This window comes from Solanum lycopersicum, chromosome 6 (assembly GCF_036512215.1).
Source record: "Solanum lycopersicum chromosome 6, SLM_r2.1".
Classification (NCBI taxonomy): domain Eukaryota; kingdom Viridiplantae; phylum Streptophyta; class Magnoliopsida; order Solanales; family Solanaceae; genus Solanum; species Solanum lycopersicum.
Genome location: NC_090805.1, coordinates 21805730 through 21877818, shown reverse-complemented (window position 1 = coordinate 21877818; position 72089 = coordinate 21805730).

Genomic DNA, 72089 nt, shown 5'->3' with positions numbered 1-72089 from the left:
CTATTGAGGAAAATGTGAGAAAGGGTAATGACAATGTGGTAAAGGGTAGTGGTGAAGTAGAGGAAGGTAATGGAAAAGATGCAGAAGTACCTATGAAGGTAATTCCCATGCCTAGGCCACCACCACCTTTTCCTCAGAGATTAGTGAAAAAGACCGAAGATGGTAAATACCGGCGTCTCATAACAATGTTGAAGCAGCTTTCTATTAATGTCCCTTTGGTAGAATCTCTAGAACAAATGCTCGGCTATGCCAAATTTATGAAAGATCTGGTCACCAAGAAAAGATCGGTCACTTTCGATGATGATGATAGACTGCATCATTATAGTGCTATTGGTACAAGATCCCTCGTACAAAAGAAAGAAGATCCTAGTGTGTTCACTATTCCTTGTAGAGTTGGGTCATTATATTTTGCGAAAGCATTATGTGATCTGGGGGCAAGCATAAATCTCATGCCCCTATCGATTTACAAGAAATTGGATTTGGGGGGTCCAAAACCCACTGCAATGCAGCTACTGATGGCTGATCGGACAGTTAAACAGTTGAGTAATGAAGAAGCGACCTTTAACATTTGTAGGACCATGAGGCAGAGGGGTGAACTCCAATCAGTATCAGCCATATCCCACAAAGAAAAGATGAAGAAAGAGAATGAACAAAAAAGTGAAAAACAAGAGTTTAGGGTTGGGGATTTGGTGCTTGTAGACAGTTCTGGGTCGCCTTGTCTTCCGGGCAAGCTCAAGTCCAAATGGACATGCCCTTACTTGATTACCCAAGTATTCCCTCATGGAGCAAGTTGAGTTAAAAGCCAAGGACAGAGTGTAGTTTAAGATGAATAGAGAACGAATAAAACTCTATTTTGGGGATAAAGCATCGGGGAATAAAGCAATACGGAAAAACCATCTTGATGAAGGCTGAATAATCAAGTGTCCAAGTCGTGCCGCGACATTAAATATGGCGCTTGTTGGGAGGCAACCCAATACTTATAGTCTTTTTAGTTATGGTAGCATTTTTCTACTAATGGGTTTTTAAATTTGCAGGCACAACACCAGGAAATTCTGCAGAAAATTACTCCGCAACAGTCACTGACGGATACAGCAACAGACCGTTGCACCTGCGACGGACCGTTGTATGCATCCATCGTACCAGGTACGTCTTTCTATTATTTTCAAACTATGGCACACACTAGGGAACCAACGATGGGTCATCACAGTTGCGACTGACCGTCGTCGGGGAACCGTCGCGTGATTAATTAGGCATAGCCAACCCGACCTTGTTGGAGTTTATTATAAACTTTCACCATTTAAACTCCCTAATCCCTCATTTCATCTCATTCCTTCATTATTCCTCCCACTACTCTCTCTTTTTCAACTTCCACAATCTATTCCTCTTTCAACCACCGATCATTGCCCCCCACAATTCCCCAAAGCCCTAAAAGTGTTAATCTACTAGTTGGAGTTTCTGTTGTGCGTGTCTTCCTAGCCACCGGGTACTTGTCCATTTGCTTTCTCCAATTCTAAGGTATGTGTCTCTAATTTGTACTCATTTATCTTGCATTTTTGTTTATTAGTTAGTATTAGCTTAGTTCTTAGTCATATGTTGTTTCTTTTATATGATTCTGTCTAACCTAGGTTAAACATGGTCGAAATTGCAATGTTTACAACCCTAGACATAGGTGCTTTTGCATTACTAGTTTCCTAGGTAGTTGGGTTAGACAAATGTAGGTCCAACACACTAAAAGTTCAATTTTGGGTTCATCGGGGATGAATGGGGTACACCATTTCTGTCACTGATATATAGAACGAGACCCCGATGACGGACCGTCATGCCCACGACGGACCGTCGTAGGGTCCTTTTGGAAAGCCCTAACTCCCCATTGACCATTTTTTCTAAGTGTCCTTCAACGGACACATGTGACGGACCGTCATACCCTCGACGGTCCGTCCTGCACAACCGTTCTGGTTGTCAAAGACCCTGTTTCTCAGGGTCTCTCATTTTTTTTAAGTGTCCCCCAGCGGATACATGTGACGGACCGTCATACCTACGACGGTCCGTATTGCATGACCGTCATGACGGTCAGAGACTCCTTTCCTATGGCTCTCCATATTTTTTTCCAACTTTCCTACGACGGACCGTCGTACCTGTTACGGTCCGTCCTGCACATACCGTCATACTATTCAGAGACTCTCCTTTAGGGTTCTCCATACATACATAGTCTAAGTAACACACGACGGACCCTATGAGGGTCCGTCATAGTCACGACGAGTCGTCACCAAGCCCGTCGTGTGCCACTTTTTCTATAGCAATGACATACTATTTTCAATATTTTGTTTGGTATGGTTTTGCTTGTCTTATTTGCCACTCCTCATACTAATATGGATCCTTTACAGGTACTATCTACGATGGCAACCAAGCAAGACAAAATCTACGCACGCAAGCGATCTAAGTCTGTCACCCCATCTGCCCGTATGGTCATTGGCTCTGATGATGAGCGTGACCCTGAGTATGTGCCCCAGGCACTTCCACCCCTTCCCGTGCTGCACGTGCTCCCAGAGCCACACCCAAAAAGGTGGCGTCCAGCATAGTCACTGCCTCCCAGTCTGATGAGGAGCGCACACTAACCGGCACACCCTATGGGTCAGCCACAAATGAAGAAAGAGCGTCTGGCTTCTTAGGAGTATCATGGTCCGAGGAAGCCTCCGGCTCTGCTGAGGTTCCCGCACCCGCCACCACTACCGCATTGGCCTTGTCTGATGAGGGTGACAGTTCATAATCTACATCAGGCTCACCAGCTCAGGTACCTACCCCACCCACTGACTAGCCGAACCGGTGGTGTGTCAACGGGCAATTTCAAGTCTACTCCGACGCTAAGTTCCTGACTAATAAAGGAGTGATGACTCGAACACTCACCTTAGAGCGGCGGGTCCTTACAGGGAGCCTCCCAATGATGCCTGAGATCCATAATCTCTTCACCAGGCATCGCTTGGAGTGGACAGCACGTCCATTGGGACGTTAATGTGAAGAAATTGTCCGAGAGTTCTATGCATCCTACGTAGCAACTCTTCGATCGCAGATAGATAGGCGGGATGCCCCCGCTAAACAGGCCCAACTGCAGCAGGTCCGAGTACGGGGCATACAGGTTGACATTTCCCTGCCCGCCATGCGCTGCTTACTATACGGCAAGGGTGTTGATGCTACTCGGACCCCCCTTCACTGCCAAGTTCGACTACCGCTGGCAGATAGTTAAAGATGGCCAGTTCCTGCAAGAGCCATCATTGAGAGAGACCACCAAGAGGTGGATGGCCCTGCACCTGTCAGTCGATGGAGAGGGTGCCGACTGGGTAACTGAGCCAAAGGGGGCCAACAAGAAGGCAAACCTCACTTTCACGGCGAAGTTCTTGTGGCTGCTTGTCTGTCACTGTCTTTCCCCCATAGCTGCTGATAATATCGTTACATGGGATCGAGGAGTGTTGATGGCGGAGATGATAGCCGGGTTCTAGGTGGACTTCGCGTGGCCTCTACAGGCAGTCATGCACGAGAGGGCATTCAAGGTCACTACTACTTACCCTTTCCCGTGCATGATCTTCGCTCTCTGCAGGTCCGCAGGTGTGCCTATATGGCACGTAGATCAACTCAAGACCCCGCAAGGTACTGTTGACGTCGGCCTCATCAGAGACGAGGCCAATGAGTTGGCTCCACGCAGAGGGCCCCATCCAGAGCTGCCCCCACTTGCTGATGATCTTGCTGATACGGTAGCCCAGGCCCGCACGGCTACACAGGTGGCGTCCACTAACACTACCCTGGTCGAGTCTATCCCGGGTAGTAGCACTGCCCCGAGCTCCTCTCGCGCAGCCCCTCTACCGGCACTGGTCCCGCTTGCGAGGGTCCAAAAAATGGAGGAACAAATGGCTACACTTTTGCATCATATCCAGCCGTGGATGCAGAAGTCGATTACTGAGTAAGAAGAGCATCTAGAGCGGAAAATGGTACAGTATACAGAGCGAAAGATTACCGAGGTTAACCACCACTTGGACTCCTTCGAGTTGAGGGTGCTAGCCCGACCATCCCCTCCAGTTGATGTGTCGACTCTTCAGGCTGCAGTTGATAGTCTTCGTGCAGATATCGACAAAATCTTAGAGGCTAGGGTGCCGGAGTATGAGGCCTCTTCTGTTGAGCCTGCTGAGGACACAGTGCTAGTGGCCCTATTCGCCACCTCAAAGATTCCACCACGTCCCCCTCGAGAGAATGCCAAGAGGCGTAGAGGTCGAGTAGAGGACAAGGCGCGATCACGGAAAAAGGAGCGCCGAGAGATGGAGGATGCGAGGAGAGCCTCACTTGCTGAGGAGGAGGAGCACCATATGAGAGAATCAGAGTTAGAGGCTTGGGCATCTAGCTCCCGCACTGTGGAGATAGCACGAGGCATTAATGATACTGCAGTTGTTGTTGAGGACACTACTGAGGGTGTCCAGATTGTAGAGGACGTGGGTTCTGAGGAACCGGACCCACCAGCTTGCTGATTGACGGTGCATTGCGCCACAGGTTTGCTTCACCTACCACTCAAGTATTTAAATTTTTATGCATTGCGGACAATTTCATGCTTTTTTGTTGGGGGTGGGGTAAATGGAAAGTGAGTGTTAGGGTGAAGTCTGAGTAGCCCAATTCACTATCCTCTTTTGGGGTTTTCTTGCCTGTGTTCTTTTCCCCCCAAAAGACTGATTACTTTTTCTGTTGAACCGGCACGTTTATATCTTTTGTACATAGTTTAATTCTAGAGCATGATTGCTAAAATGATATCCTGATAAACTGGAAAATGATGCATGACTAGGCATAGTAACTGATAATTGTGTGGCTCTAAACATTACATAGAGTTACACCGATGCATTACCCTAAGTCTTAAATTCGAACTAGGTGTCTGATAATCTGGTATAGTGATGATATGTCAAGTGAGTGTGAAGAAAATTCGAATAAGTCCACTATTTGTATTGAGCTAGAACTTGCCTGGTTAGTCCTGCTAAAAGGTAAGCTGTAATAGACAATTAGGAAAGGATCATAGGCCCTTATTCAATATACCCATCTTTAGTCTAAATTGAAGAAAACCAAATGAAATTTATCCTTCTTTGATCCAAATGATCTGAGCATAAAAATAGACCTTTCTTTTTCACCCCAACTAATCTTTTCTGGGAACAATGTGTTGGCCCTGGTCCCTCCTTGGACATTTGCACCTCAGCTTGAGTGTGGCTAATGCAGTAAACAACCTTCTTAATGCAACTTTGGATATTGTGTACCTTGACTCATGGAAAAGTCATGAGTTGAGGGTGGCTATTATGAGGAATGCTTTGGAAAGTGGGGTTGAAAGAACAAAGAGAGAGAAAGAACAAAAGTAAAGTGACTCAAGAATTAGTAGAAATAAAAGTAAAGAAAAAGAAAAATATACTAGAAATACAAGCAAGAAAAGAAGAGAGTCACTTACACAAATGAAGAAAGAAGAGAAAATAGCAAGGTCAAAGAATATGTGTAACTAGGCAAGATAAAATGATAGAGTGTGGAAGGAGGGCAAAAAGTCACTAAAGTATACCTAAATATACCCTACCTGACCCTGAGCCTATGTTACAAGCCAAGAAAGTCCTATCGTGATCCTAAGGGTTGTATAGCAAACTTAAGGCACTGAAAATAAGGGCAAGCTTATGGCAATAGGTATGAATGAGTGTGACTTTGGTCTGAGAGCGAGTGTTGAAAAGTAATCCTTATACTCAAATTGAAATCATTGTTTGAAAAATGAGGATTTTGTTTTTAAGTGAGGACAATAGTAGCAATACCGGAATTTTTAGCACCTCAGTGAGAAATTGAACATGATAGGTGTTAGTGCATGGTGAGTCTGTGTCATGTTCAGATCCCACATAGTTCAAGCCTAATACTGATAGCATGCATAGATTTGATGAGATTAATAGGGATTGATAGCCAAATGATTGCAAAGGATTAAAATGGATACTATTGTACAAAGATGTTATATTGAGTCATAGTGCCTCGCTTGAGGACAAACAACGAATTTAAGATGAGGGTGTTGATGTACCGTGGTTTCACGGTATTATTAATACTTTTTCATTAAGTTTAGTGTGTCCAAGAGCGTTTTTGTGCTAATTTTTATATAAGTTTCTTTTTATTTTGCAGGAAATCTGTCCAAAGCTGAATACAGAGATTTTGAGCAAAAAAATGCAAAAGAGACCACCTACGGAGCTTATGACGGTCTTTCGTGCTTGTGATGGTCCGTAGGTGGCAGCGTAGTGCAGCATCTAAAGGAAGATGGGGAAGTCTGACCAAGTGTGGGGTTACGTAGCTTGTGACGGTCCATCGTGTCTATGACGGTCCGTCCTGCAAGTTCATCATGAAGTTTAGAGAAGTGATCCCAGTACCTATATTTCAAGAGTTTAAGTGTTTTGAAATTGAAGTCCCTCGACGGACTGTTGTGCCTATGACGGTCCGTCATACTTGCCGTCGAGGGTAATGAAGAAGACCAGTCGAAGAAATTGCATAAGTATGGGACGACGGAGTCCATGACGGTCCGTCGTGACCATGACGATTCTTCGCGAGGTCCGTCGACCTAGCCGGTGTTTGCAGATTTCCAGCAAATAGAGTCCTTGTTTAATTAGGTTATTATTTTTTAGAAATAGCTCGAAAAACCTCATTTTTGAGGTTAGACTCTAAGACTGTTAGACTCTATTAGGTTAGACTCCTGATAGTTAGACTCCGGATAGTTAGACTCTTAGATTGTTAAACTAAGTATTGGTAAACATTGTATAGTGAGATTTTTGATAATCATTAGACTTTTTGGGAGACTATTGAAATCTATGAGATTTTTGCAAGTGACTTTTGGTGAGTAATCAAGAAAACTTTTGGATTTTACTCTTTCTCATTGAAGTAAGTACATGAATTCTTCTTTAATATATTTGAATATTGTGATTATTACTATTAGGAACTGAACTCCATAACTAGGGTTGTGTTAACCATTGGCAAATAATGAGATAAAACCTAACTAAAATAACAATTCTAGAATAAAGTCTTGCATGTTTTAATAATTCTTTCGCTTAGAAGTCTTTTTAACGGATGGCCAACGTTAGAACTTGCCTTAATGCTACTTGTCGGTCCAAGGAGTTAGATAATAGGAAAAGAATTATTATTATTGATTTAGTGTATACTATCTAATAGGCTACTATTGATTGGTACGAGGTAATAACTTAGTCAAATATCAAACACGATGCTTAATATAAGGTAAAGATAAGGGTTAGGATAGCAACACACGTAGCCGAACCAATGTGCGGAGTGAGATTTTCTAGATACCGGACCAAGGATTTAGAAATACATAACTTATCACTTTGCATGCAAGATACTAGGAAAGAATTGTTATAGTTAGAATTATCAAGTTATGAACCTGTGGGGAACACGTAAACCCTAGTTACTTTGATTCATTGATTAAACTCCAACTTTCGAAGCTGTTAAGTGTCTCTTTCAATTGTGTTAGTTATTTTCATTCATTTAGAATTAGAAACCCCCCTTTTATTGTTTTTTACTTTCGAAGGAAGTCATTGACCAAAGAAATGATGAAATGCACAAAGAAATGATGAAATGAACAATGTAAAGATGAAACCCTAGAAGGGTTAAGTAAGAGTGTGAAACACGCTACATGGCCAAGTGCATTGACATATGATGAAATGAACATTCACGTAAAATGGGGTGAGTAATTATATAGAGAAAATATGCTAATGTTAATGCATTTGATGAAAAAATGATATGAGTCTAATGTAATGGATGAGAGGAATCTCAAATGAGCCTAAGTAAATGTTACAAAAATGTACTCACCTATGAGAGTGTAAAGTTAATGAAGTGACCAGTCTCTATGAACACTCTAATGAAAGTATTAAGACTAAGAAACTTAATACTAATGATGAGTTGAGAAATCATCTATTGAGATATGATGTCCTCTTACTAGAGGCCAACTGCCATGACGTATGAGTTGAATAAAATGGAACTTTATACTGAGCAACGATAGGCTAGCTATGATCGGTGATGCCTTCTTTCGGGAAGGGATGAGGTTCACGTAACTCTCATGAGATGAGAATGTACAGCATGCCGGGTATTGGCCTCCTTATATATCCTAGTCTTCGAACCTATACTGCCATTATAGGGATCGGGGGGGTTCAATTCCCATGTACGCTAGCATGTTTTGGGTCACTTTGGTCAGTGATTCCACCTCTTTTCAGTGTGGGGTGTATAATGGGTTTCATGATGCTCACATGATCTATGTAATTTAAGGCTTGATTTCCTCAAAAGTATGAAAGATAATTAAATGAACGATACCAAAGGTTTTTATGCAAGACAATCAGAAGCTGAAATCAGATTCAAGTAATGACATTAGATCATTCGTGGTCATTGCACTTCATGATCATCATGAGAGTATTAAACTTCATCTATGTATAGTTGGTTTTTACATCAGCCTACGAATTAATTAAATGAATAATGTGAATTATGAATGAACGAGTGAAGCAGACTCTGTGTTTTCTAAAGAAGGTCCTCGGGTTGAGGTCCCATATGTTGGGCCCTCACTTAAGATGTATTATGCTACATCAACGATTCCAAAGAGTCCTGTATATGAAATGTATAATATATAAATATGAAAGTAATGAAATCAAAGGCATGATCAATAGAGAATTGCATATGAAAGGTAATGAAAATATAGTGTAAAGAATGACTCAGAATAAGGTATGGAAATCATTCCTTAGTCCTTTGATTACTTACATCGATTCATTGTGAATATGGAATACAATTAATAATTGAAATTGTAAGTAAAACATAGGACCAAATGAAATATTTAACTAAAGAACAAGAATAATAAAAATACTTAAAAATAATCAAAGGTACAAAGTGGAGCTCTCGTCCTAAGAGGATCAAAAATCTCAAATCTTCCCCCGAGTTATCCTAAAATTATGTTGATGATACTAATATATTGTAATAATAAAGAAAATAAGTTGTGTTCTTTTAATGCATTAAAATACATCATATTCATACCATAATTCACAACTAACGATTTTGAAAAGTCTAGTCACTAGGCTTTCCAGAAATAGCATGTTTTTTAGGAAGAACTTTCTTTGATCATGCATAGCCTTATGTGTATGTGTGCATTCACCTATACTTAGTATAAGTGGTGTAATAACCCTAGTATTTTTGATTTTATTGATGAAGGTTAAGGGACAGATTGATGACTCTTGCAACGGTTTGGACGTCAACGTTTCTCTAGACCATTTGGTAGGTCCTTTTGATCTCGATGATGCTACATTTAGTCTAGCGTTAGTTTTAGAAAAAGCTAGTGGATGTTGTCCCTAGTGTTTATTTTGTACTTTCATTTCAATGATTTTGTAGTAAGTCCATGTTTGGCAAACGTGTTTATGATATATTCTTATTCTATTTCAAATTATTCAAGGTAACCCTGCTGGCATGATCATGAACATACTAAAGATAACAAACTGATGCGGAAGCTAAATCATAAATTATAATGAAAAGATGGGAAATACCCGTATGCTTAAAATAATATAATATGAAGAATGATGAATTTATACAATAAAGTTACTAACTCAACACAAAGCTAAAACTAACTATGTCTAAAATAAGCCTCTCACTGAGTAGAAGTACTGGGACAAGCCCCATCTAAGTCTAGCAAAAACTGAAACTCAAAGATTAAATACTGAAAGAAACTCATGACCATTTTCCTCACCACTGAATCTGCTGAACTAAAGACCGGAAAATCGATCTATGTGTGATCTAAATGCTTAGAACTTGAACCTACATAAGAAAAAAGATGTAGCGCATGTATGCATCAGTACATGAAAGGTACTAAGCATGTAGGATAGAGTAGAACTGAAATAAAACATAATTGAACAAGCACAAAAGCCAGTATAATAACCTGAACATGATATAGTGATATCATAGCTAACTGGATACATTGACTAATTTATAACATGCTAAAACTGAATACTAAATATATTGATAAATGGTAAATGCAAGATATTCTGACTGAACTGTGGGAGATACTAGTAACCGATAATAAAACCACAAGATCTAAATGTGGAGTCCGATGTATACGCCCCATCGAGAGGACCCAATATACTCTACCTGAGGTATAAAGACATGCTGGTGTGATCACTAAATTGATTGCCCACAAAGGGGACTTACAACCTACTTGACTAGTAGTTATAGGACTAATTGGGTAGGCTGAACCCTAGTCCAACTCGATATTATGCTACTCCCATTGATTTATGTAGTTAAATGAATATGAAGAAACTTTTTGTAAATACTGGATAGCTCAAAACTAAACATGGAAACTGAGAATGCAATATTTAATCTAATAATGATGTATTAAAAACTGAATTATGTATAACTGCATAACTGATATATCTGACCTAGCATGTGTAATTCAAGAACTAAAGAAATACAAAGTTAGGATTTTGAAATTCATGAAATAATCTGAGTATAACATGATAATATTATTTGGAACATACATTTTAACTAGATCAAGAAGTACTGTTGTAATTCTAGGAACCCTATCTTTGATCATGATAAGAGAATCAAGAACTGACTGAAAACTAGGGACCCAATAGCTGAAAGGAATCCGCCAGTGAAATCCCACAAACCTGATGATGAAATTCGTGGCAACAAAATTAAGGTTTTAGGGATGGAACTGATAGAAACTTGTTTCTTTATTGAACTAGGCTTCTTGAGCTTTTTCTCTCTCTTGCTTCTAATTTTCTAACTTTTTATTTATGATTTTTACTTAGGTAAGTTATTGTTATGTTTCTAGGCTTAAACTGACTAAAATCTGATGATTTATTGTCATAAAGTTGTATCTTAGGGTTTAAACAAAGTGGAAAAAGACCAAAAGATCCATGCATTAGTTGCTGTCAGACCAAACGACGACCAGGATTGACGGTCCGTCATTCCATCGACGGCCCGTTGTTTGGTCTGTAGGTTGGATCTGTTCGACATGAGTTTACTAAACCAAGTGTAAGTTTTTACTTGGAGCTCTAATTTTAGCAATCTCGATGGATATAGAAAGCTAATTCAATTATCTATATGTGGGTAGTTGATGGAACACCTAATTCATTTTGTGCTAAGAGTTAGGACTATTTTAAGTTGACCCAACTGTATTTCCCCGTTAACTGTCTGCTGATTCCCACCTACGCTCAGACCTACAGACGGTAGGTCCACCTACAGACTGTGCTAATCATCCTTGGATCTTGTCATAGAGTGTGTGAATGGGGTTTTAATCAACGCACGCAAATTCCAGACCATCGTCTGACCCATGGACCGTCGGTTCATCCGTCGTTCGACACTTAGTCAAATTTTTCCTTGTGGCTGAGGTTTTGTGGGTTTCTGACTCCATCGATGAATGTGCATGATGGACGGTAGGTCACGCTACAGTCCGTGGATGGCCACCATCTGTTGCACCTACGTATTTTCTGAAGAACATGTTGTTGGTCTGTTTTTGATATGGGGTGTTACATTTCTCTTCCAAAGTTCTCCCAAAACCACCATCGAAGAAGAAGAGAAATTGTAGCAGATTTTAGGAGGAATGGGTCAAGATTTAAATCTGCATTTAATGACCTAACCTAAGGTTTTTGAAGCATATTCATTCACGTATTCTTCCATCTATGAGGTCCCTTAGTTTGCCCTTTAATTGTGAATCAGAACAACCCTAATATGGAGAGGATTGTGATTGCATTGTGGGTAAGGCTTGATTGTGATCCCAATCTAGTGGGTAGCATTCAACGATGTATATATTATTATTATATGATATTTTTATGGATTTCCCATGGTTAATTATGGTAATTAAATTTGAAGGTGATCATGGTGATCTTAGGACATTAGAGACTATATGACGGTTTCGTATTGATTCTTCTTAAATTGATTTTATTATATATAATTGATCATGATTGAATCACCTAAGTATGAATTGAAATATATTTGATGATTTATTATTGGTATTGATTAAATTAAACCATAAATAAGGAGTTATGACTATATTCACCTAGTATTGAAGAATGTCAGAACAAAGCTAAGGCTAGAAAATCCTATAATATACTTATGAACGAGGATAAAATGAATTTAGGAATATTGAAACTTTGGATGGTTGTGTTGACTTTAGATTTAGGATGATTTATTGAAAGTTATGAAATTCACTTGAGCATGGAGAGATTTTGCACTACATCCCTTCATAAGAGAAGGTTGAGCAAGACTTAACAAGTAAACCTTGGAGTATATTCTTGACTCTAAGTGGATATGCAAAGTGAGACGGATGGTCTAGCAAGGGTACGGACATCAAGTAGAAAGCAGAGCCACACCTAGTAGTTGTGATGACTATGCAAGTAGGTCTCATGAGGCGGGAGTCCTTCACATAATATTGATACTACAAGGGGTATCTTCTTAGAAGACCACATACAAGTGAGAAAACATTTTACTCCACACTTAATCATAGTCATGAGAAGCTACTTTCAAGCATATAATTATCATATCTTACATACTTGCATACTTCATAGTCAATTAAATAGTCTAAGGTCACTGATGTGGAATACATATTATCAACATCACAACCACACATTGGACGTAGAAACAATACAATCCAAGTAAATCATCCTTCATAATTGACTTGAAGAAAAAACCAACCTTAATACCTTATTTTCCTTTCTTCTAACTTCAATCACCAAAGAATACATAGACAATCGATAAACAAAGTGAATAAAAGAATTAATACATAGCCCTTACTATTCTACATATTCATATAATCATATTCTCCCACAATAATAATAGAATTTCAAGGCATAATGAGTGCAGGGAAGATCAAGGGTTCAAAGGGGCAAATCTTCATTGGTTATCAAACATTGACCATTGATACTTAGTTAAACAATGATAAAAGACTATAATTCATCACAATTGATTAAATATTTTGTTTTTAAAAGACAACCCATGTCTAGATTGAAACCCAAATTTCGGGGAAGTGGAAAATCATCTTTGGAAGGGCCTCTTGGGGAAAGAAATCCCAAGAGTGAAATACACCATACATTAGTGATGATCTTTCCATAAATTCATGATGAAATCCTTGGTGAATTTGTAAACACCCAAAATGATTTAGGGTGTCTAGAGCCCTCACATGTGACTATAGGATTTTTAACACGTTAATTAAGTGTTTTAAAGCATGCATGATAGATTTGAATTGATTTTGAAGTCAAACGTCAATGGAAGACAAAGACGTTCGACGACTAGTCACCAAGAGGCCTTAGGTGTTTTTATGTGCTTATATGTGTGTCAATCCCGTATAAAGTATTTATATGAGTAATAATGATGTTCATAGATAGTGTTTTAAGTTTCATTAATCTTAGAGATTGAACATCTAAGACTTTTGAAATTAGCCTTTCAGATGTGCATGTGTGACTTGAGTGTGCCTAACATGTTTGGATGTGTTGAGAATGATTGTTTGCGGGGAAACGATGTGGAAGGTCCTTGACATGATAAGGTTTATAATTACAATGGAAATTTTTAGGTTGGACTCCCCAAGGGCCCTGCAAAAGGCCGTTAAAGAGAACCCAAAGTCTTTCTAGACACTACCTTGGCAATGTCTACCAACGACCCTTAATTGATGGCCAGTAGTTTCACCGACGCCCCGTCGACGGTGAGGCGTCGATTGGTACTTAGCCTTGTGAAGCGTTAAGGAAGTTTCATATCCATAGACCCAAACGACGGCCTTCAGTACAATCCGTCGATGGACGTATTGGGCATCGATGGGTCCGTCGAGGCATGATGCAAAAACTGCCATGCACGCTTCAAAAATTGCTATGCACGTTGCTTTAATTTAATGGGTGAATGGGAAATTCACCCCACGTGCTATAATGACCCTAGTTTGTTTATTTGGTTATATTTGGGTTTAGTAAGTGGGTTAAAAATGCGACAACCACATTCCCAATCCATGAATTTAAATTAGACTTCCGTCTCTCAAAATTTCCTCTCTATGAACCTCCATTGGAGATGAAGCTCAATAACAACTTGGATCTTGGATTTCCATGGATCTTCATCATGTTTCAGTGGTTTTCTTCTACTATGAGGTATAGTAATCCTTCATATATAGTCAAAGTTTTCAAAGAGAAAATATGATCAAACAGCTTATCTTAAAATCTAGCCATGGGTTCTTTCTCAAAACGTTCGTAAAGGCTTCCTCATTATATATTGATGTTAATATGTTAATTGCAATGTGAATTTTAATCCAATTACATGATGAACCCATGCTCCCTTCAAACTCTTGATTTAGCCTACGTGTGGCTTTGTGATCTTGACTTTATGTTTATTAAATTAGGATTCTAGCATGTAGAATTGCTTATATCTATTGTCTATCATGTAATATGATTTTGAATTATGTGTTATTTTTCCAATGTGGGTTGATATATGAAGACATGATCTCTACTTCCTATTGATTGTTAATGTATGACACTCACTTTAATCTTGATTCTATAGAGCATGAATGTAGGATTTGTTTATGTAAAGATAATTGTATTTACTGCCTTATGTTGATATTATGGATGAATTTTGGGTATGAATCCTTGATAATCAAATCAAATGCGTTTTGTTAAGGATTGGTTTACATTGTTTTAGCTCTATAGATTGAAATTGTAATGTACATGATGTGATCTCAATTCTAAGGTAGATGAAGCATGATTTGGACTTGGTTATTATGTCTTTAGTTACTTACCTAGATTGTTATTATTGATGAATTATGAATTGTGATCATGATGAACAAAGTAATGGATATTAGTAAGTGATTTATGTCTTTCTACTCTTTATTGATTTCGTGATGTAATGTACTAGTTTGTAGCATGATCTTGTAGTGAGTGATATATGATTTCATTTATGTTAAAGTACATGTAGCTATTGTGATATACATAAATTGTTGATGAAAAAGGTGTATAGGACAATGATGATCAAAGGTTGAGGAATTGGTACGAATGGTTGTTCCACTCTACTTTCCAATAGAATTGGTAGTTGATGAACCCTTATATGGCACTGAGTGGTATGGTCCACTTATGGTGGCGGTGTTTAATTTATTGTCAATTTATATGTTATGTGATCATATACTTGAAGTAAATTATATTAGTAATATGTGTTAGTGATGATCAACCAAAGTGAAGCCTCATGCCTAGTCTCATATTCTAGTTGTAATCTAGGTTGTGTAACTATTGTATAAGCATGTGCATAACTATGTTAGGGATATGTTTAGGTGCTGCCATTTATGCGTTTTGATGGTTGATTTTCCCTACTAATGTACCCCTATATGAATGTGTGTATAGCATGTGTGAATAGCTAAGGTTAGTAGTCTTAAGTGTAATATCAATTAAGCTTGTCTCCTATGCTAAATTGTGTTGTGTGGTCTATGATCTAAGGTGAATTGTGGTCCTAAGAGGGTTGCTGCGTCAATGTATTTTTGATATCCATTATGTGATCATGTTGGCCAATGTACACACACTTAGACTTCATGCATGCTTACAAGTAGTATAGGTTTATGGTGTCTAATGAAAGGTATTCTCATATGCACTTACGTTACTACTAAGCATGTAAGGTATATGTGAATGAAGCATGTTATGTATTCCCTTAACTAGGAATGACTTGATAGGTGTATTATTATGGGAAAGGGTATGGGACCTTGTCTATGTATTGCACATCTCTGTCTTCCTAGGATAGTTCCTACGTTTATTTTTCTATGTACATGAATATGAATTCATGATTATGTTAATGAATGAACATGTGGGGTCTTAATATGTTATGTGAAATGGATTCTCTCATATATGTTTATACACACATACAGAAATGATGACCTAGTCAATAGCAAGGAACTTGAAAGGTGTTTCCAAGAGTACCCTAAACTAGAGCAGGTGCTTGAATATGATATGTCCATCTGAAAGGATTTTTCACATGATTTATGTTGATGAACTATCATATTTGATCTATGATATAAGCATATGAGTAGTCAATCTCTTAAAGCCTATTTTTTTTTATAATGTAATGTTAATAAAGGCTTTTTAATAGAAGGGAACTTAGCTTAGCATCAATGAATTTTTGAAGATTTTCTCACATACTAAGGGATCGTGGCTTGATGGAAGTTTTCCTAACTTAGACTCTATTCAAGAATTAATTCTATAATCTATAATGTTTTAACTTGTATTAGTAATTCACTTATAACTTTCCCCCCATGATAATAACTTTTTTAAAATAACTACTTTGTCGCACCGACAAACCTTGCGATGGAGGCTTAAATAGGGCCGTGTCTACAAGCTACCTCTAGTTCAAAACTATGTGCCCGCGTAGATATGCCTTTAAATTGCCTGAATAGTGGATCCACATATCGAAAATGTTATGATACAAGGTTCTATCTTTACAAGTAGAATCTACCTTTTTGATGTGGGAGTTTTCATAACTAGTGTGCTCTACTGTTGGTTGGAGCTAATATCTCACTAAATGAAGTAAGCTACTACATTTTTTTTTACTAATCTCTCTTTATAATTTTAAGATTCATTGCAAGAGCAAGAATTAGAAAGAGCCTTTTATTAAAAAGACTAAAAAAACTGGATTTTTTTAAAGTTATGTTAAGTTTGATTTTTGGGTTAACTTCAAATGATCATAACTCCTAGCTCATTATAAGTTAGGTGTTCTACAAGATACCGTAGGAAAGACATTTGAATTATATTTCAAACCCCACTAAGTTTTCTCAATTTCGAGTTCATATGAAGAATATATTCCCATTTGAATTTGTTTAGCCAAGGTAAATCTAAAAGATTTAGGAAGGGTATTATGGTATTTTCATTACCCATTAATTTATTTCATTTTTAGTAAGTTCATTAGGTTCAAAACTGAATTGGTTCAATTTTCACAATTAAATATTCATCTTAAATGTTTAGAGAGAAGAAAAGATGGAAGTCAACATAAGTCGTCTTCCTAAAGAATTGATCGCAAATTTCATCAAGGATTTGATCCTACGAAATATGTGAGACTTTCATAACGCTGGGTTCGTTAGCCACATTAAAAATATTTTAATTTCTTCATGAGTTTATCTTAAAAGAGTGGAGGTTTTACTGTTCTTGGTACTTGTTCTTGAATTCCTTTCGTTCTTGAATTTGGGTTGCGATTGAGGAGTTCTTGAGAGTTTAATATTGATTATCAGAGTTATATTAAGTTAGATCCTTGTGAATATATTTTGGGTACAAGAATCAGAAAATTTATTGAGAAAAAAGAATTGAAATTAATCGAATTAAGGTTAGAAAATGAGAAGAAAAGTTCTTGCGTTTCACCAAGGGCAATAATAGCACAACACGCCCCAGATTAACCAGGAGGGCTGGGGCAATGTGCCAGCACTGTGACAAAAAGTGGTTAGTGAACATTGGAGGTTGGCACGGCGCACCAGCACTGCGCCACGTCCATCCGCCCAAATTCAGATTTTCATTGTTTAGATCGTTTAAGTCCTTCAACAGTATATAAACGCATCCTATTGATTTGAACTACCCTACATTACATCAAAACATCTAGAAATCATCCACAAACTTTACTCATAATCTTAAATCCATAAATTCAAATTCAAGAAATGTTAAGACATTAGTCTAGAAAGTTCATAAAGTCTTTTCAAGAAGTCTTTTGCAAATATATTAAACTTATTTTAAGACTTGAGATTTGAGTTATGTAAGAGTCATAAATGAAGTTCATTTCATCAAAAGGAGTATATGGAACTAAGTATTCTCAAAGATATATTGTTTTCACATTTAAAAAAGAGGGGAAACAATGATTTTCAAGAGAGTTTTCGAGTAATTATCTCAAACCATAGAAAGAGTTTTAGTTTTTCAAACATACTAGTTTCACGTTACTTGTGTTGCACATGTATATCATATCAGATACCATATGATGTTGGAAAATAGAATTAATATTACAAAATTAACTTTTTTTTAAATAAGCATAACAGAAAGAATATTGGACAAGTGCTTTTAAATTATTAATATAGAATTTTATAGAGTTAATTGTTTTTTCAGACAAAAATGATCAAATATAACTTAAACATTTCAAAATGCATTGAGAAAGTAGTATTTCTTAATTTGTATTGTTCGTTACTTTACTCCATTTGGTAAATAAACTTAACAAATAAAACAGAAAAATAATATCAATATCAAGATTAAAAATTGTCAGCAATAACTTTTCCTTTAGGAGGTTATGACTGTAAATTATGGACACCATTTACCTACAATAATTTCATTTAGATTAATATTTGTAATTGAATATGTGCACGACACTAAGTACACTTGCAATAAATATTTTAATATTTTATCTTTAAACATGATATATATTTTACAAAATATCATAATTCAATAAATATTTAAGTAAGGATATGATACATATGTAATTTTTCAAAAACAAAAATTGTACTTGTTGTCACATCTGGGTTTACCCCCTAGATGTAACCGGCGTCGTCGCCCTCTTTGAGGACTAAGATAAGCCTCTTAGTTTATATCATCACATTCATAGGTCAAATTTTTCAAAAAATTTAAAAATTTTATTACTTATACTATGAGGTTCACATAGACCTCTACATACAAATAATATATATATCAAGTATACATAGATCCTTCGTATAGGAAGGTTACATAGCCTTCTACTTTTATTTCACATACATATATAAGTAATATAGAACATATTCTTAAAGATTTTTTCCCCTCATACCATCTAAATGATGATAACAATTTGGGAATAGTCGTACATCAATGTAAAGAAGCCACATATAGGCTTATACAAATCGTACTCAGATGAAAGTAGAATGAACATAAAAGACTTGGAGAAACAAGGCAATTTCATAAGCAAGATATTAGCATCGCCCTCGGAAACTGAGGACCTACCCACTTGGATGATAGAGAATATCCAAATCTTCTTCAAGTCATCTCAAATAAGCCTTCAACGATGGAACCTAAAATTTTTGATAAATAGGAAGAAAATGGGGTTAGTACGCCACTTGTACTAAGTATGAGACCATATGCACATATACTATCAAAATATGCCAAAAAGGGACATTTAGTTTAAACATGCTATTTTACCCTTTAAAAGTGTTATGCATAATCATGTAAGTCATATTAAGTAACAAAACATGCTTACAAACTCAAACAAGTAATATGCATACCATAATATTTGAATTCATAATCTACGACAACCTATCATCAAGGAATGACATCACAAGCATGAATAATAGTTAACCATATCATAATAAGCAAGACAATTACTCATGAATACTCATCAAGTAAACAAGCGTAATGACCAACTAGGGACCCATAACCTTACTCAATCAAGTAGCCCCAACAAGAAAACATAACTAATGTCAAACTTTAATAACATAATCTAAATACATGTTCATAAGGATAATCATCATCATCATATAAGGCCATATATAGTGTAACATCAACTTATTCTCATTATATACATTATTATCATATATATACATAATATAAACTTCCTAAATATTCCATCAAGGCCAACTAGTGAAAGTCTAGGTAGAGTCCATACCCCTACCTAAGCTATGTAAAACATTACAAGTTACCTTCGTTGGTTTATACTTCATTAATTCATTTTACTTTGCGGAACACTTGCCTTAACCGACATAGACCACAAGAGCTAAGTGTGGAATCCGGTGTTGTAAAACCTTACAACGATGGATGGTGGTTTACCGGCCAAAGTAAAGCAAAACATAAACGTAGCTTTGTAGGTGGATCCACTGGCTAGTGTTCCTATGCGGGCAACATAGTTCAAGAACTAAGAGATAGTATATTCCCTCTTCGTACCACTTGGTAATTTGGGCCTCCCTTCATGGAAATCTATTGGATGAGTATTTCTCTTTTGGAAGTGAACATCTCATGCATAACTATAGGGTGAACCTTCCTCTTTGGGAAGTCATCACCTCCCATTGTAAAGGTCACTCGGTGCTAAACTAAGTACCTTTACTGAAATGTGGTTAAGTCTTTAGTATCAATCATAACTTAGTATAGGTCATAGGGTCTATACCTTGTATAATCATCATCATCATCAGAGTTCAATAAGAATTGCATGAGTATAAACCTTTCATCACAATTCATATAAGTGAGGTTAACACATTTTCATTTCATATCATAATAATGCACATTGATAGTCATTACCATCCTTATAAAACATACACCTTAATCAACCTCACAACATACTCAAGACATTTCAATTCAAAATCACAACACCTATCAATCCTAACACAAGGCATACTCCAATATAACATCATGAATTAACCACAATTAATAATAACTGGATGTAAAGATAGAGATCATAAGACTTACCTAGTCTTCTTCATATTTCATCATTTAGTCCTTACCATAAACCCTCAATTAAAAACAATTTATATGTACCACATCATAATTCAATAACCATCATGATAATAAAACTAAGAGAGTTACTACACCATAATTCAACACTAAATCAAAACTTAAGACAACATACTTAGGTGAATTCTAATTACCTTGATCACTTCCCAAGAACTGGTATCAAAGACAAAAATTCATCTTAATTTGTTCATGATTAGTATAAAAAAAATCATTGAATAGTGATTTAACCAATAATCAAGTCAATTGATTCAATGACAACCCAATTCACATCAAGATAAAACCTAGGGTTAAGTGTTAAGGATCATGCTCTTCAATTTAGATCAAACCTACGAATTACCATTATAAAGTTAAAATACATGTTAATATTTTCATCATATCCTAAAGAAACCATAAAAATATCAGTTCATAATATCAAATTCGTAATTGAATGTAACCCAATAGAAAACCAAACTTTTAGAAATACTTTGAATGAGCCATTTGAGAAAAGAAGTCTCGAAGGTGCATTAGATCCATACCTCAACGTTCGATGAAGATTTGATTGTGAAATATTCCCTTTACAGCCCCCAAAACCTCCCCCTATCTTGTGTTCAATGGTGTCTTACAAATACAGAGAGAAAGAAGAGAGAAGGAAATGAGTTTATTTTGTGAGGTGTGTTTAGACTAATGAGGGTTGGGTGTCTTTATATTGGGGATTAATTAACTTAATTAGATTCCCTTAAACCCACAATTAATCACCTTACCACCTAAATAATTAAATGAAACCAACTTAAAAACTGTGCAGGAAAGTTGCAGGCCCATCGATGAGACCTCGACCTACAGGCCGTTTGTGCATCGACGGCCAGGCCTGCCTTCCATGATTCACAACCTTCTTTCTCGTCAGAGACTATGCAATCGGTGTTCTTCATAAAAAATTCTATGTGTTAGCCAATGGTTGGCAACGACCCCCTATCGAGCCAGACACAGATCGTTGGCTGCCTCGTGGTTACACACTGTTCTGGCAGTGTTGACACCAACGTGCAAGGGTCCTCCTCAAGGGCCCTTGGTTGGTCCTTGGGGATCCGTAACTGGACGTTTTGACCACGAATCATCTAAATCACTTATTAAATACCCTCACACCATTTTTCATGGATTTCCGACTCTTAAAAGCTAGTCAAATACGTTAATGCACGCTAGTACCACTTAGAATTAATTTTCAAATGTCATGGACCGTGTTTGACTTTTTTATTCCTAAACATCCTAAATGACCTATATTAATTACAATATGTCTTAAAACAATGTTTAGACCCCATGTCACCTATGTTTGGCTTTAATAATCATCTTGGATTTTTGAAATGTTACACTTATATAGTGAATGTCAATACTTTTATAAGCAAAAAAATATAGAGAAAAATATATTACGTCAATTAATATTTCTAAAGAAAATTTTCTTTTATTTTTCCGCATATATATGATATATATGTTGTCTTAGGAAAGTATCTAGTATCTTATAAATGTTCTATCGTGATATAAACATTAAACTATTTCAATTAGAAAAACAAAAGATGAATAAAATTTAAACTATTATGTATAGAATCTTTAATTATATTTAAGGTCATTTTATTATCAATCTCTATTTTTATATCATTTTTATATAGCTAGCGAAGACTATTTCCTATGACATAACATTTTCTTAGATAAATATGGACACAAAATAATAGAAAAATCATATATAAAAAATTCATATCCAACATAAATATAAAAAGTAAAAATATGCGGATCAATTCGTATCCGATGAAGAAGGAAGACAAAAATATATGTTCATGATATATCCACCCTATTGATTCATTTGATTAAAATCTATTGACACAAACACTTTACTTTATCCGTTTACTTACATATCTATTAAGAATACACATATCATGGTTATAATATCATAATATAACTAAAAGTGAAAATTCATTTTTGAAAAAGTAGAATAAACATAAAAACAACTAATTCAATGAACTATGCTGATTCTCGATGTTTTAGAAACATTAGAAAAAAACTCCTTCATTCGATGTTAAAAGAACAAGCAATGGAAATACAAAAAAGAAATATATTACCCCAATCATGTGCCTTTTTTGTATTAGTTTTTTATTACAAAAATTAATCAACAATGGACATGTTTAAATGCTTCCTAAAAAATTAAAACACAAAAGAAATTATTTAAAAAATAAAATAGGAAAATAAATGAAATGTCATGACCCACAACTACACCTTAGAATTAGAGCCTTATTAAATCGTCACACGACATATGCGACTCTGAAAAGTCAGACTAAAGCCACCATATCAATCATCGCATAATAAAAACTCTAAAATAAGTAAGAATTTAAAACATTCTTCACACACGAAGAACTTTTTTCAAAAACATATGCATGCGGAAGACTTTCATTAAAACAATAAACCTTTACAATGTCTCATTGAACCGTCTACACTTTGGAGTATATAACATTTGGGACTAAGCCCATACACAACATAAAAATAAAGACTATGACATAAAGGAACATGTGGGTATTGTCCTCGAACCGATGAGGACTCACAAATACTTCATCTTGAACCCTTATAAACCTATCCATCCTCCATATCATATCAAGACTTCATATTCCCTACACTTTAGTCTAAAAGGAAAAAGAAGGGCTTAGTACATTGAATGCACTAAGTATGGAAGTCATGCAAAAATAATTAAAAAGGGATATTTCATATAGAAACATGCGTTCATGATATTTTGATATAAAACCTTCATAAAATAGTTTAAGAGACATCAAAAAAGTGAAAACAACAACATAATGCACCTTCTAAATTAAACTCAATGTGTGACAAACTTACAGTAACCTTACACAGACCTTACGGTGACTTAACTGTAATTTCACATATCATTTACATATAACAAGATAGCATCAAGTCCTCATCAAAACACATAAACATACTCACATGGATCCCTTACTAAAGTTTATCTTAAGACTCATCTAAGTAAGTTATGAACTGGCCGCCTATACAAACCCTTCACACACACCAAGGTGATCCCTCGAACTACCTAAAGTAAGTTATTCCTGTACATCACATATCACACCAATTCACATAAATATGATAACCTCCTACCAAAGGTCATTCCAAGGTTCACTTAAGTGAGTTATGAAGCAATCACCCATACAATCCCTTCATACACCCCATGAAGGTCCTTTAGACTACCTAAGATAAGATCATTCTGATTTCACCAATTAAACTCCCTACTGAGAATTACTCTAACAATAACCTAAGTAATAATTGAAGAGAACACTCATACACCCTCTCCAATCCTACCTAAGCAATCCTCGAAGCCACTCTAGATAGAAACCATTTAAATTAACAAGTCTATACCTAAATCATTAAATTTACTAAGTCATCTAGGAGACATTCAAAATTTAATGACATTCAATTAATGGTCTTGGTGAAGACCTAAGGGTCTACTCACTAACATCTTCAACGCCTAATCGTGCAATGTCTAGATAGCGTCCCATACTACCACCTAAGCTTTATAGAACTTCTCAAATACTAGTAGGTATCCCATATCATGAAAATAGGCAATAACTGACATAGACCAGGGTAGCTATGCACGAAATCCAAAGTTATAACCTACTCCAATGGAGGGTGTTCTACTTGTCAATGGTAAAACTAGGACACAACCTAAGTAGGAACATAGTTAAGGAATTTGAAGGGTTTCTTTGTACTATAGCCTCATCCCTTACTAGAGCTACTCCCCACAGCAAGTTCACAATCCAATCACATTACACCTTTCCAAAGAGGGTCCATTAAGATTATCTACAATATTTAAGAGAATAGCTCAATGATTTTCCTAAGAACATTGACCTTACAAAAACAGTTGTTGGGAGTAACTAATTTAAAAAGAAGAAAAGTTAGAAATAGAGATTATGCGTATTATAAATGAACCTTTTGTTCCTCTCATCTTCTTTCTAAAGTCTTCACTTCTCATCCCATTCTTATATCTATCTCTAGTTATTCGATGTTTAACTATTTCTCTTTGTAATTTAAGTGTTTTTATTGTAATTTTTCTATCTTATTATGTAATGTTTGAATATTTATGTTGAATTTGAGTTTGTTTCATTAGTGTTATCATGCAGAGGTTTCACTAATGGAGGACCAAAAAGTATTCAATGTTTTTTATGATGATTCAATATGTGTCTTGTAAAGACTTAGTGAATTTTGTTTAATGATTGTGGAGGCTTGGGGGGGGGAGATGGTACAACCTCTTTTCAACCCCCCAAACACAGTTATGGGTGCTAAATTATGGAAGTTTTGAGAAGAGAATATGCAGGCTTGGATAGTTCAAGTAGAGCATTATTTTATTTCCACAGTATTGTGAAAGATCAAAAGCTTACCTTGGCATCATTATACCTTGATGGGGAAGCATTAGACTGTTACGGATAGTTATTTAGGAACAATCAGTAGGTTGATTGGACGTATTTTGTTTGTATAGTTGGAATTCGATTTAAACATAACTAACTTGAGTCCATGAGAGGGAGATTCACCAATCTTTGGAAAGTAATCTACGTGAATGAATACCAATATTGTCGTGAGGATATGTTGGCATGCTTCCATGAGAAACGTGTAGTTTTTGAGGCCACACATATGTTGAAAATCTATAATGGATCAACATAACAAACTAACTTTAACCATAATATTTTGGTGAGCAATCACAATTCTAAAGTAATGCATGTGAGGTGTTTGATGAATTTTCTAATAGGTCTAAAGTTTCAATACTAGAACCACACAAGGTGCCCACGATGACTAAAGATACTATTGAAAAACATTTCCCTACTAATCCTAAACATTATGTTGCCCCGTGTTACGTAGCTAATGACTATGACGTTGTTTAAAAAAAGAAAAAATGAGGGAAAGACCTCACTTATAATTCCTAAAGAAAATATGTGATTTTCAAGTTTTACCAATTCATTTTCTCCGTTCCATTTTTGCCCTTCATGTCTTATGATTTTGTGAATATAACATTAATTGATGAAATTGAATAAATTACATTGTGTGTGAGCACAAAAAAAGGCTCAACCCTTTTCTACAGGTTTGACACTAATCAACATAATTCTCAGCCTAAACACAGCTTGAGAATTTGTTGGTGTCAATTTTCTACTCAAAATGCTAGTGAACCACATCTAAAAGATCTTTCTTTCAAGGTAATAGCTTATTGTTTTCAGTGCCTCATCAACTTGATATGGATCTTTATATTTGGGATCAAGGAATTAGTTCCAAATTTTGGGTTGCCACATGTTCTAAAGACAGTTTGAAGTTGTTAATAGTGTTTGAAGTAATTGAAAACAAATGGACTTGTTTATATGCAAAGTTTTCGGATGGGAGTTGTTAAGTTAAGTTTAAATAAGCACTCATACCTTTAATGCCATGTATTTTGAAAAATGTTCACGGGTAACTCAAAATATTGGGGATCATCTTTATTATTTATGTATGGAGTATGAGTGTGGCATATCAGCAATAGAACTCCATTCTTATGATAACAAGGTGGAAACTGAATTTTATTATATCAACTATATTTTTGTCTAATAATTTTATTACCAATTGATAGTGTTGAGCTCTCCTTATTTTGTTTGCAATAATCTTATGAAATCTATATACAGCCTTTCGCCAAACGACAATTTTGAATGGAACATGACTCTACAACCTGATTCTTATTCCTGACCAGATTTTATTGTTTCTCTCACCTTTGTAAATAGTCCATTTAATCTTCATATACATGATATTTCTCTATAATATGGTGGCAACGAGAATATGTTTCAAAACACTAGTGTTGTTTCTATATATATTATAATAGTGTGGGGTGAACAATTTTCTTTATCGCAGGTGGAAACATTTAGGCACTACTGTATTTGAATATTTTATCCGTTTCTTGGGTCCGCTCTTTGAACTATATTGTGTTCTCTTTGATGCGAGCAATGGTTATTTCATCTGCAAGGAACTAGAGAAATGTGAATTTGGACAAAAATTAATTTTTACAAATACAAGTGTTGATGCTCGTCGATATCAATTGGTTACTTCTTCAGCCATGTGCTCTCATTTCGTGTATTCAAATGTTATTAAATACGGTACACACTTTATGGGTACCAAAGCTTACACTACCGGTGTATTTGGGAAAAGCTTCTTTGCTCTAGGACTTTGGTTACGAGTAGACCATCTTTTATATTGTTTCCAGATTAGTGGTTGTTGCATGAAGTATAAAAAATTACAATACTAATGTTTATAAAAAAAATTTCATTTGTTTTGGTTGTTTCCAAATTGGTTTTTGTTGCATGAAGTATATAAGATAACATAATATATTATACCAACATTTCACAATTTTTTTAGCAACAATTGGCAGGGAGTGCACTACTAACATTGTTCTTCACCCGAACCTTGAGGACAAGGTTCTTATTGAGGATGGTAGTATATTTATGAATCAACCCTGGTCCTACAGGAACTTTGACATCACAAAATTAGTTATAGGACCAAAAATGTTGATTTTGGATAAATGCCTAATTAACAAATAATTTAAAAGGAAGTTAATTTAGAAAGAGAAGTTATGTATATCATGAAGAAACCTTTTGTTCCTCTCATCTTCTTTCTGTACACTTAAATTCTCATCCCCATTCTTATCTCTATATCTAGTTATCTTATATTTCAGTACTACTCTATATAATTCAAGTGTCGTTATTATAATTTGGATATCTTATTTTATAATGGTTGAATATTTATGTTGAGAATATGAGTTTGTCTCATAAACCATGTAACCGTCGTGGGTCGAGAGGGCCATACTTTATATATGATTCCATTGCGCTTTCTAGCATAGACTAGTTGATCCACTTAGTTGAGATTTTCTATATCTCTGCAAGTTATAGGACAATTTTTGTAGTAAGGTAAGACGTTGTATCATCAGTTTAGCTCATACTCATGGTTGGTAGTTAGAGAAACTCCCACGATATTATAATTCTTCAGTATATATGTATATTAAGGTGTTACTTAATGTTTTAAATTATTTATATAAACTATATCTTTTATATTGTTTATTTATGCATTGAGTTGAGTATCCATTAGTTGAGTAAAGCTAAGGTGAGCATTTCTAGAGTTCATTTCAATATATTTTATGTCCTGTTTTCCCCTCACATGCTCGCATATACAGTGTACCAATGTTATTTGTCCTGCATTGTTTTATAATTAGATACAAGTAATTAGGATCAACATTCAGCGCATCGTTGATCCAGTCGAGCATCTCAGAGTCAGTTGGTAAGAGTCCTTACATTCTGAAGTATCCCTTTTATTACTTTACTAGATCTAGTTTTTAAGGATGATTGGGATCTGTATTGACATCCCTTATAATTATTAAAGGTTTCATAGACAGTTAGACGATATAAGTTCTTTTGTCTTATTCATTTTCAGATGTTTGTTTTAACACTTGAGTTTGCCTTATTGGCTTGTTGAATGTTTTCTTTATATAATTCTAGAGTTATAGGGTATATATTTGTTAAGTATTCTGCATATTAGTAATCAAAGCCAAGGGTTTCTTTGGGAAAACAATTGTTTTTTAATGCCACTCTCACCCGGGGTATATGTAACATTCCAAAAAATGTACTTGTCTAATGAAGAGTCTATTAGGTTTTAAGAATATTATTGGGGTACATAGGCATACCAATGCCAAATATTGAGTAATATTGGGCATGTTAGAGAATATTGGCTTAAGGGTGTTAGCCAATTTCTATGTATTAACAAGTAACTTAAGATATACTTTGATGTTCAAATGCTCCAATCCAAGCTTGTTTAGGAATTGTATATGCAATGAAGACCCTAGGCTAATAGCATTGAATTCTTAGCACATTAGGTACGAGGCATCCAAGTGTCAAACCTAGGTACCATAACAAATGATCATTTAAAAATTATCATGTAGATTAAGCAGGTCACAAGGACATAGTGAGGATCCATGGACTAGAAGTGCGCAGCAACACACGTGCAAGCACATGTGCTACCGGCCAAGAGAGCAAATGACCAAGCTCAAGCAAATTCGGTTAGAGCAGTTAGGGGGAACGCGCGCGTACGGGTCAATCCACGTGTGGCCTAGCTTCCTAACAAATCCTAGGGTCTAACTAACTTACCTAGCTATCTAACTAACGTAGGACTAATTAAAATAAACTAACTAGTTTGCCCGAAATACTAAGACCTAACCGGGTGACAGTAGGCGAGTAACAAACTAAAAAAAAATCCTATTACCTAACCTAGGATGATCCAAAGGAGTTGGTTATGTCACCACCGGAATCTAGACCCTTTACGAGACCGGCGTCGTTGACCTCTCAGAGGTTGTAGACAAGCCTGGATACATTATTCTTACTTCATTTAGGTTAATTTTAGCAAAAAATTGGAAACTTTTTTCTTTCATAAAATACACGTAAACATAATACTTAATATCATAGGCATTCACAAATCAACCATCTAATAAAGAGTTAATCAAATGAAAGAATCAAATAATAATTTTCTTAAACGTATTTTCACCAAAATGGCACAAATACAAAGTCGGAAGAAAAGTGGAAAGAAAAACTTGTGGAACATGCTCCACTAGCTATAGCCTACATCTAATATATATAATAATGATAGACATCCTAGAAAGCATGAGGGACAATCATGTCCGGATGAAAGCTCTACGTCTGAATAGCTACAATGTCAACCTGTAAGCTCTAGCGTCCACCTGTGCCTTCACCTAAAATTGTAGAATTTTATGGGATTAGTACACACTTGTACTAAGTATGGTTATATGCAAGCACACACCAACAACATGCATGAGTAAGAACAGCTCTTTCCTAACAACATGATTATGGAAAGTCAAGTCAGTGGACTTGCCAAAATGGAATTAGGAAAGTTAGTGAGATTTCCAAATTTGGATTAGGAAAGTTATGCCATGAGAATAACATGCATCTTAATACTTATCATATTGCACATAACACATAAGATTTTACACATAGCACATATCATTTTGCATATAGCACATAACATCCTTCATATGATTCATTCATACATATACCATGAGACCTTGGAATCATGGAGTTGATATTAAGACTTCCCAAATTGAGGGCTCAACATATGGGACCTCAACTAGGGAGCCTTCATTAGCAAACACATAGTCTGTTTTATTCATTCATATGTACTTCATTTCATTTCGTTCACTAGGCTAATGTGAACACTAGCTATACCTAGGATGTAGTTTAAGACTTTCATCGGGTTCGTTGTATAATGATCAAGAATAACATAGTGTCATTAATTAAGTCTAGCTCACCTCTTGATCATCCTATCCTAACACGTTTGGTATCATTCATTTCATTATGTGCATAATTTGAGGCTGGCCTCACTCATTCATAGTGAACTTTAACAGACATAGATCATGTGAGCATTATGAAATCCAGTGTCTTCCCCACACCCAAAATAGGTAGAATAACCGGCCAAAGTTACCCAAATTATGCTAGCGTACATGGGAATTGAATTCCTCTATATCCCTATACTTCTAAATATATGCTAGACGTATGGGTCTATACATACAATCTATTAAGCTTCATTCACAGTTCATTTAAGTGATTCATATCTTCCTAAGAATATGTGATACAAGATTTATGCATCTTGTATGTATGCCAAGATCTCGATTTCGATCTAAGTAGGCAGGATTACTCTTCAGCATTTAATTCACGCATGACTTATGTATCAATACGGAATTTGGGCAACGGAACCTGATTTTGAATCCCTTGGACAACACTTATTTTTCATTTATTCTATTTTTGGTTCACACGACTTAAGGACCCGTGATCGAGCCCCAACGCCTTAATTAATTTTCTTATTTTTCTTTCTTTCTCATTCACTTGTCTTGGGACAGAGAGGTTGTGGGATCGATCCCCCACAACCTCATTTCTTTTATTTTATTTTTCCTTGACTTTTCTGAGTTGACCTTGAGGGTATGGGATTGAATCCCCACAACCTCACTTTATTTTTCTCTTTAATTTCTTTGATCAGTCTATAGGTAGTAGGTTCGATTCCCACTCACCTCAACCTTTATTTTAATTTAATTCCTTAAGTCTAACCAAGAGGTTGTGGGTACTAATCCCACTCCTCTCATTTTTTTATTTTCACAGATTCATTTTCTAGTCAAGGTCCAGGTTCGAATCGCCCTTACCACAAAAAATTTTAACTGACATTATTTTACGACTTTTAACAAGGTGATGTCACGGGTTCGATCCTCAGTTACCTCACTTATTTTTATTCATTTTTCATAACATGTTTATAGACTTAACTTTACCGAAACTAACATCAAAGTGCTGGAATTTTGATCACATTTTCACAACCTATTTTCTCACCTTATTCAGGTTAAAGGTATATACGTTTGGAGTAGTTTTTAGTGAGTTCTTTAGGTGCATTTTTGAGATCATATTCTATAGAAAGATTGCACTCAAATCAGCATTTTTACATCACTTATGTTAACAGAAACTAATCAACAAGATGCTGGAAATTTTGTACATTTTGCAGCTCATTTTCATCAACGCTTACATGTTAGTTTTGAGGGTAATTCATATATTCATGTAGCTAATAATTTCAATTCAAATCAGTCATATCATACTTCATATGAACATCACGATTTATGCAAGTTTGTGCATGCAAGAATACAAACATAACATGTTATTTTCGTACTTCAAACCAAGAGTATCTATCCCGGCTACACATTGCACACACATAAACACATAATTTCGTACAGAATGCTTAACATTCACATAACTCTGAAAATACATACATGAACATAATCAACAGTAAAACACATTACACCCCTAATTTCTACCAGCAAACATACCCAACCTACAAATCGATGGAAGCAAGTGACAGGGAACATGTAAAGCGGAACAACCCTAGTTTTCTAATTTGAATATATTGAACCTTAAGGGGCCTCTTGGGAAAGAGACCAAGAGAGAAGAGAACCCATACCTTTTTGGCGCTCAAACCTTGACCTTCTGCCCAACGTTTCTCCTCCAAATTCATGTCCAACACCAAAAACCTGAACCCCAATTCGAGTGACAACCCTCTCTTTGCCTAACGTGATTGATTAGTTCTTTGTGTTTATCTTTCGTTGTGAGTTCTTCAAGTGTGAATAACTTTGGTTAATTTTTCTGTTATTGAAGTTATTTAGGAAGAGAGAACATGAATGAGAGAAAAGAGAATGATCGTGAAGTGAGATAGACATGAGAGAGTGAAACGTGAAAGTAGTTTAGGCTTATGTAATGACTTAGTCAAACTGGGACTCTCCTTATCTTTTTAAAAAATCAAATTTTCCTTTTTATTAAATCAGCTAATTAATATGAATTAATTAGTTTAATTTACCAATTTAAATAAAAATAATTTGAATTATTGCTTCCACCTAGGTTCGAAATCGGGTGGAGCAAGACTTCACTCAAAAAGCCAATTTTCGGCCCTCTCTCCCCAACTTTCCCCTCCGCCTTATTAATTAAATAATGAATTACATATTTATGGTAATTATGATACTACCCTTAGCCTTGAAAAAGAACTTTTAACCCTAGTCCCTCCAAACCTATGATTTCCCCTATTTAAGTGAGGTAAAGATTCATTAGAGTAAATCTTTGAATTTGGGATCCCTACATGGCTTGACCCAACCTTTCCTAGCTCACCTAACTCCCCAAGATAGTTGGCTTGGCTGTCGCAACGGTTCAGAGGTCTGGTTTTACGCGCATCAATCCGTCTGAACCTGGTCTAATCGTAGGCATTCTAGACACATTAATCATTACTTAGCATATCCATTTTTTTGGGTTGTAACATGATCCCCCCTTTGGCAAATTTTTTCCCGAATGACACTTCTAACTATCTAAAGCAATGCCAGTCAGATCATAATATATCTACTACAGACAATCAAACAATAGCAACAAAGAATAGAGAGATAAGGAAACTTAGAATTAAGAGTAGAAAGTCTAACCTCAAATGTTGAAAGAATGGTGGTAGCGGGATCTCGGCCTCCCACGTAGCACCTTCAACAATATGATTCCTCTACAATACCTTCACTGTGGCAATATCTTTGTTCCGTAGTCGCTTGATCTGTCTGTCTAAAATCTCAACAGGTACCTTTTCATAGGACAAGTCTTCATCGACACCCAAACCTTTTACAGGTAAAATTGATGTCGGATCACGTAGGCACTTCTTCAACATAGAGACATGAAAGACTGGATGACCAGAAGCTAGCTCCACATGCAATGCCAACTTATAGGCCACCTCACCCACACACTATAGGATCTCATATGGCCCAACATACCTCAGACATAACTTCCCCTTCCTGCCAAACCTCATCACCCCCTTCATAGGTGATATCTTCAAATAAACCTTGTCACCAACATCAAACTCTAAGGGTCATTTCCTATTGTCCCCTTCATAGGTGATATCTTCAAATAGACCTTGTCACCAACATCAAACTCTAATGGTCGTTTCCTATTATTGGCATAGGATTTTAGTTGACTGTAAGTAGTAGCAAACCTGTACCTAATCACCCATAATTTCTCTAAGGCCTCATGAATGATCTCTGGACCCAAAATGGATGGCTCTCCAACCTCGAACCACCAACTGGAGACGTATATCTCCTACCATATAGTGCCTCAAACGGTGTCATCCCAATGCTGGAGTGATAGCTATTATTATAAGAGAACTCTATCAAAGGAAAATGGCCATCCCAATTACCTCTGAAGTCAATCACACATGCCCTCAACATGTCCTCTAATGTCTGAATGGAGCATTCTTCCTGTCCATAGGTCTTAGGATGAAGAGTAGTACTAAACTTCACTTGTGTGCCTAACCTCTTCTTGAAGGATCTCCTGAAATTTTAAGTGAGCTGAGATCCTCTATCTAAAATTATATCCAAAGGAATCCCATGCCATCTTACAATCTGATCAATGTAAAGTCTCGCATTATCGTCAGCTCTGTAAGTAGACTTCACAAGGATAAAGTGGGCAGACTTTGTCATCATGTACGCAATAACCTATATGGATTCATGATGTCTCCTAGTCTTCGGAAGACCAACCACGAAGTCCATATTAATGGCCTCCCATTTCCAAGTTGGAGCCTCAATAATCTGAGTAAGACCGCCAGGCTTAAGATGTTTTGCCTTAATCAGTTGACAATTAGGACACTTGGCCACATATTCTGCAATGTCCTTCTTCATGCCATCCAGCCAATAGATCTGCTTAAGATCATGATACATCTTGGTGGAACCTTGATTTATGTAATATCTAGAATCGTGGTCCTCGATGACCATGGTCAGCAAATCATCCACATCTGGTACACACAGCCTGTCCTTGTACCTATGTATGTCGTAATCTCCCAAAGCAAAAGACTCATTAATCTTAACCAATATTGATTCCTTCAGCTCCATCAACACAGAATCAAGATGCTGACCCTCCTAGACTTCCACTACTAAGAATGATTTAGAACTAGGATTAACTGAAACACCCCACTAGTAGAGTCAACTAACCACAGACCCAGTCTGGCAAGTCTGTATATATATTTCACCAACTCCTTCTTCTCATCCTCAACGTGGGTTTTACTTCCGATGATCATCCTACTCAAAGCATCATCCACAATATTAGCCTTACCTGGATAGTACTGGACATTAACGTCATAGTCCTTCAACAGCTCCAACCACCATCGATGATGTTGATATAAAGACTTTTGTGGTGTGTGAACACATCCACATGCACTCCATCAAGTAGTTCCTCCATAATTTCAGTGCAAACGCCACAGCTTCCAACTCCATGTCATGAGTGGGAGAATTCTTTTCATGAACCTTGAGTATTGTGGACGCATACGCTATCACCTTACTACCCTGCATAAGAACAAGAAACAAACCAACCCTAGATGCATCACAATGAACAATGTAATTTTCACCACACTTAAGCAAAGAAAGAATCGAGGCTGAAGTGAGTCTGTCCTTGATCTCCTTGAAACTAAATTCAAAAGTCTCCGTCCATTTAAACTTGGCCTACTTCTTAGTCAAAGGTGTTAGTGAGGCAGCAATGGAGAAAAACCCTCCATGAACCTGTGGTAGTAACTAGCAAATCCTAGAAAGCTACGGATATCAGTGGGAGTAAGATGTTATCACCAACTCTTAACAACCTTAGTCTTCCTGGGATCTACCTCCATACCTTTGTTGGACAGAACATGACCCAGGAAGGTCACTGATCTAAGCCAGAATTCACACTTGCTAAATTTGGCATACAACTTATGTTGTGTAAGTACCTGCAAGGTTAGTCTCAAATGTTGTTCATGCTCTTCCTTGGTCTTATAGTAGATGAGAATGTCATCAACCAATACTATTATGAAAGAATCAAGGTATTCACTGAAGACCCTATTCAAGAGATCTATAAATGAAGCAGGTGCATTCGTGAGACCAAATGACATAACTAGGAACTCATATTAACCATAACAGTTATGAAAGAATGTCTTCGAGATATCTCCATCCCTAACCCTGAGCTGATAGTGACCTGAACAAATATCAATCTTCGAGAATAAACTAGACCCTTGAAGTTGATTGAACAAGTCATCTATTCAGGGAAGTGGATACTTATTCTTGAATGTGACTGTGTTGAGCTGTCGATAATCGATATACATTATAAGTGTTCCATGTTTGTTTTTCACAAACAACACTGGAGAACCCCAAGGGGACATGCTCGGCTGAATAAAACCCTTATTAGTGAGATCTTTTAACTACATCTTTAACTCTTAGAGTTCTGTTGGAGCCATTCTGGAAGGAGGAATGTAAATTGGTTTAGTATCAACTTCTAAGTCGATACCAAAGTCAATTTTTCAAGAGGGAGAAACTCCAGAAAAATCATCAAGAAATACATCTTGGAATTGATTAACTACAGGCACTAAGTCTATGGAAAGAATGTCATGAACTAAATCATTAACACTCACAAGATGACACAATAACCCCTTGCACATCATTTTATTGGCCTTAAGGTTCGAAATAAAGGGATTAGGATGACTCGAGTTGTACCCCTCCAAGACCAGCTCTTCTTCATTAGGGAAACAAAATCTTACAACCCTACTACGGCAATCCGTAAAAGCATAACAACTATGAAGCCAGTCCATACAAGAATAACATCAAAATCAGGCATGGGTAACTCAACAAAGTCCACACACATTTTCTTACCACATCCAACTATTGGGCAATCCTTGTATCCTTTATCAGTTCTTACATTCTCTCCTAAAGGCGTACTAACCACAATAGGATCATGCAAAACTTCAGGAAATATCTAAAACGTGAGATCAAGCAAAGGAGTTACAAAGGAAAGAGTAGACTCTTGATCTAGTAAATCATAAATAGAAGTTAAGAATACTTGAAGCATACATGTGACCACATCAGCGGACTTCTCTTGCTTCTCCCTGCCCTTAAGGGCGTTGAACATGTTCCTCTTAGGAGGCTCAACTGCTGCTGCATCTTGTGGATTAGGCCTAGGCTGAGCATTACCTCCATCCTGAACTCTTTTATGTGGGAAGTCCTTAACCATGTGCCCGCTCTTACTGCAACCGAAGCAGGCATTAGTGCCATATATTCACTCTCCACTATGAGCACGGCCGCACTTAGCACATTTCCTTCTGGGAGGCTGCATCTCACCTCCATTTACCTTCTTGGGCTTCAGTCTGCCTTCTTCTAGGTGTTGTACTTCTCTGGAAGTTAGAATTCCCTGAACTCTTTTGCCCCTTTATAAATTTGGGCTGCTCACGGACGCCTAAATTGTTTTTGTTGCTTCCATTACTAGGACCTGTATGATCTTAAGGCTTAGTCTTCCTAGCATCACGAACACCTCTCTTCTTGCGGTTATCTTCTACCTGTTGGACATGAACCATCAACCTTAATAGGTCCATGTATTAATGGAGCATCGCAGACCAACACTCATCCTCTAAATCTCTGCTGATTCCTGTGAGGAACCTGCTCATCTCATTCTTGCTTTTAGATATAAGGAAAGTAGCATGCCTGGACATTTTAACAATTTTCAATGAACACTCCCTGGATCTAATGGATCCCTGCTTAAGGTTTATAAACTGCTTAACATTGGCCTCCCTCATCTTTCTCGAAAAGAATCTCTCTATAAAGGCAGTCTTAAACATCTCCCAAGTGACCCGAACTCCGCCCAATACTCGACTATCTTGCAACATCTTGCACCAATTCTGTGCAACATTCTTGAGTTGATAGGAAGCTAACTCAGCTTTCTCAGTATTTGTGGCCCCCATAGCCACCAAAATCTTATGCACCTCATCCAGAAACTACTGAGGATCCTCCAATGTGGTAGAACCTCTGAAAATAAGAGGATTCATCCTCGTTAAGTCTCTCATCCTGTAAGTTATACTCCAAACTGATGAGTTCTCCCTCTAAACATTATGCTAGTTGAACTGGTCAGTCATGGCTTGGGCCTGCATAGTGATGACCTTTGCCATCTGGGATAGAGATGCCTATACCTCAGCATCAGTCAACCCAGGAGGGTTAACCGGCATAGCCAGTCCTTCAGCTCAAGCCTGGGGTGGAACCTACTTGCCCCCAACAGCTGCTCCACCTCTCCTTTGACCATTGGTTCTCCTAGTATTCATTCTCTGAAAACAACAAGGATATATGTAATACACGCTCATAACACCAAGAAAATCAGACATTAAGAAAGGCATGATTAGATTAGAAGAAGGGAAATTTTCCTACCCATTATGTAGTCTCCAATTAAGAATAGTGATTCACTTCACTACTATGACATAGAAGCTACTCGATGTGGTTGATGTGAACTTATTATCTTTAGAATTTAACATAGTGCTCTGATACCAACTTTATCATGACCAGAATCTAGACCAAAGATGACACCAACGTTTTTGACCTCTCAGAGGGCGTAGACAAGCCTGCATATGTTATCCTTACTTCATCTAGGTTAATTTTAGCGGAAAATTTTAAACTTTTTGTTTCTTAACAAACATGTATACATACTAATTAATATCATTGGCATTCACAAATCAACCATCTAATAAAGAGATAATCAAATAAAAGAATATGTTCATAATTATATTAAACGTATTTTTGCCAAAACGACACCAATACAAAGTATGAACAAAAGTGGAAATAAACAACAGTGGAACATGATCCACTAGCTATAGCCTACATCTAAGATATATAATAACAATAGACATCCTCGAAACCATGAGGGCCTATCACGTCCGCATGAAAGCTCAACGTCTCGATAGTTGCAACATCAACTTGTATGCTCTAGCGTCCACCTCTGCCTGCACCTAAAATTGTAGAATTGTATGGGATTAGTACACACTAGTACAAAGTATTTGTATATGCAAGCACACACAAATGACATGCATGAGTAAGAACACATCTTTCCTAACAACATGATTATGGAAAATCAAGTCACTGGACTTGCCAAAATGGGATGAGAAAGTTAGTGAGATTTCGAAATTTGGATAAGGAAAGTTATGCCATGAGAGTAACATGCACCATCATACTTATCATATTGCACACATCATAACATTTTACACATAGCACATAATATTTTGCATATAGCACATAACATTCTTCATATCATTCATTCATATACCATGAGACCTTAGAATCATGGACTTGACATTAAGACTTCCCAAAATGAGAGCTTAACCTATGAGATCTTAACTAGGGAGCCTTCATTAGAAAACACAGAGTATGCTTAATTTATTCATACGTACTTCATTTCATTTCGTTCATAGGCTAGTGTGAACACCAACTATCCTAACACCTTTGGTATCATTCATTTCATTATGTGCATCATTTGAGGATGTCCTCACTCATTCATTGGAAACTTTAACCGACATAGATCATGTGAGCATCATGAAATCCAGTGTCTCCTCCACACTGAATAGAGGTTGAATCATTGGCCAAAGTGACCCAAAACATGCTAGCATACATGGGGATTGAACCCCGTCTGATCTTTATATTGGCAGTATAGGTTCGAAGACTAGGACATATAAGGAGACCCACACCCATCAATCCCGGACAGTCTCAGCTCATGAGAGTTAAGTGAACCTCCGCCTTCCCGAAAGAAGGCATCACCGCTCATAGCTAGTCTATCAGTAGTCAGTATAAAGTTCCATTATATTATTCATACATCATGTAAGCTTGCTTCTAGTATGATAAAATCATAGCTTAATAGAGGATTTCTCATCGCATCATTAGTATTAAGTTTATTATTCTCAATACTTTCATTAGAAAATTCATAGAGACTAGTCTCTTAATTAACATTATACTCTCATCGGTGAGTACATTTTGGTAACATTCACTTAGGCTCATATGAGATTGATCTCATCTTTTACAGTAGTCTCTTATCATATTGTCACCACATTCATTAACTTTAGCATATTTGTTCTTCATAGTTACTCACCCCTTACTAAGTGAATGTTCATTTCATTATATGCAAATGCACTTGGCCATTTAGTGTATTTCACACTCTTAGTTAACCCTTATAGGGTTTCATCATTTCATTGTTCCTTCATTATTTCATTACATACAACTTAGGTTTACTTATTTATAAACGTATGCTAGACATATGGGTCTATACATATAAGCCATGAGGCTTCATTCATAGTTCATTTAAGTGATTCATATCTTCCTAAGATTTTGTGATATAAGATTTATGCATCTTGTATGTATGCCAAGATCTTGGTTTTGATATAACTAGGCAGCATTAATCGTAAAAATTTAATTCACGTATGACATATGTATTAATATGGAATTTTTTCAAGGAATCCGATTTCGAATCCCTTCCACAACACTTATTTTTCATTTATTTTATATTTCGTTCACACGGATTGGGAACCCGAGATCGAGTCTCAATGCCTTCATTTTTTTTCTTATTTTTCTTTCTTTCTCATTCGCTTGTTATGGGATCGATAGTTTGTGGGATCGATCCCCCACAACCTCATTTCTTTAATTTTATTTTTTCTTTAGTTTTCCGCGTTGACCTTGAGGGTATGTGATCGAATCCCCACAGCCTCACTTTATTTTTCTCTTTAATTTCCTTCATAAGCCTAGAGGTCAAAGGTTCATTTTCCACACGCCTCAACCTTTATTTTCTTTTAATTCCTTAAGTCTGACCAAAAGGTTGTGGGTTTGAATCCCCTCTTCTCATTTTTTATTTTCACAGATTCATTTTCCAGTCAAGGTCAAGGTTGGATTCCCCCGTACCACATTCTTTTAACTTACATTATTTATGACTTTTAACAAGGTGAGGTCACGAGCTCGATTCTCAGTGACCTCACTTTTTTTCACTTTTTTCATAGCATGTTAATTGACTTAACTTGACCGAAACTAACATCAAAGTGCTAGAATTTTGATCACATTTTTGCAGCCTATTTTCTCACCTTTTTCATGTTAATTGTAAATACATTTGGAGTAATTTTTATTGATTTCTTTGGGTGCATTTTGAAGATAACATTTTATTAAGAGTTCGCACTCAAATCAGCATTTTTACATCACTTATCTTGGCCGAAACTCATCAACAAGATGCTGGAAGTTTTGTAGGTTTTTCAGCTCATTTTCATCAACGCTTACATGTTAGTTTTGAGGGTAATTCATGGATTCATTTAGCTAATAGTTTCCATTCAAATAAGCCACATCATACTTCATGTGAACATCAAAATTTATACAAGGTTGAGCCTGTAAAATACAACCATAAAATGTCATTTTCGAACATCAAACCAAGAGTATATGTCCCGGCTACACATTGCACTAACATAAACACATAATTTCAAACAGCATGTTTTACATTCACATAACGAGGAACATACATACATTTCAACACAAAAACACATTACACCCCTAATTTCTACCAGCAAACATGCCCAACCTACAAATCCAGGGGAGCTAAGGGACTAAGAGTGAAAAGAACCCATACCTTTTTTACATTCAAACCTTGACCTGCTTCCCAAAGTTTCTCTTCCAAATTAAAATCCAACATCGAAACCTCAACCCCAATTCGACGGACAACCCTCTCTTTGACATACATGATTGATTAGTTGTTTGTTTTTATCATTCGTTATAAGTTCCTCAAGTGTGAAGAACGTTGGTAAGTTTTTCTATTCTAGAAGTTATTTTGGCAGAGAGAACGTGAATGAGGTAATAGAGAATGATCATAAAGTGAGATAGACGTGAGAGAGTGAAACGTGAAAGTAGTTTAGGCTTAGGTAAGGACTTAGTCAACCTAGGAAACTCCTTAAATTTTTAAAAAAATATGATAATAAATTAATTTAATTTAACAATTTAATTAAAAAGAAGTTATATCATTGCTTCCACCTGGGTTCGAACCCGGGTGGAGCAAGACTTCACTCAAAAAGACAATTTTCGGCCCTCTGTACCCAAATTGTCCCTTAACCTTATTAATTAAATAATTGATTACATACATAGGGTAATTAAGATACTACACATATCCTGGAAAAAGACCAGTTTACCCCTAGACTCTCACAACTTATGATTTCCCCTTTTCAAGTCCGGTAAAGGCTCATCCGGGTAAATCTTCATATTTGGGAGCCCTAGATGGCTGGACCAAACCTTTCCTAGCTCAACTAACTCCCAGGTTAGTTGGCTTGGCTGTATAAAGGGTTAAGAGGTCTGGTTCTATGCTCATCAATCTGTGCGAACCCGTTCTAATCGTAGGCATACTAGACACATAAGCTTTACTTAGCGTATCCATTTTTTTTGGTTGGTAAAGGTTTTGGTCCTAGTGACAGAGGGGTACTTTAATAATTACCCTAGGTCACTTATTTAATTAAATTAGAAACTTATTTAATTAATTAAAAATCATGGTCTTACCCCGAACCATTACAAAATTTTAAGATTTGGCTAAGTCAAATGCTCTTCTATTTTTAGTCAATATCGGAGGGGCTTTTTGGTAATTAGCTAGTATATTTATTTAATTAAGTTAATTGACCTATTTTGAATCAGGTAACATTTTGTTCCTAAGACATAAACTCACGTTTATGCATAGAAACCCTCGACTAAAAAAGAAAATAGTTAACAAACGTGAGAAAAATTGAAAAATTACTATTGATTCTCCTTAGGAGATTTTAAGATGAATTCTTCACGATTTTCTTGCAAAGTTCAAGGTGATCTTCAAAGATTCAATTCTACAATAAAGTATGGGTTTTCTCTCTTTGATTCCTTTCCCCAGAAGACTTTTCAAACATTTTTGAATTCAAGAAAACCTAAACTACTATTCCAAATGAGATTTGTGAATGTTCATCTCACTAGTTCTCCCTATATTTGATTCTATTAGTATGTATAATACAAATCTCGAGCATGTTGTTGGTATGTGGTGCTAACCGCTCATTATGTGTAGGTCTCTATGATTTTATATTGTCGAATGAGACCTATAGGTTAGATCCGTATGATTAGAATATTACATACATGATATAAAAAATATTTTAATGCCCAATTTTGTTTGAAAAGATGAAATTGATTAAAGGATGGACTGCTTAAAATAATGAGATTACTATAGTTTATACATGAAGTTAAGTTGCTTGGCTAGTGATAATATCATGACAAGTGTCTAGCGCAAGTTTGTTTTATGCCAATAAATTTGCTAGCAATATTATTTCCCAAATATGTAATAGAATTGGCAAAATATCAAGTTATACCAATCTTCTATCGCCAATGTAAATTATGACGTTTCTTCTAAGGCCAAATACATGTTAAAGATTGACTTGCCAAGATGTAGCTCAATGAACTAATAACCTAGGGTATGCCAATGACTGGAACAAGTCCCAACATACCCTATCTAAATGAACTTGTGAACATAGTAGCACAATAAAGAGTCACCATCATTTTCATAAAAAACAGTACAAGACTACCAAACAACAGTGAACAAGATAAGGTATGTAATGAAATAACTAAAATCTTATGATTCATGAAATTAACATAGCATGGAGTTTTAAAGGAAGTGAGACAAGTCTCATTTGCACCTAAACAAATATGTTAAAGATACTCACATAAGAGGGTGTTAGCAATCGTGAGATAAGTCTCATTCACATCATAATATCATGTAAGATTTAAGTTCACATTCATCAAGTATAGAAAGGGAACACAAGTCATTCATTGAGCTAAGCATATCTCATACTAGAAGCAAGCTTCCATAATGCATGAGTCAACTCTAAAAGTTGTAACATATGATAAATTAAGCAAAGCACCAATAGACTAATAATAAGCTTGTGCAAGCACATGTAAGCCTTATGAGATGAGACTACCTCCAAGGTTGATAAGGGTCGCCAAATTCTCCTTAGCTTTGAACTATGTCACCAGCATAGGTTACTAGCTAGTGGATCAACCTAAGAAAACTAGGAAGTATTCAACTTCACTTTGGCCGGTGAACCACCTATTTTTAGTGTGGGATGATACTAGATTTCATGTTAGCTCATGTGATATACGTCGGTTAACTGATAAAGATATCTTTAAGAAATAAAGAAAGAAAGAAAGAAAGAAAGAAATAGGAAGATGAGGAGAATTCGGATAGGATGACCAAAAGAGTGAGGTTAGACTAAGGAATGATGCAAGTCATTCTTAGTCATTGCACAAAAGAATCCCAATGGATGTCATAAAAAAGAAATCCTATGTCAACCTAGAATGTTCAAAGTGAAAATGAGATTAAAGAATAAGAAATGTATGTTCAAAGTGAATTAAGAAAGCAAATTATCAAATAACGAATTAGAAAAGTGAAGTCACTTCACTTTTCGAAAATGGCTTGTTTCTATCGGAAGAGCTTTCCTTGATCATGCATAGTCCTTATTTCTTTATGTTCATACATATATACTTAGGCCAAATGTGTACTAACCCATATACAATTACTATTTTTATAGGTGCAGGTCCTTGAAGAAGATTGAAGATCAGTTGAAGCATTTTGGACTAGTACCTCAAGACATTTGTAGGTCCTCTTGAGTTCGAGGATGCCTACGGTTTATGTTCTATCTTTAGTAAATTAGACATAGCTAGTGGATGTTCTTCCTAGAATTTCCTTTAAAAAATTTGTTCAAGCTTTCAATTAAGGCCGGTTGGGCAACTATCAATACTATTATGAATTCTTCATTTCAATTGTCAATCGTTTAATAGATTGTTGTTTAGTTTGAGCCTTAGTATATCACTCTTATGCAGAAATTATATGAAGTCTAAGTACACTTCTATTCAAGTTAAATTTTTTTTAATTTTTCGGTAAATTAACATTATGATTGCGATGAAAGCTAAGAAGAGGCTTGTCTGCGACCTCTGAGAAGTTAGCGATGCCAGTCTCATCTATAGTCTAGGACCCGAGTGTGATAAAATTTGTATCAGAGCATAATGTTAAATAACCTAGGAACTACGGCTCAAAATAACCACGTTGCATACTTTCTGGATTATGGGTGTGAAGTGCATCACAACCATGACATTGAGACTTAGTGATGTTAAGAATCGTCCCTTCTTCTACTCTTTATAGTGTTGTGTAGAGTTTTGACATTTTGTGTCATTCTAGAATCTAACTTACTTCTTGTGTGTGCGTGTAGAAAAATGAAAACAAAAAGAAATGCAAGCAGAAGAGTTGGAAAAGCAGTTGCTGGAGGAAACAAAGCTCCTCCTCAAGACCCAGCTGTTGGAGTGCAAGTTCGTATCAACCCAGCTGCGTTGACAGATGGAGAAGTAAGATCAACTCTGGTTCAGATGGTCTAAGCCATCACTGCTCAAGCACATGCTATCACAACCTAGAACACTAGAGAGGGTGCTCCTAGGTAGAACCAACATACTAGTATCATGTCTAGTATACTGAGAGATTTCACCATGATGAATCCTCCAATCTACTTTGGGTCCAAAACAAATGAGGATCCCCATGAGTTTATGGACGAGGTCCACAAGATTCTTTGTGCTATGGATGGTAATGAAGAGGAGAAGATTGAGTTGATTGCATACCAGCTCAAGGATGGTACAAGATGTGGGTAGATGGCCGAGCACCAAGAGTAGTCCTCATCACTTGGGACATTCTCAAGGATGCAATCCTGGAGATGTTCTTTCCCAGAGAGTAGAGAGAGGCTAAGATTGAGGAGTTTATCAACCTACGTTAGAGGGTATGTAAGTTAAGAAATACTCTTTGAATTTTGTTAAACTTTCCAAATATTCTTCTTCCCTGGTGTATAATAGAAGGGATGAGATGAGCAGGTTCGTGACTGATCTATCGGAGGATCTGGAGGAGGAATGTCAGGCAGACATGTTGCATGATAACATTGATATTTCTAGGTTGATGGTATATGTAGAGTAGGTGGAGGAGAGTCATCGGAGGAAGAGAGTCAGAGAAGGCAAGAAGCCTAGACCTTATGATCTAGCTAATTCTAGCACTAGTAGGAGTTCATTTGGAGTCCAAGACAGGCCCAAGTTTAAGAAGGGGCACCAACACTTATGTTATCCTACTCCTTCCAGAATACTAATTCCAAAGGGGACAAGTCTGGACCCAAGATGGGCAATGATAGAAATTTCCAGTGTGACAAAAATCTATGTCGTAATATGGTTGTTTGCATGGAGGTAAGAGCATCGTACATTCTAATGCCTGATATGGGTGTTGCAAGAGTGGTCATATGATCAGGGTCTATCCACATGTGAAGAATCAGGCTAAGGCAAATACTCAGCCTCAGCCTAATCCTACTACTACAGTCGAGCCTTACAAGAGGAACAGGTTCTATGTTTTGAAAGGTATAAGAAGAGCAGGAGAAGTCAGCTGATGTGGTCACTTGTGCCTTACATGTCTTTTCTTTTCCTGTCTATGTATTGTTAGATCTAGGATCCACTTTGTCTTTTGTTACTCCTTTAGTAATTAGTAAATTTGACTTGCTTCCTTAGATCTTGCCTGAAACTTTTCTAGTTAATACTCACATACGAGACATCATAATAGCTGAAAGAGTATATAGAGATTACTCAATAACTATTCTTGATAGGGTTACCTATGTTGACCTAATAGAATTAACCATGCTTGACTTTGATATAATTTTGGGCATGGATTTGCTCCTTAAATGCTATGCTACCATAGACTGCCGAAATAGGGTAGTAAGGTTTCAATTTCCTAATAAGTTAGAGCTGGAATGGGAAGGGTGTAGTTTAAATCCAATAGGCTAAATAGTTTCCCATCTTAAAGACAATAAGATGTTATCTAACGGGTATTTATACAACTTAGTCAAAGTGAATGACATAGAACATGAAGTTCCATAGACTCTGCATCTATAGTGAATGTGTTTCAACATTCTTTTTAGGAAGATTTACCTAGAATCCCTCCTGAACGCGAAATTGACTTTGCTGTTGATGTAGATCACAAACACCAAACCAATTTCCATTCCTCCTTATAGAATGGATCCAACTAAACTCAAAGAGTTGAAGTTGCAGTTAAAAGATCTACTTGATAAGGGCTTCATCCAGCCGAGCAGATCTCATGGGGTACTCCAGCGTTGTTCATTAAGAAAAAGGATGAAACCCTTAGAATGTATATTGATTATAAGCAACTCAACAAAGTCACTATAAAGAACAAATACACTCTTCCCTGAATTTATGATCTATTTGATCAGAACCAAGGTTCAAGTTTCTTTTCTAAAATACATCCTCAGTCAAGGTATCACCAGTTCAGAGTGAGACAAGAGGACATTCCTAAGACTGTCTTTCGTACTAAGTATAGTCATTACGAGTTTCTTGTCATGTAATTTGGTCTCACTAACGCACCACCCGCGTTCATGGATCTTATGAAAAGGGTCTTCTGTGAATACCTTGACCCTTTTGTCATACTATTCATAGATGAAATCCTCATATACTCTAAGACTAGAGAAGAGCATGAACATCATTTCAGAATGACACTACATGTACCCAGGGAACATCATTTTTATGCAAAAATCAGCAAATGTGTGTTTTGGGGAGATCAGTGACCTTCTTTGGTCATATTGTTCCTGACCAGAGTGTAGAGGTTGATCCGAAAAATATTGAGCCATTAAAGAATTGGCCAAGACCCGTCACTCCTACAGATATACTGAGTTTCTTGGGCTTGCCTTAATACTATCACAGGATTATTGAGGGCTTTTCCACTATTGCTACTCCATTAACAGCTTTAACAAATAAGAAGGTGAAGTTTGAGTGGTCTGAAACTTGTTAAAAGAACTTCCAAGAGCTCAAAGACTGACACACTTTAGCCATATTTCTCACATTACCCAGAAGTGGTGAAGGTTATGTGGTGTACTGTGATACTTCCCGAGTAGGTTTGGGATGGGTTCTTATGTAGGATTGCCAGGTGATTGCATATGCATCAAGACAGTTGAAAATCCACGAGAAGAAATACCCCACCCATGATCTTGAGTTTGTTTCTATGGTATTTGCATTAAAACTTTGAAGACATTATTATATGGTGTACATGTTGATATATTTATTGACCATAAAAGTGTTCAATATGTTTTTACATATAAAGAATTGAATCTTCGTCTTAGAAGATGGCTAGAGTTCCTCAAGTACTATGATATGAGTGTCCACTATCACCCATGTAAGGCTAATGTAGTTGTCGATGCTTTGAGCATATTAAGCAAGTTGTTTATCTCAAATTGATGATGAGAAGAAGGAGATGGTTAAAGAGGTACACCAATTGGCTAGGTTAGAAGTACGACTGGTAGATACACCATGTGGGGGTTTTCTGTTCATTCCTGTTCTGAATCCTCATTGTTGTAGATGCTAAATCTAAGAAGCATCTCGACCTAGTACTCATGGAGTTGAAACACTATGTGTTGAGTAAGCTGAATGAATCATTCTCCCTAGGGGCGATTGTGTGCTTATTGGCTAGGAGGGCCATTTTGGTAATTAGCTAATTGATTTATTTAATTAAGTTAATTAGCCTAAGTTGAATTAGTCAAGATTCAGTCCTAATACTTAGAATCACTTTTATCCATAGAAACGCTCAACTAAAAAAGAAAAGAGTAAACAAATGTGAGAAAAATAGAAAAATTACTCTCGATTCTCTTTAGGCGATTTGAAGGAAAATTCTTAAAGATTTTCGTGAAAAGTACATGGTGATCTTCGTAGATTCAATTCTATAATAAGGTACGGGTTTTCTCTCTTGGATTTGCTTCCCTATGAGTCTTTTCAAACATTTTTAATTCAATAAAACCTAAACTAGGGTTGTTCCCAATGCAATTGTAGAATTTTTATCTCCCTAGTTCTCCCTATTTTCGATTCTAGTAGTATGTATAATGCAAATTTCGAGCATGTTGTTGGTTGTGGTGCTAACCGATCATTATGTGTAGGATTCTATGATCTGATAGTGTCGAATGAGATCTATAGGTTAGATCCGTATGATTAGAGTATTACTTACATAAGATAAGAAATGTTTTAATGCCCAACTGTGTTTGAGAAGATGAAATTGATTAAAGGTTTGCTTAAGGTTGGCTTGCTTAAACTGATGAGATTACTATAGTATATACATGAAGTTAATTGACTTGGCTTGTGAGAATATCATGACAAGTGTCTAGTGAAAGTTTTTTTTATGACAATAAATTGGCTAGGAATATTATTTCCAAAATATGTAATAGAATTGGCTAATGCTCAAGTTATACAAATCTTCTATGGCCAATGTAAATTATGATGTTTCTTGTAAGGGAAAATACATGTTAAAGATTGACTTGACAAGATGTAACTCTATGAACTCATAACCTGGGGTATGCCAATGATTTGGACAAGTCCCAACATACCCTATCAAAATGAACTAGTGCACATATTAGCATAATAAAGAGTCCCCATAACATTCATAAAGAATAGTACAAGACTATCAAACAACATTGAACAAGATAAGGTGAGTAATGAAACAACTAAAAGCTTATGAGTTATGAAATTGACATAGAATGGGGTGTTGAAGCAAGTGATACAAGTCTCACATGCACCTATACAATTATGTTAAAGATAGTAACATAAGAGGGTGTTAGCAATCGTGAGACAAGTGTCATTCACAACATAATGATAATGTATGATTTAAGTTCACATTCATAATTGTTAGAAAAGGATGAAAAGTCATCCATTGAGCTAAGCATACCTCATACTAGAAGCAAGCTTCCATCATGTATGAGTTAACTCTAAAAGTTTTAAAGTATGATAAATTGAGCAAAGCACCGATAGACTAGTAATGAGCTTGTGCAAGCACATCTATGCCTCATGATATAAGACTACTACCATGGTCGATTAGGGTCTCCAAATTCTCCTAGTGTTTGAACTATGTTTCCTGCATAGGTTACTAGCTAGTCGGTCCACCTAAGAAAGCTAGGAAGTATTCGATTGAACTTTGGCCAGTGAACCAACTCTTTTATGTGTGGGGAAGACATTTTCTTTCATGTTAACTCACATAATATATGTTGGTTAAATGCTATAGTTCTTTGAGAAAGTAATAAATAAATAAAGAAAGAAAGAAAGGAAGAAAGAAATAAATAAATAGGAAGATGAGGGGAATTCGGATAGGATGACCAATGGGTGAGGTTAGAATAAGTAATGATGTAAGTCATTCTTAGTCATTGAACAAAAAGATCCCAATGGAAGTCCTAAAAGAATATCATAAGTAAACCTAGACTTTTCAAACAGAACATGAGATCAAATAAGAAGAAATGTAAGTTCAAAGTAAACTAAGTAAGCAAATGATCAAATAATGGGCATAGCAAATAAATATATGCCCCAACATTTTTATACAATGCAAATGATTAAATATTGGGCCTAGGTAATAACTATATGCCCCATCGTCTTTATATTAGGAAATTTATAAGATATTGGTTATAGCCAAAAAATATTGGCTTATAAAAACTTCGTGCCCTTTTTAATAAGAATAGAAAGAATAAATTGTAAGCAGGGTAGTGGGTGTTGTCCCTAGAGTTTCCTTTCAAATATTTTTTCAAGCTTTCGTATTAAGTCCGGTTTGGAAACTATCAATAATATTATGAATTCTTCATTTCAATTGTAAATTTGTTAATAGATGGTTGTTTAGTTTTAGCCGTTAGTATATCACTCTTATGCATAAATTATATGAAGTCTAAGTACAGTTCAGTAAAGTTAAAAAGTTTTAAATCTTCCACTAAATTAATTGTATGATTGTGATGAAATCTAAGTAGAGGCATGTCTCCAACCTCTGAGAGGTCAACGACGCCGATCTCATCTAAAATCTAAGACCCAGGAGTTATAGTATAGGCTCGAGGCCTGACAAAAGTTAGTTATTCTTTGCAATTTAATTGAAAAAAGGGTGCCTTAATTAATATATTTTCATCTTATTGTTCAGTTCTTGATTGATAATTTCATAAAGTAATGGAAAGAGCTTGAGATTTTGTTGCTAAGAATTGGACTAAGAAAGTATTCTCAAGAATATTTCTTAGACAAAGCCTATTTGGTAGTTCTTGTGCACATATTAACATTGTTTACGTTCATAGTCTATTTGAAATCAAATTAATTTGAAAGAAGAGTTTTATTTATTGATAGAAACAGTAATCATATTTTGTGTTCTTATGAAGTAGAAATAATTATTTTTGAACATTAAAAATTATGAAGCCCTAAGTTTTGCAACTTTGCTCCCATATTTTTTGTAGCCTTAAGTTCCTTTTGTTTTTATATTGATTTCATTGTTTGTTGGATAATCAATATTAATTTATACTTTTCAATATAGTAGTAGTTTTACCACAGAACTCTCAAAATTTTTAATTTTATTAATAATACTGAAAGAAATTATATTGAATTTTTAGTAGAACCAATCCTTGTGGAGACGATCTTTACACTATACTATATTTTACTAGCAAAGCCCTTAATTATATTGTGGTTTGTACTCATAATAATAGGAGCCTACAAAGATTTATAGAAACTCCACTTATTTCATTACTCAAAAGTTGTGTCATATAGTCTATCTCTATAAAGATCATTCTCCTAAATATGTTTTATCCTTTTTAGGATATGGCACTATGAAAAGCTTACGTGAGAAGGAATGGGAGTGAGAATGTGGAGCTTGAGGTTCCTTGAGTCTTGATTAATACTTTGGCCGAGAAAGTTACTCATCTCTAATTTTGAGCTACTTTCAAAGTGTTAGCTCAAGATATAAGAACTCAAGACAATAGAGAGGCTAATACTCTATTGAACCCAAATAAGGGTATGGCTACAACAATGTTAAGGGAGTTCACTCAGATAAATCATGTGGTATCTCATGGTTCTAAAGTTGATAAGAATCATCAAGAGTTCATTGATGAGGCGTATAATATAGTAGGTATCATTGGGATTTACAATGGTTTAAAAGATGGAGGGACTCAAGGGTTTTGCTCAACTATGGTTTGAACAATGAAAAGGTGAAAGGGTGGTTTAGTGGGTCTTTTTGATTGGGAGAGATTCAAAGGAGCTTTTCTTGATTGTTTATTTCCTCTTGAAATGAGAGAAACAAAATAGCTAGATTTCATTATTCTTTGACAAGGAGATATGAGTGTGAAGGAGTATGCTTCAAAGTTCTCTCAATTTTCTAAATATGCTCCAAATAAAGTTGTCGACTCTAGCTTAAAGACGAGCATGTTTGTGTGGGGTGTATCTAACTCGATGTCACGAACTATTATACTGGCATGTTGATCAAGGAAATGGGTGTTTATTGTTTAATTTTACATGCCCAACAAATAAAGGAGGAAAAGATTGAGGAAAGGGGAAAAAATTCAAGGTGAAAGTTTCACGAACCAAGGCTACACCCTAGGTGTAAAATGGTCCACAAGACCCCGAGAGGCTTCAAAGAAGAGAACTTATCTTTCTCAAACTATGATAAAAAATCAACAGAAATTTAAAACATTTTCAATATAATCAAAGTCTTCATAAAATGAGCAGAGGTCCATTACAATTATCTCAAACAATCTAATGCATAGAAGTTTAAGGGACACAACACATACAATAGTCCAAAATAAAATAAAAGACATAAGGAAATAATGGTACAATCCTCGAATTCTATGAGGAATCATGAATCTTTAAGTCTTTCTCTACTTTGGTCCTAGCAACGGGGATGAGATTAAATATCGCCAGACCCTACATTTGGATAAGAAATGTAGGAAAGAGTATACATCATTACAAATCTGTCCTAAATATGACGGCTAGCATTAATCATCAACATAAGTATAGCATGAGAAATAGTCACCATCATTTATAATCCATAAGAGTAAGTGTTACGACCCCCAAAGACACCCTAGAAGTCAGGACAACCCTTGGGTTGGAACACGACATACTTGACTTCTCAGAGGTCTTATACAAACCCTTTGACATTATTCATTGGATACATGTATTAAAATTAGTGAGAAATTAAAACATTTCACATAAATAATACCTCAAAACATATTTCATTTAAAACAATAGAATATACTATGTCTCAACATACGACAATCTTAGACTGAAGAATACTGGGGACACGATCCATATAATTAAAATATAGAAACTTAGTGTATTATAATACTTTTAACAAAAGAAGTCTAAAAATAGCAATGTCCTCAAATCAAGTGAGGACATGCCCCAATTTTTCTTGAAATAATCCTAGATTCCAAGCTTGATATATCGTGGTTTCACGATATAATTAATACTTTTTCCTTAAGTTAACTGTGTCCGAAAGTCTTTTTGTGCTAGTTTTTATTTGAGTTTCTCCTTGTTTTGCAGGAAATCTGTCCAAAATTGAATGCGGAGATTTTGAGTGAAGAAATGCAGAAGAGACCACCTACGGAGCTGATGACGGTCCGTCGTGCTTGTGACGGACCGTAGGTGGCAGCGTAGAGAAGCTGCTGAAGGAAAATGGGGAAGTCTGACCAAGTGTGGGGTTACGTAGCTTGTGACGGTCCGTCGTGGCTACGACGGTCCGTACTGCAGGTTCGTCATGAAGTTCAGAGAAGTAATCCCAGTACCCAGATTCCAAGAGTTGAAGTGTTTTGAAACGAAGACCCTCGACGGACCGTTGTGACTATGACGGTCCGTCATACTTGCCGTTGAGGGGAATGAAGAGAGCAGCAGAAGAAATTGCTAAGTATGGGATGACGGAGTCCATGACGGTCCGTCATGACCACGACGGTCCGTCGCAAGGTTCGTCGACCCAGCCGCGTTTTGGAAGATTTCCAGAAATTAGAATCCTTGTTTAATTAGGTTTTTATTTTTTTATAAATAGTTCGAAAAACCTTCATTTTTTAGGTTAGACTCTGCTAGATTAGACATCATATTATTAGACTCTGTGTCTTAGTGTTTTGGTTTAGAGATTCTTACAAGTGAGTTGTGGTGATTAATCAAGAAAACGTTCGGACTTTATTCTTTCTCATTGATGTAAGTACATGAATTCTTATTTAATATATTTGAATATTGTGTTTATGGCTATGAGTAACTAAACTCCATAACTAGAGTTGTGGGAACCATAGGTAAATAATGAAATAAACCCTAATTAAAAGAACAATTCTAGAATAGTGTCTTGCATGTATTAATAATTCTTTCCTTTAGAAGTTTTTTTAACAGATGGCCAACGTTAGAACTCGCGTTAATGCTACTTGCCGGACCAAGGAGGTAGATAATAGGAAAAGAATTATTAACATAGATTTAGTGCATACTATCTAATAGGCTAGTATTGATTGGTACGAGGTAATAACTTAGTCAAACATCGAATACGATGCTTAATATGAGGTTAGGATAAGGGTTAGGATAGCAACACACGTAGCCGGACCAAGGTGCGGAATGAGATTTTCTAGATGCCGGACCAAGGATTTAGAAATACATCACTTATCACTTTGCATGCAAGATACTAGGAAAGAATTGTTATAGTTAGAGTTATCAAGTTATGAACATGTGGGGAACACGTAACCCTAGTTACTTTGATTAATTGATTAAAACCCAACATTAAAAGCTGTTAAGTGTCTCTTTCAAGTTCGTTGTTTATTTTCACTTATTTAGAGATAGAACCCCCCTTTTTTTATTTTTACTTTCCAAGGAAGTATTGACCAAACGATCCCAACCTCACTAGTTGGGTTATTTACTTGACACGACCGCTTTACTTCTCATTTGAGAAGTAAGTTTGAGCGTATCAAAGCCTTGCTTCGAGATGCCTCTCACCTTCCACCTACACCTTTAGATATAGACAAAAATGTATGGAATAAGTGCAATGCATGTATTTAGTATATCATAACGCATAAAATCATGAGAAACGAACATTCTTATCATATATGCTCTTTTACAGCAAAACCTTATATCATAGTACAGAGAACCACAAAAAACACAAACTTCACTTATCAGTCACATATCACAAAATAACATCAATAGACATAAACAAGATACCCCCCTACCAAAGGTGATTCTAAGGTTCATTTGAATGAGTTGTGAGGGGACCACCTTTACAATCCTTTCACACACCAAAAATATCTTTTAGAATACCTAAGATAAGATTATTCCCATTTTATTACTCAAACTCCCTACCTAGAATTACTCTAAGACTCACCTACGCAAGACAAGAAGAGAACTCTGATACACCCTTTCCAAGCCTACCTAAGAAATCCTCAAAGTTAGTCTATATACATGTCTTTTCATTAACATCCTTCACTTAAGTAATTATTGTAACGACCCGAGTCTAGACCCCAGACGAGATCGGTGTCGTTGACCTCTCAAAGGTCGCAGACAAGCCTACTTACGTCATTCTTACTTCATCTAGGTTAATTTTAGCGGAAATTTGAAACTTTTTGTTTCTTAACATACATACTAATAATTCTATTAGATTCATAATTGTTCACCATCAACCATCTAACATTAAGATCATCACATGAAAGAAATAGTTTAATATAGCATTAAATGTATACTTGCCAAAATGACACCAATACAATGTCTGAAGAAAAGCGGAAAGAATGCTACTGGAACATACTCCACAAGATAAATCCTATAACTAAGCTAGAATATAATTGTCAAGCATCCTATAAAGCAATAGGGCCTACAAAGTCTTGATGAATTCTCCACGTTCGGATTGTTTTGGGGCCAACCTATAACTCTAGCGTCCAACTATGCCTGTACATAAAATTGTAGAGTTCTATAGGGTTAGTACACACTTGTACTAAGTATGGGTATATACAAGCACATATAAAGGACATGCATGAGTAATAATAGCTATTTCCTAAGAACATGATTATTGAAAGCCAAATTAGTGGACTTGCCATATTGGGATTTGGAAAGTTAGTGATCTTTCCAAATTTGGATTAGAAAAGTGAGTGAACTTTCCAAATTTTGATTAGGAAAATCATGCCATGAGAAGAACATGCATCATCATACTTATCATATTTCACAAAAAGCAAAACATCTTGCACATAGCATATAACATATTGCATATATCATATAGCATTTCGCATATCATTCGTTGATATTCCATGAGACTTTGGAATCATGGACTAAACATCAAGACATCCCACAAAATAAGGGTTCAACATATGGTACCTCTACTAGGGAGCTCTATTTATGAAACACAGAGTCCTCTTCATTCATTCATGTGTACTTCATTTTGTTTTAATCATAGGCTTGTGTAAACACCAGTTATTCCTAGGATGTAGTTTAAGACTTTCATCGGGTTCACTGTGCAATGATAAAAAATGACATAGTATCATTACTTAAGTCTATCTCACCTCTTGGTTATTCTATCCTAACACCTCTGGTATCATTCATTTCATTATGTGCATCATTTAAGGATGGCCTCATTCATTCATGGGAAACATTAACTTTAAATGAAAAAGATCATGTGAGCATCATTAAATCCAATGTCTCCCCAACATCAAAAAAGGTGGAATCACCGGCCAAAGTGACCCAGAACATGTTAGCGTACAAAGGAATTGAACCCCGCTAGATCCTTGTATTAACACTATAGGTTTGAAGACTAAAATATAAAAAGAGACCCATACCTGGCATTTGTCGGACAGTCTCATCTCATGAGAGTTACGTGAACCTCTGCCCTTCCCGAAAGAAGGCATCATCGCTCATAGCTAGTCTATCGGTGCTCAGTATAACGTTTTATTACATTCAACTCATACATCATGAAAGCTAGCTTCTAGTATGAGGACATCATAGCTGAATAGATGATTTCTCATCTCATCATTAGTATTAAGTGTTTTAACCTCAATATTTTAATTAGAGTGTTCATAGAGACTGGTTTCTTCATTAACTTTACAATCTCATAGGTCATTACGCTCGGGTAACATTTACTTAGGCTCATTTGAGATTTCTATCATCTTTTACATTAGCCTAATATCATGTTTTCATCACATTCATTAACATTAGAACATTTTATCTTCACAATAACTCACCACATTTTACATGAATGTTCATTTGATCATATGCCAATGCACATAGTCGTTTAGTGTGTTTCACACTTTTACTGAACCCTTTTAGGATTTCATCATTTCATTGTTCATTTCATCATTTCTTTGTTCATTTCATCATTTCATTGTTTATTAATCATTTCACTGTGTATTTCATCATGTGTCAATGCACTTGGTCATTTAGTGTGTTTTACACTGTCATTTAACCCTTATTGGTTTACATCATTTCATTACATACATCTTAGGTTTAGTTATTTTTAAATGTATGCTAGACCTATAGGTCTATAAATACAATCCATGAGGATTCATTCATCATTCGTTTAAGTGATTTATATCTTCCTAATATTATGTGGTACAAGACTTATGAATCTTGTATGTATGCCAACAATTCTATTTCGATCTAAGTAGGCAGCATTATTCTTGAATATTTAATTCATGTATGACTTATGTATTAATACGGAATTTGGAAAAAAGGAACCTAGTTTCAAATCCCTTGGACAACACTTACATTTTTTTCATTAACTTTGTTTGATCCATACTTTATTTTCCTTAATTTATCTCTTCATTTTTCTCATAGTAGAACTAAGAGGATCTGGGATCGAACCCCCACAACTTCATTTACTTTTTATTTTCACTACTTTTTATTTATCTCATTTGGAAGAGGGGTTGTAGGTTTGAACCCCCACAAGCCCTCTTAAATTTCTTTTTAATTTTCTCCTAGAATCCGCCTAGGAGGTCGTGGGTTCGATTCCCACGCCTCACATCTCTTTTATTTCATTTTCTTAACTCTCCTTCACTGTGCAAGGGTCGTAGGTTCGATTCCCACGCCTCACATTTCTTTTCTTTCATATTCTTTACCCTCCTTCACTGCCTAGAGGTCGTGGGGTCTATTCCCATGCCTCATATTTCTTTTCATTCATTTTCTTTACTCTCCTTCACTGCCTCGAGGTCGCAGGTTCGACTCCCACGCCTCACATTTATTTTCCTTTCATTCATAACTTTCTTATAGTGAGGTCTTGGGTTCAATCCCAACGGACCTCACATATTTTAACCATTATTTTCAAACTCCCCTTAACTTCAAATTAGCCGAAATTAAACCATCAACATGCTGGAAATTTAATCAAATTTTCAGCCTACTTTCTGAACATTTATACGTAATTTCATAGGGTAATTCGTAGATCATTTAATACGTTCTTCGGTAAATTTTTCATGGATTCGTTTAGCCAAGATATAGTAACTCAAATAAGCCACATTTCAACTCATATGAATATCACGAATTACATAATCATGTGTACATGAAATACAACCACAACATCACATTTTTAAAGCATTAACCCGAGGCACATAGATACGATTCACATTGCACACACACATACACATAATTTTGGAAAAACATCAACAGAAGTCACACAATTCCGAACACTACATATAAACACATAAGCATCACGAAAACACGTTTCATCGCTAGGTTTCTACCAGCAAACATAACCGACCTATGATTCAATGGGAGCTAGTGACAGGGACATGCAACGAGGAACAACCCTATTTTTCGAAATAGATTAATCTGAACCTTGGGAGTCTCTTGGGAAATAGACCAAGAGAGAAGATAACACATACCTTTTTTACGTTAAACCTCGACTTGATGCCCAAAAATTTCACCCTATATCACGTCCAAATCCCCTCAATATCAACACAAGCTCTACGGACAAACTTCTCTTTGCCTACGTGATTGATTTTGTTTGTTTTCTTATATTTTCGTTGTGAGTTTTTCAAGTGTGAAGAACTTCGTTTTACCTACTACTTTTTGAATTTATTTGGAAGAGAGAATCGTGAGTGAGAGTGTTAGAGACGTGACACAGAGAGATGAGCGTGGGAGAGAAGTGTTTTCTCAAGATTAGGAGTCTAGTTTAAACTTAGTTAATTATATTTAATTATAAAAAATTGATTTCCTTTTATTTTAAGTCATATAATAAATAATAAATATAAATTAATTTCATTAATTCACCAACTTAAATTAAAACAAATTTAATTTATTGCTTCCACTTAGATTCGAACCCGGGTGGAGCAAGACTTCACTTCAAGAGCCAATTTTTGGCCTTCTCTCTCCAAAATACCCCTCCACCTTATTAAATTAATAATTAATTATATATTTAGGTTCATTAAGATACTACCAGTAGCCTTGAAAAAAACCATTTTATCCATAGACCCTCCAAAACTATGATATTCCCTTTTAAAGTCCGGTAAAGACTCATTCGAGTAAATCTTCGTATTCGAGAGCCCTACATGGTTGGACCCAACCTTTCCAAGATCAACTAACTCCCCAAGTTAGTTGTCTTGGATTTAAAAGGGTTATGAGGTATGTTTCTACGCGCATCAATCCGTGTAACCCGGTTTAATCGTAGGCATTCTAGACACATAAAGCAATTTTTATGTTATCCATTTTTAGGGTTCTTACAATTATGTTCATTAGACAATTAAAGAGACATTCAACACTTAAGGACATTCACATAGTGGTCTTGGAAAATACGTAGGGACTCACAAACTCAAATTTTCAAAGTCTAATCTGCAATCTTGATAGCGTCTAATTCCACTACCTAAACATCATAGTACTTATCCTACAGTAGCATGTATCCCACATGATGAGAATAGTCAATAACTGACATAATCATACTAGATATGCATGTAATTCAGAGTCATAAACCTACTTTGATGGAGGGTGTTCTACTTGCCAATAGTAGAACTATGACACATCCCATGTAGTCACATGGTCAAGAAATATCGAGGGTTTCTTTGTTTTCTAATATCATCTTGTTTAGATAAACTACCCAAGAATACTCACTTGGTGATAGCCTTTGTTCTCATAGAGTAATTCAATAAAGGAGCATATGAAAAGGTTTCATATCTTGTTCACAACCAAATTATAACACACATCGAAAAGAGGTCCCCTGTGGTTGCCTGACAATGGTTAACAGAATAGCGTAATAAATTTTCCTTTGATTATTTGTCATTTAAGTCAAGCAACCTCAAGTCCACCATTCATACGAGAAGGATACCATTACGACTTTCAACTTCAAGGATATGATAAACTTCATTCCAAAAAGTTTTTCATAAATGACCTTATTTTCCTATATATTCAAGATCATCTTCCATTCATTCATGTATATTCATGACAAAAGGTGTTCTAGCCTACTAGGTTATGATATCGTATTCACATTTTTCATGTATCAAGTAAGGGACATAAGTCTACCTAAAGAAGACACACTTCATTAGCATCTCATCACATGTACAATATCAATCATGTAGCACATAGGATTAACTGAGTATACTTGCAATACACCCTACAAACTTCTATCGAATAATCAACATAACATATTATAATGATCATATAGTCAACTAGGAAGATTTATACTTCAGCATCAAGTGTACACATACAAGGAATCACTTTAACCTATCATGATCACATATAGTCACTTAGGAGAATGCATAATTTGACTTCACACAAACACATAAGTCATCAAGACCATCACAATATTTGCATATTCAAGTTATTAAATTATAATATCATAATTCATAGTGTAACACCGACGAGTCCACCTTGTTTCACAATTCGTAAAGTAATGCCGATAAGGCCACATAATTCACATGTATAGCACCTAAGAACCACGGCCGTAAGTGGACCACACCAATCATAATAATAATTTAATAACAATACTACACTATATAGAGAGATTTAGGGCAGCATACGACCAATCAACCTCTCAACTTCAATCCATATCCAATTCAACCAACTCCATACTCCAAGGCTCTTACCAATAAAAATGATCACCAACTCAATCCAATAATCTCAGTATTCAATTAATTCAAAGTAAGAAAATACAAATTCATCAATTTAGGACAGCCTACATATGAATCTAACATAATTCAATAGCCGAAATTAAACTACACAAAAATTCAATAGTATAGAGACATGATCAAATCACCCATAATATAGTCAAAAGTAGGAGTTCATCTTTTGCATAGGTTCATGGAGATTTTTTGTTGAAATCATCAAATTAACATCAATTCAATCATGATGCAATGATTCAAAACGTTTTATGCAAGAACTAGTGGCTATATTATAATTTAGAAGTTCATCTTTTTAGAAAGTCTTGTAAAACCCCTTTGAAGTTTGTCTCCTCGAAGAAAAGAGATTCAAGGATTAAAATCATATCTAAAATTATTATAAACCATGAAAATTGCGAACAATTTCTGTATATATCAATCATAAATATCCAATATCCCTTCAAGCTTCAATGGTATTCTAGAGACTTCTTTAGGGGTCTTGCGGTTTTGATTATGAATAAATTCTTGAATATGGGTTCTAGAAATATAGAGATACTTAAAATACCCAAAATAAGCTTAATAAACCGTCCAAATAATTGTAGGAAGGCTATGTAAAAACACCAAAGTACCCTTGAGTTGGCCGAGACATAGACACAAAATTGCAAGTGCCATCGACACACTAGCACCTACGAGGTACCGACACACCGACGGGTCGTATCAGCAACCATAAATTGGGTCACAAACACAAAAATGCGATATTTATATCCCTAGAACCAGTCTCAATCAACTCCCTCCACCTACGGTGCGTCGACCAGCCTAATGGGTATCGATTGCCCTACGTAGGTGGGACTATTTTGGACAACTTTGGCTTACACAACGGGTCCTCTAAGGACCCTTTTGTTTGTCCTTTTGGAGTGTTTCCCAAATGTTTCTAATCCAAATATAGTCATACACATATTAAGGATCTCTCACATCGATATCATCCAAAACAAATACATAAAACTTGTCGAAACACACTAAGACACACAAGCACAAGTCAAGGAAAACCATTAGAACGGCATGGACGTTCTTGGACGTTTGACCTTTAAACTTACAAAGCTTTAGACACTCCTCCTAACATCAATTGAAACCTTTTGAATACTTTAAAATGGCACAAGCATTAGGATCTAGTCTCACCTAAGTCGTTTTAAAGGTGTTACAATAAGAGATATTCACATATATCTTAAGAATAATAAATTCACATAAATCATCATACCATATGAGGAAAAATTATTAAAGTACCATGAAATTATCCTTACTCAAAACTTGGGTCATCTCGTATAGCCATACAATCTCATGGAATGCCACTAAAGCAACACTATACACAATTCATTCTTAATAACACGATTCAAATTATCCTTGCTTTACTTTTTAAGACATGGGGATTCACCTAAATGCCTATTATAAATGCTAATGGGTATGCACCTCTTGCCTTATTAGTATAGTCATAGGTAATTGCCTCTATGTCCATTTTAGGGGATCCATAGGTATTCGTTTCAATGCCCCACATATATTATATGTATTCACCTCCACATCATTTTTAATGATCATAGGTATTCGCCTCCATGTCAAACATGACATGGTATAGGTATTTTCTTCCACGTAGTTTTATAAGGATCACAATTATTCTCCTCCTTGTCCTTCGTATAAATACTAATGGTTATTCAAAACTTGCCTTGCTTCTTAAATTTGTATTATAAGTGTGGTGACCTCACATCTATCATCATATGATATGGGCAGTCATCTCGTGCTCTGTAACTTAAAAATATGGGGGATCACCTTACATCCCTCTCACATGAAGGTCTTGCGGGAATCACCTCAAACCTCATTATATATCTTTATCCTTTAACTTAAATTCATTTTAGATGAGTAACCCTTTCAACCTACAATCATTCTATGTGAGGAAACCTTTCACATATATACATTCATAAATTCATAGTGTGGATCATGTAGGTTAATCCTTCCACAACAATTATATCTAAAGAATCAACATTCAAAACATAAGATTACTCCCAAATACCTATTAATCACATTTCATCATGTAAGATATACTCTAAAACTCATATTATTCATAACTCATGATATTAGCTTTACTCTAAAAGCTCTATTATTCATCATTCATCATACATGACTTATTCTTAAGACAATACTAATCTCAAAGCCTACAAATCCCAATTAATCATATGTACTTGATCTCAATCAATTCATGTTAATCTGTTTTACTCTTAATAAATTCATATCTATATGCTTAAATCTCAAGAAATCTATAATATGTCATTAATCTTAGAGGAATACATCTAATTCCTTGATTTCCCTTTTCCATGGCATAAACCCCACTTAAATACATTTCATGATTCTAGAAATGGGTTGGGCATGGGAACATGTAAATTCATACTAAAAATATTTAATTCTAACAATTCAATTATAAACAACCATAACCCACTCAATTGGATAATACCCATAACATTACCTTAACTAGAATTGGGGAATTCTTCTTTTAAATTGGGGAATCTTAAGGTTCTTCATGGATAAAAGGATTCACTGGGTGAATAACTCATCCTACCTTGATAACTCATCCAATCTATAACTTTTTCTTCTTCTTCAAGTTCTACTGAGAGAAATATTTGAGAGGAAGACTTTAAGATTTCTTTTGGGTTTTGCAAATAATGACTTAAATGGGTGAGTTTTGGGGTTAAAATCACTTGTATAGGGGTCCTAGGCATGGGGAAAATGACATAGCCTTGAGTAAAAACAATTGGGAAAAGACCCAATAACCCCTAACTTAAAAGCTATTGAATTGGCTCACTAGAAGCTCACCACAAATCATCATCATTACCAAGACCCTTCAAATGGGTCATGAAGAATTTCAGCGTGACAGTGCTTTATTACTTTGGGCATTACTTTTTATTCCGGGATGGGAATTGGTAAAAATAGGTGTCATTGGAAAGAGGACTCATAGACCTTTAATTTGATTGGTCATAGGATCTTATATTATTTTGTTCTAAAAGATATGATTATTTAAAGTTGACCCTACACTCTATGTCTAATAAAAACTCTTCACGGATGACTTAACGGTCCGTTTGGGGATTCATGGACCATTTTGATGCCCTTGTACCTTGACCTGTAGCTAGGTTTGCTACCCCTCTTATCTTAATAAGAAACTCTTGTCTACGACCTTTCTCATGGACCGTGGTGGCCTTCACAAGCCATCTAGTAGCTCATCGGAGGAACCTTATTTTGGGAAGACTTGTAAAGCTACAGCCTAATCACCATGAGTGGTCCAACGGTCCATGGTGACCCCAACTACATTTAGAGGGTATCATGAGAAGTAGGCAGACTTCATTAAAAACTACTTGTTCATCATTGGCAACACCATGAACCATAGTGACCTTCATGAATAGTGTAAGAACTTGTGAAGGGTAACAATACCCAATTCTCTAGTTCATGCCTTACACATAACCCCTAGATAAGTCTACTAGATTCTGAGGTGTTACATCATCTCCCCCTTGAGTACATTCCTCCTCAAATGATATTCTAGACACCTCTTAAAGGAAACAACTCAAGAGTGGCAGCCCATCATGCATGCAACTCATCTAAATATACACAACCAATAAGAAAACATAACCTCAAAGCTAAACATACTTGCATCGTGTGGAAGGTAGGTACAACATCTAACAATCTGATATGCATGAAATTTCAACATTTTCTCTTGTTTATGGAGGAACTATCATCTCCAAGCTAAAAACATGCTCAACACAATATCATGGAGCCTATATGCAATCTATACTCTAGGCATATATCCAAGGAGGAATCTCTCAACTCTATGACAAGGCATGTTCATCCATTCATCTCATAATGTCTATAGGAAACTCAAACTCAATCAACTATAACATTAGGAAAATAAATTAACTAAACTCATTTTCTTTCAAAACACATGTTTTCATGAACATCCATAATCATAAGTAAATCATGGGAACATTTAAATTACAAATGACACCAAAACTATGAACAAACCATGGAAACTCATCATCTCAAGATATAGCAGGAGTAGAAACAAAAAGATGAGGATATTGAGACATCACATCAGCCTCGGCTTCCCAAGTAGCATCCTCAACTAAAATATTCCTCTATAACATGCATGGAAGTCACTTTTTTCTTTCTCAATTTCATAACTTCTTGGTCTAAAATCTCAACCGGTACTTCTTCATTAGAGAGATTCTATTAACTCCCAGCCCTTATAATAGATCTAATAATGTTGGATCTCCAACACACTTCTTTATCACAGAAACTTGGATAACTGGACGCATCGATGCTAACTCATTAGGAAACTTTAGCTGAAAAGAAACATTACTAACATGTATTAAGATCTCATATGGAACAACAAATGGGGACTAATCTACCCCTTACATCTCAAACCTCATTACACCATTCAAGAGTTATAATTTCAAGTTAACCCAAATAATGAACAAAAAGAACACTCAACTACCTTTCTCTCTAAGCACATTGATTCTATAACACCCCTACAAAAAAATTGATTAAACTAGATCCTATTTTGTGTTTCATGATTAAATAAGGTTTTAAAATTATGATCAATAGTTTTAGCATTCTGTTTTAAGAGTATTGTTGTCAAACATCGAAGAACAACCAAGACGTTCGAAAACTAGCCTTTTGAGTATGCAAGTGTGGACTTGTATGTTTTCCTTGTTTTATGTGTTTTTTAGAGTCTAAAATCAGTTAGGATGACCCTAGAACATAGTGGTACATGTTAAGGGTCAAAACAATTAGGTATGACTACTCGAGGATGTCACGATAAGGGAGAACCCCATAGACATAACCGGCGTCGGCGTCCTCATGGAGGACTAAGACTACTCTCATAGCATTCATCATAACATATCATAGGTTTAAAAATGCAGAAGAATTAAAACTTGTCATATATAAATATAATGAGGTTAACATAGACCTCGCTCATACAACATATGGAGTTTACTTAGACTACTCGCATATGAAGCTTACATAGGCTTATCATTTAGATGACATAATCAATAGATAGAAATAAGTCTTATACTTTGTTTCATATTGAACAATCTAAAACAAGTACATATGTCGGACATCGAAAATACAAAGACAATATTCCATTATAGGCTTACAACAATGTTCAAATTCTAAAGGAATGAACAATGTCTTTATGACAATATAACATTAAGTCTAGAGCATGGAGAAAGTAACATCCCCGAACATGAGGACCTACCAATACTTGGAGAAACGATTTTAAGTCTTTTTCAATCGTCCTCCTAGGAACTCAATGGACAGAACCTACTTATTTGTAGAAAACATAGAGATATGGGTTATTACACCACTTGTACAAAGTATGGTTCCAATGCATAAAATCATGAAATGTATGCGAAAAGGCACATTTTAGTACAAAACATGCTTAGTGAAAATTAAATCAACATACACATAAAAGGAGCATCATAAGTCAACCCAACATATAATCAACTCAAGCAAGACTTATGCAATACCAAGAATCGAACCACATAACCCCATCTAAAGCCAAATATCATATTGAGCATCTACTTCATGCAAACATCATAACTCCACATTTTTTCATAACATACTTTATTCATAGTTATATATAACTTGACATGCATAACATGGACTCGACTTAATCATACAAGACCACTACAAAGACCCTCCCTTGAGATCCCACATGTGAAATGAGTAAGAGAAGTCCCATACCCTCCCTCACTCTATGTAGTAACCTTTAAGACTAGTCCTAATAATAATCAAAATACTTGACTTATTCATTTTATTCATAATTACATTAGGGAAAGCAGTGCAATAACCGAAATGAGACCATGTGATCTACATGGAATCCGGTGTTCTCCTCCCACACCAAAAATAGATTGTTAACACTTGCCTAAGGTGTAAATAATAAACATATTAATCTAAGTGGATCCACCAAGCTATAGTCCTATGCTTGCACATAGTTAAGGGTCAAGGAGATTCTCACTAGAAACTTTGACTTACTAACGTGGAGGTTTCCATCTCATAGGACAACACATATCATGTCAATCCATACTTACTAAACATGAGTTAAATCATGTGGGAGTCCATACTTCTAAACTTGAGACTTCCATTTATTTTACATGTCTTTTCGGTAATATGAATTTATTCCCTTTAGTAGTAATCATACTTGTAACACCTCAAAATGTGATTTAGGTGTATATAGATCGTAACATGAGTGTCATGAGGTTTTAGGGTCCTAAAATGACTAATAATAGTTTTTATATGCAGTGTGTATAGTTTGGGAGAATTTGGAGGTGAAACGTTCAAGAACATCTGGTGACGTTTGAAAGTTAGTCTTGAGACGTGCTAGCGTGCCATATATGTTTCATGAGGTGTTATGTACTTTTTTAAGTTCAAACTAATCTGAAAGGTTCCTACCATGTGTACGAGAGTATTTGAGGTGGAAATGTTTTGGGAAAATCCCAATGTACCAACCAAAGGGTCCTTGAGGAGGACCCAACCTTAGGCCAATAAGTTGTCCAAGGCAACAACTTTTGTTCCTTGGTGAAATAGATCTGCATCACGGACTAGGGTATCCATAGAAAAAATTTTGATCCGAGACGCGGACAGAATGCAGAGTAAACTTCCCCAGAAGTTATTTTCAAAAAAAAATCATGTGGCAACAGCTTCGCATCGCCGACTTGTTCCCCGACGAAGATTCCAAAATTTTAAGTTAAGTTACACTTGTCTAAAAGTGTCCAAATATATATGAGGGTAGTTTGGGTGCTTTGAAAGTCGGTTAAAAACAGTTTTAAGTCCTATATAAACCGTTTCCTAAGCCAAAACCCCAATACCCAATAAGGAATAAGAAATAAAAACCTTTCTCTTAGCAAGTTCTCCCAAAACCACCATTGAAGAAGAAGAAGAGAAATTGTAGAAGCTTTTAGGACGAATTGATGAAGGTTTCAAGTTGGGTTTAAGGTACTTATCTAAGGTTTGTGAACCTTATTCACTCACGGATTCTTCTATCCATGAATCCCCCTAGTTTCCTCTTCAATTGTGAATCCAAACAACCCCAAACTAGAGAAAGTTGTGATTGAATGTGAGTAAGGCTTGATTGTGATCCCAATCTAGTTGGTTTGATTTAACTATGTATATATGATTATTATATGCTTTTTATGGAGTTCTCATGGGGAATTATGGTAATTGAATTTGTAGGTGATCATGGTGATCTTAGGTCATTAGAGACTAGATGATGGTTTTGTATTGATTCTTCTTAAATTGATCATGATTGAATCACCTAATTATGAATTGAACTGGATTTTATGAATTAATAAAGTGATAAAATTCACTTGATCATGGAGATATTGTCTTGGACATCCTTCCATAAGAGAAGGTTGAGCAAGACTTGACAAGTAAACCTTGGAGTATATGCTTTACTCCAACTTGATATGTAAAGTGAGATGAATGGTCTAGCAAGAGTCCGGACTCCAAGTAGAAAGTAGAGCCACACCTAGTAGTTGTGATGACTATCCAAGTAAGTCTCATTAGGAGGGAGTCCTCCATGTAGTAGAGTCAAGGTATACTAGTAGAGATCTCAATATCCTATTAATTTAGACAAATTTGAAAAACATCTCATAGTGTTCATAGTGTGTGAATGAACTTAGACATGCCCAAGGGGTATCTCATTAGAAGACAACGTACAAGTGAGTAAACCTTTTACTCAACACTTAATCATAGTCATGAGAAGCTACTTTCAATCACATAATGATCATATGTTGCATACTTTCTAGTCAATTAAATAGTCTAGGGTAAAAAATGAGGAATATATACTATCAACATCACAACCACACATTAAACATATAAGAAATACAATCCAAGTAAATCATCCTTCATAACTGAATTCAAGAAAAACCAACCTTCATACCTTATTTTCCTTCCAATTTCTTCTAACATCAATTACCAAAGAATACATAGACAATACATAAACAAGGTGAATTCAAGAAGTAATACATAGCCCTTACTATTCTACACATTCATTTAATCATCTTCTTCCACAATTAAAATAGAATTTTAGGGCATAATGAGGGTAGTGAAGAACAAGGGTTCAAAGGGGTAAATCTTGATTGGTTATCAACCATTGACCATTAATACTTAGTTAAACAATGATAAAAGACTATAATTCATCACAATTGATTAAAAATTTAATTTTTAAAAGGGAACCCATGTATCAATTGAAACTCTAATTTTGTGGAAGTTTAAAATAATCTTTTAAAGAACCTCTTAAGGAAAGAAATCCCAAGAGTGAAAGAATCCGTACATTAGTGATGATCTTTCCACGAATTCGAGATAAATTCCTTGGTGAATTTGTCAGACACCCAAAATGATTTAGTTTGTATATATCCTCACATGTTCCTATAATCTTGATAACATGTTAATTAAGTGTTCTAAAGAATACATGATAGATTTGAAGTAATTTTGAGTCAAACCTCAAAGGAGTACTAAGACGTTTGACGACTACTCACTAAAATCCCTTAGGTGTTTTATGTTCTTATATGTGTCTCAGTCCTATGACGTTCTTATATGAGTAATAATGATTTTTATAGACAGTGTGTTCAGTTTCATGAAGCTTAGAGGTTGAACGTCCAAGACGTATGAAATTAGCCCTTGAGACGTGCATGTGTAACTTGAGTGTATCTAGCATGTTTGGATGTGTTGGGAATTTTTGGTTTGGGTGAAACTGATGCAGAAGGTCCTTAACATCATAAGTCTTATATTTATGTTGGAAATGTTTGGGACCGACTCCCCAAAAGCCCTGCATAAGGCTCTCAAAGTGGACATAAGCTCTGCCTATACACTGCCTTGGCAGTGTCTACCAACGACACTCAATAAACAGTCCGTAGTTTTAACTACGCCATGTCAATGGTGAGGCATAGATTAATAATTAGACTAATGAAGGCTTAAGGCACTCACCAAGCCATAGACCTAAATGACGACATGTAGTAAGATCCATCGATGCAACTAGTGAGGGTTGATGGGTCCGTCGATGCATGCTTCAACAACTGCCATGCATGCTAATTTAATTTAAGGGGTGAAAGGGAAATTCACCCTATGTGCTAAAGTGAACCTAGTTCATTTAGTTGGTTGTATTTGGGTTTAGAAGTGGGTGAAAAACGTGACAACCCCATTTCTAATCCATGAATTCAAATTAGAATTCCCTCTCCCAAAATATACTCTTTAGAAAAATCTATTAGACATGAAGCTCAAGAATAGCTTGGAGTGTAAAAACACTAAAAATGGATATGCTATGTAATGCTTAATGTGTCTAGAATGCACACGATTAAACCGGGTTCACACAGATTGATACGCGTAGAACCATACCTCTGCACCCTTATGACATCAAAGCCAACTAACTAGGAGAGTTATTTGAGCTAGGAAAGTTTGGGTCCAGCCATGTAGGGATCTCAAATATGAATATTTACTCGCATGAGTCTTTAGCGGACTGAAAAAGGTGAAATCTATGTTTGGAGGGTTTAGGGGTAAAATGGTCTTTTTTTAAGTCTAAGGGTAGTATCTTAATTACCCTAAATATGTAATTACTTATTTAATTAATAAAGTGGAGGGGCATTTTGGGGAGAGAGGTCCCAAAACTGTCGCTTAGAGTGAAGTCTTGCTCCACCCGATTTCGAACCTAGGTGGAAGAGATGATTTAAATTGTTTTTTTATTTAAGTTGGAAATTAATGTAATTTATTAATATTTATTATTTATTGGATGATTTAAAATAAAATGGAAATCAAATCTTTTAATATTTAGCTAAACCCTATTTGACTAAGTCCTAAACTAGACTCCTAAGCCTAAGATAACTCTCTCCTCTCACGTCTATCTCTCAACACATGTTAAATCTCTCTTCTCTTTCACATTCTCTCTGACAAATAACATACAAGAAAAGAATATAAAAACCAAAGTTCTCACACTTGAATAACTCATAATGAAAATTTTAAATAAAACAACTAATCAAAAATGTTAGGCAAAGGAAGGATATTTTCCGTCAAAAGTTTGGTGTTGAAACTTCGATTTTGACATGAGTGCTGGAGAAAGTTTGGGAAGAAACATCAAGGTTTGAACATCATAAAAAGTATGTTTTCTATTTTCTCGTAGTCCCTTTTCCAAGATACCCCTTAAGGTTCAGTATATTCTGTCTGAAAACTAGGGTTGTTCCCCATTGCATGTCCCTGTCACTAGCTCCCATTCAATCATAGGTTGGTTATGTTTGCTGGTAGAAAACTAGGTATAAAACGTGTTTTTGTGATTCTTATATATTTATATGTTTGTTCGGAATTATATGACTTATGTTGTTGTATTCCAGAAATGTATCTACATGTGTTTGGGTCTGTTGACGTGGCTATTGGTTACAGTTTAGGAATTGAAATGGCATGTTAGTTCTTTGTATTTCATGTACACATGTTTATGTAAATCATGATGTTCATATGAGATGAAATGTGGCTGATTTGTGTGATAATCTCTTGGCTAAACGAATCCATGAAAATGCACCTAAAACTTTCTAAATGCACTATGAAATTCCCCTAAGAACTAATGAGGTATGGAATGGAAAAGAAGCTTAAAATGTAACTCAAATTTACAGCACCTTGTTGATTAATTTCAGCCAACTTTAGTTGTTTACAGTTTCATGAAAAGTGTAGAAAAACAACTGAGGTCACTGAGGGTCGAACCTGTGACCACCACGTTAAAAGTTGTGAAAATAAAGAAGTGAAAAACCATGGGGTAAGAGGTAATTGAACTGTGCACTTGGCTTGAAAATAAAGTATGAAAAGATGAAATGAGAGGAGTGGGATTCGAACCCACAACTTCTCGGTCAAGCTTAAGGAAAAATGAAAATAAAATAAGTGTGATGTGTGGGAATCGAACCCACAACCTCTAGGCGGAAAAGGAGAATTTAAAGAAAAATAAAGTGAGGTTGTGGGAAAAATAAATGAAAACAAAAGGGGATGTGGGGGTTCGATCCCACAACCCCTCGGCCAAGAAAGAGAATTTTTTTAAAAAAATAACAGGAAATGAAGGCGTTGGGGATTGATCTTAGGTCCCCAAGCCGTGTGAACCAAAATAAAATAAATGAAAAATGTAAGTGTTGTCCAAGGGATTCGAAACCGGGTTCCCTTGCCCATATTTCCATATTGACACATAAGTCATACGTCTATAAATGTTCAACATAATACTTCCTACAGAGATCGGAATCGAGATCTTGGCATACATACAAGATGCATAAGTCTTGTACCACATAAGTCTAGCATACGTTAGAAGTAAGTGAACCTAAGATGTATATAATCAAATGATGAAGCCCTAGAAGGCTTAAGTAAGAGTGTGAAACACACTAACTGTCCAACTTCATTTGCATATGATGAAATGAACATTAACATAAAAAGGGGTGAGTAATTATAAAGAGCAAATGTGCTAATATTAATGATTGCGGTGACAACATTATATGAGGATAATGTAAAAGATGAGAGCAATCTCAAATGCGCCTAAGTAAATTTTACCAAAACGTACTCTACTGAAAGTATTGAGATTAACACACTCAATACTAATAATGAGATGAGAAATCATCTATTGAGCTATGATGTCATCATACTAGAAGCCAACTTCCATGACGTATGAGTTGAATGTAATGGAACTTTATATTGAGCACTGATAGACTAACTATGAGTGGTGATTCTCTCTTTCGAGAAGGGTGGAGGTTTACGTAACTCTCATTAGATGAGACTATCCGGCATGCCGTGTATGGGTATTCTTATATCTCCTAGTCTTAGAACCTATACTACCAATATAGGTATTTGGCGGGGTTCTATTCCCATGTACACTATCATATTTTGGGTCACTTTGTCCCATGATTTCACCTTTTTTCGATGTGGGGGTGGCACTGGATTTCATGATGCTCACATGATCTATGTCGGTTAAAGTTAATGTTCCCAAAGAGTGAATGAGGTAAGCCTCAAATGATGCACATAAAGAAATGAATGATACTAAATGAGTTAGGATAGGATAATCAAGGGGTAATCTAGACATAAGTAATAACACTAGGCCATTCTTGATCATTGCATAGTGAACTCGCTGAAAGTCTTAAACTACATCTTAGGTATAGCTTGTGTCTACACTAGCTTATGAATTTATGAAGTGAAGTACGTATGAATAAATGAAGAAGACTCTTTGTTTGCTAAAAAAGGCTCCCTAGTTGAGATCCCATATGTTGAGCCCTCATTTTTGGGAAGTCTTGATGTCAAGTCCATGATTCCAAAGTCTCATGGCGTATGAATGAATTATATGAAAGATGTTAT